A 70839-nucleotide genomic window follows, 5' to 3' on the forward strand; every position below is an offset into this window, starting at 1 on the left:
CCCTAGACGTGACCTTCGTTGAAGATAGATACCCAAGCCGAATGCAATAAAAGGTTCCAACAGAATTTTTTGAAATACACAATGTATCTCAGGAGAGTGGGAGTTCTGCTTCTCAAGATGGGGATGTTTCTATAATTCGTCAGGACAGTGGGAGGACATCTCAGCAGGCTCCTGAGTTACGTCGAAGCGAAAGAGGATTGATTCCCCGAAGATACTTCGATATTGAGGGGCAAACATTCTCTTGCGTTGCGGTTGATGATGATGAACCTGATTCGTATCAGGATGTATTATTATCTTCTAACTCGGCCGATTGGGTGAATGTTATGGACGAAGAGATCACTTCCATGGAGAAAAATAAAGTCTGGGAACTTATTGATCTGCCTTCCAATCTCAAAGCGATAGATAATAAATGGGTACTAAATATCAAAAGAAAGGCAGATGGTACAGTGGACAAGTATAAAGCACGATTAATTGCTAAAGGTTTTACACAACAAGAAAGCATTGATTACGAGGTGACCTTTTCACCTATTGCAAAGTTCTCCTCAATCCGCATGATCTTGTCCATTGTCGCAAGTTTAAACTTAAAGTTATATCAAATAGATGTAAAAGACCGCATTCTTAAATGGTGACTTGGATGAAGAAATATATATACAACAGCCCATGGGTTATGTGGACAAAAAACATCCAAAGAAAGTCTGCAAGTTGTTGAAATCTATCTATGGGCTAAAGTAAACTTCAAGACAGTGGTACATGAGGTTCCACTTGGCCATCACCACTTTTGGATTCATGATGATTGAAGAAAATCATTGTGTATACATGAAACGATCTGGAAGATCTTTTCTGATACTATCTCTATATGTAAACGATATCCTATTAGCTGGTAAAGTGGCTTTCTAAAAACTTTGACATGAAAGACCTCGGTGAAGCCAACTTTATTCTTGGGGTAAAATTTGAAAAGGTCAAGCTATATGTCCTAAAGGGGGTGAATAGAGAGCCAAATTAAAACTTATAACAGGAATAATAAAGAATATGATAGCCAAAGTAAATCACAATGCAGAAATTAAAATAACCTCAAAATTCAGATCTTGAGAGGTTGATACAAGCGTTGTTCTAAGGAACCTTACACCAAAAACAGAGTTTATGGTAGGACAACCTTATTCTAGAAAGATCTTTGTATCAAGTCTCAAATCAAGAGGAAAACAATAATAAAAATAAACGAATTGAAATAACTTGTAATTAAAATGTATTGTTCTAGGACAGCCATACACCATAAAAATGGCGGGGCAACCTTGTTGGAACAACTTTCAAATGAAATTGAAAATCAAGCGATAAAGGAATAACGAGAAAATAAATTCTAAGCTATTACAACATTCTCACAAAGCTTGAATTAAATAATTACAACATTCACCACCATACATACATCCCAAAAAAATTAATTAAAATTAGAAGAATAAATCAATCAAACACAAGGGTTTATAGTGGTTAGCCTGTGTGTTCACCAAACTGTTAAACAACAGCCACACAAAAAGCTACTCCACTCATAATATCCTCACACAGGGGATATTAGCGTTCACTAAAAATAGGTTTTCCCGGGTTCACCCAAAACCCTTACAATTGTGTCTTTGTATGTGGGCTTACACAATTAAAAATCCCCACTTTGAGTTTTCCTGGCTTTCCTCAGATAACCAATATAACAAGATTTTTTTGGCAAATCTTGAAAGAAACCAAAATAATAGAAAGGAATTTACAATATGTAAAATACGTGAATATCTCCTTCGTTGTAGCAGCCCGGTAGAACCAAATCAAAGAAGATGATTGAATGTCCAAGCTCAATCTCCACTACTCGACTACAATGGTTCTAATTCTCATCTATATTATATTAAACCACATAGCGCTTCCCTTAACTGATTTTGATTCCAAAGAAAGGGAATAACAATTCCTCTTATCAAAACGGATTGGAATAGCAGAAACAAAATCAATTAAATGAAGCTAAGGAAAGAGAATATTAAATAAGCACACTTAGCTTAGATGGAGCACGAAATTATCTCTCAGAAGTTCGACAAAGATTGGCTTGAATACTTTAATTAATTCGATGATTTCTTGAGATTCATGCACTATTTATAAGTGAGAAGATCGGGTCTTCGATTGCTAGAGTGCTCTTCCACTAGTCGAAGCACTACGAGATATTTGAAAAATCGCGGATATGCTCGACCGTTTCAGTGTCGAAGCTTTCCTACGGTCGTGTAGTCACCTACGACGTCGTAGGTCCTGAAAATCTTATTTGGACTTGAGTCGAAGATTATACGTGTCGAAGAGCGATCGACATCTTCTGTCGTCGAGCAGTTCTGGACTAGTCGAAGGCTAGATTTTATCGAAATTTGTAACAAACTCACGATTGATTACTAGTTGAAGCAAGTCTAGGACTAGTCGAAGAAGGCCTAGGACTAGTCGAAGAACAGACCAATCACATGTAAAATAAACATTCGGTTTATGTATCGAAATGACCTACTTCTAAGGTCAACCTATGGTCAATCAAACCTCAACCATGAAGTATGAACATTGAAACATTAGGAACAAGAGACCTTGAAGTATGAGCCTTGAAGTCTTGATGTAGATCAAACCTTGATGTAGCTCGATCTTGAAAGTGTACAAACTGCCTTGAACTCTTCTTGAAGTCTTGCAGCTTGTCTTGTCTTGTGAGCAGTTCTTTCATTCAAGATCTTGAGTCTTGTCTTGTGAGCAATTCTTTCATTCAAGATTGATCCTTGTACTTGTGAGCTTTGCTTGTTGTGAGCTTAGTTTGTTCATGAATGTTGATCCTTGAAAGAGCTTCACTTAAGCAAGTTATATATAACATAATAGTGATTTTGTCATCACAAATTTGACAACAAGTTATATATAACATAACGGTGATTTTGTCATCACAAATTTGACAGCAGGATATAAACTATAGTACATTTATATCACATGCATTTGTCAATTTATAGCACTATAGTACATTTATAGCACTATAGTACATTTATATCCCTGTTTGTTGTCAAATTTGTGATGACAAAATCACTGTTATGTTATATATAACTTGCTTAAGTGAAGCTCTCTCAAGGATCAACATTCATGAACAAGTTAAGCTCACAACAAGCAAAGCTCACAAGTACAAGGATCATTCTTGAATGAAAGAACTGCTCACAAGACAAGACGCAAGATCTTGAATGAAAGAACTGCTCACAAGACAAGACTCAAGCTGCAAGACTTCAAGAAGAGTTCAAGGCAGTTTGTACACTTTCAAGATTGAGCTACATCAAGGTTTGATCTACAACAAGACTTCAAGGCTCATACTTCAAGGTCTCTTGTTCCTAATGTTTCAATGTCCATACTTCATGATTGAGGTTTGATTGACCATAGGTTGACCTTAGAAGTAGGTCATTTCGGATACATAAACCGAATGTTTATTTTACATGTGATTGGTCTGTTCTTCGACTAGTCCTAGGCCTTCTTCGACTAGTCTTAGACTTGCTCAGTCTAAGAACTTCCTCGATCAGATGTGAGTTTGTTACAAATTTCGATAAACTGTTAGCCTTCGACTAGTCCAGAATCTGTTCGACCGAGTAGAACGATGTCGCGCTCTTCGACGAGTCAATCTTCGACTCGAAGTCCGAAGATTTTCAGGACCTACGACGATCGTAGGTGACTACGACGATCGTAGAAAGCTTCGACGATCGTAAACGGTCGAGCATATCCGGGATTTTTCAAATATCTGTAGTGCTTCGACTAGTGGAAGAGCACTCTAGAATCGAAGACCCGATCTTCTCACTTATAAATAGTGCCCGAATCTCCGAAGAAATCATCGAATTAATTAAAGTATTCAAGCCAATCTTCGTCGAACTTCTGAGAAATTCTTTGCTCCATCTAAGCTAAGTGTGCTTATTTAATATTCTCTTTCCTTAGCTTTATTTAATTGATTTTGTTTCTATTACTATCTGATTTGATAAGAGGTATTGTTATTCCCTTTCTTTGGAATCAAAATCAATTAAGGCAAGCCCTATTTGGTTTAATTTAAAATCTATTAGAATTAGAACCATTGTAATCGAGTCTGGACATTGAACTTGGACATTCAATCATCTACTTTTATTTGGTTCTACCGGGCTGCTACAACGAAGAAGATATTCACGTATTTTACATATTGTAAATTCCTTTCTATTATTTTGGTTTCTTTTAAGATTTGCCAGAAAAATCTTATTATATTGGTTATCTGAGGAAAGCCAGAAAACTCAGAAGTGGGGGTTTTTAATTGTGTAAGCCCACATACAAAGACACAATTGTAAGGGTTTTGGGTGAACTGGGAAAACCTATTCGTTAGTAAACGCTAATATCCCCTGTGTGAGGATATTAGGAGTGGAGTAGCTTTTTGTGTGGCTATTGAACACACAAGCGAACCACTATAAACCCTTGTGTTTGATTGATTTATTCTTCTAATTTTTAATTATTCTTTTGTGGGATGTATGTATGGTGGTGAATGTTGTAATTATTTAATTCAAGCTTTGTGAGAATGTTGTAATAGCTTAAAATTTATTTTCTGCTATTCCTTTATCGCTTGATTTTCAATTTCATTTGAAAGTTGGTCCAGCTAGGTTGACCTGCCATTTTTATGGTGTTTGGCTGTCACTAGAACAATACATTTTTAATTACAAGTTATTTCAATTCAGTTTATTTTTATTATTGTATTCCTCTTCGGTTTGAGACTTGATACAAAGACCTTTCTAGAAATAAGGTTGTCCTACCATAAACTCTGTTTTGGTGTAAGGTTGTCCTTAGAATAACGTTTGTATCAACCTCTCAATATCTGAATGTAGAGGTTATTTTAATTTCTGCATTGTGATTTACTTTGGCTATCATATTCTTTATTATTCATGTTATAAGTTTTAATTTGGCTCTTCTGCACCCCCCCTCTAGACATATAGCTTGGCCTTTTCAAGTGGTATCAAAGCCTAATAGCTCTTCTTTTATTCTTGGATTTAATTCTGAGCTAACGATTTAAGCTATTTAAGATGTCAAATTTTGATAGCCTTTCATCCACAAGGCCTCCACCCTTTGATGGCTCCAACTATGCCTATTGGAAAGTCGGAATGAGGATCTTCCTCAAATCAATGGATGAAAATGTGTGGCAAGCCACGGTGAATTGAATGGAATCCTCCTATCATGGAAGCTACTGGGGTTAATGGTTCAAAATCAATGAAACTAACACCATATTACCAATGGACCACTCTTCAAAAAAGTGAGAGTAGTGCAAATGCTAAAGCACTAAATGCAATTACTTGTGCACTATCACCGGATGAGTTCAAAAGAATCATTTCCTATGATACTGCAAAGAAAGCTTGGGATATATTAGAAATGACACATGAGGGTACTACAATTGTCAAAAAAATCTGAAGTCTAACTCCTCACAACCAAATTTAAAGAAATTCATATGGAGGAAAATAAAATGTTTATGGACTTTTACACTAGATTGAATGACATTGTAAACTCAATGTGGGGTCTTAGCGATAAAATTCCAGAAAGTAAAGTGTGTGCAAAAATATTACGCTCACTTCCTGAACGGTTCAATTCTAAAGTAACCGCAATCCACGAACTTCGTGATACGGATAATATGAGGGTAGAAGAACTAGTTGGTTCACTACAAACCTACAAGTTAAACTTTAAAGCTCCTAAAGGAAAATTTATCGCACTAAAATCTTCTAAATGTAATTCAGAAGAAAATTCTGATTCAGAAGATGATATGGCTCTTTTAGCTAAAAAATTTTACAAGATTTTCAAAAGCAAGAAAAGGGTTAATTTTCAAAAATCAAATGACAAAAAGAAGTTTAGACCCAAATCTCAAAAATCTTTGAAAGATAGTCAATGTTACAACTATCAAGAATATGGGCACTTAACAAATAGATGTCCTAAAAGGACAAACCCAAGAAGAAGGGTATGTTGGCTACATGGGATGAATCATCCGATTCTGAAGGTTCTTCTGAATAAGAATCTTAAACTGAGTCGGGCAATGAGGTTAAAGCTCTTATGACTCTAGCCAAATTCACATTTTCGGATAATGACTCTACAAGTGAAGAAAATCTGAATAGTGAATGTGAAAATGAAGATGATCTTCAAAATGCCCTATATAAGGAAAGTTGTAAAATTGTTGTCAAACTTAAAATTCAAAAAGAAAAGTTTTCTAAACTCAAAAATTGTTTTGAATCACTTGTCTTAGAAAAATCACAAATTTCAGATTGTTTTGAAAAATCAAAATGCGATTTGGAATTCCAAAACTCACTAATTGTTGATTTAAAATCTGAAATTGAGAATCTTAAAACTGAAGTATCTTCTCTTCTGAGTCTAAAGGACACATGGAAATATGCCCAAGGTGATCCAAAGTTAGAGAAACTTTTATCCGGATCAAGAAAATGTGGCGATCGATCCGGGTTGGGCTATGATAAAAATTTACCTCCTAAACAAAAGTATACTCCTCCTATGTTTGTTAAAGGAGAGTCCTCAAACCTAAAAGGGAAAAGTACTTATCAAGATTTTTCTAAAAATTCAAAAACTTTTCAAAAACCTAGAAGCAGCCATGTCAACTTTAATCAGAAACGAAATCCACTAGCTGAAAAGATAGTTGATTTACTCAAGGAGCTCTTAAAATCTAACTCTATAGGTCATTCCTACAAATGTACACAAAAGAAGACCAACTATGTTCCTAAACCCAAAACAGTTATGAAATGGGTTCCTAAAGTCACCTGCTTGGTTGCTCACATTGCTTTCAAAGCAACAAGTCATTCAAAGTGGTACCTAGACAGTGGATGCTCCAGGCATATGACAGGTGACAAAGCTTTATTCACGAATCTGAAAGATATGACTGATGATTCAGTCACATTTGGTGATGGTAGCAATTGCAAGATTATAGGCCAAGGTACGGTTCAACTTTTTAATCTTCTGTGTTTAAAAATGTTTTATACGTTGAAGGCCTAAAGCACAACTTGCTTAGTATATCACAAATATGTGATAATAACCATAATGTTCGGTTTTCTAATCAAAGTTGTGAAATACTAAACAATAAGGGTTCTGTAATATTAACTGGACATAGAACGTCTGAAAATTGCTATATTCTTAGTGAATCCAGCTCATCTAATCAAACATGTTACATGGTCCATACAGACGAGGCTGACTTATGGCACAAACGTCTTGGACATGTACATTATCGAAATTTATATTGATTGAGCAAACGAGAACTTGTAAGAGGTTTACCCAAACTTCAGAATTAGATAAAATATGTGGTGAGTGCCAAATAGGCAAACAAACAAAGAACTCACACAAAAAGGTGAATTCAAATACCACATCAAGACCACTCGAACTTCTCCACATGGATCCGATAGGACCTACCAGAACAGAAAGTCATGGTGGGAAAAAGTATATCCTAGTAATAGTTGATGACTTTACCAGATTCACTTGGGTAGTCTTCTTAAGGGATAAATCAAACCCTTGAAGAAGTAAGAAAAGTTCTCAAAAGGATTCAAACTGAAAAATCTTCTCAAATCGGTAAAATTCGTAGTGATCATGGATCCGAATTTGAGAATAGCAATTTTGAGAAGTTCTGCAGTCGACCAAGCAATATTACATGAATTCTCTGCTCCCAAAACTCTATAACAAAATGGAATTGTTGAAAGAAATAATATGGTGCTTCAAGAAATAGCTAATGTCATGTTGAATAGCATGAAGCTCTCTAAAATCTTTGGGCTGAAGCAGTCAACACAGCTTGCTATATTATTAACCGAGTATACACTAGCAAAGATAATAATAAAACGGCTTACGAATTGTGGTTCAATAAAAAGCCTATTGTTAAATACTTTTGAGTTTTTGGCAGCAAGTGCTATATTTTACGTGATCGTGAAAATTTGGAAAAATTCGATACGAAGAGTGATGAAGGTATTTTTCTAGGATATTCCTTAAACAGTCGAGCTTATAGGGTTCTGAACAAAAGGATTGGTGTGATTCAAGAATCCATTAATGTTGTCATTGATGATCACTTAAATACACCAATTTCTAATTCAGATAATGATGAAGTACTAATCATTGATAAACCTAATACTTCATCGAATCAGACTGATTCTGAGTTGAGGACTGTTAAAGATCATCCAACCACACAAATTCTTGGAAACCCTCTCACCGGTGTTCGCACCCGTAGACAACTTGAGGATATATGTAATTATGTATGTTTTACATCCCAAATAGAACCATCTAACGTAAAAGAAGCTCTTGCTGATGAGAACTGGAATGTTGCGATGCAAGAAGAACTCAACCAATTCGTAAGAAATGATGTTTGGTATCTCGTACCAAGACCTAAAGATAAACACACCATTGGACCAAAATGGATTTTCAAAAATAAGTCTGACGAGTGTGGAAATATAATTAGAAACAAGGCTAGACTAGTGGTACAAGGTTATACTCAAATTGAAGGGATTGATTTCGATGAAACCTTTGCACCGATAGCACGTCTTGAATCTATCGGACTATTTATATCCATTGCATGTTTTAGAAAGATAAAGATCTATCAAATGGATGTGAAAAGTGCTTTTCTAAATGGCGATTTACATGAAGAAGTCTATGTAGGGATCGCCCTAAGAAATTTTTAGGCTTGTCTCAAGCAACCTATGTACAAAAGATCTTAGAGCAGTTGAGGATGGAAAATTTAAAAGTTGTTGAAACTCCTATGGATAAATCTACCAAGCTAGATAGGAAATCGTGTCCCCAGACTGAAACCGAGAAATTGGCTGTCCTCAGTACCTTATGCAAGCGCAGTACGGAGCTTAATGTATATTATGCTTTGTACCAGATTGGATATTAGCTACGCAGTTGGCATAGTCAGCCGTTATCAGAGTAACCCAAGAAAGTTTCATTGGTAAGCCATCAAACGTATATGCCGCTATCTCAGAGGAACAAAAGACCCAATGTTGTGTTATGAAGGCACAAGCCTCGAGCTCAAAGGTTATTCTGATGCTGCTTGGGGTAATGACCCCGACGAGGGAAAGTCTACTTCAAGGTATGTATTCTTACTCGGAGGAGGAGCTATCTCATGGTCGAGTAAGAAACAGACATCCACAGCTTTTTCATCTATGGAGGCTGAGTACATTGCATGTTGTGCTGCAGTTCAAGAGTGTGTATGGGTTCGCAGATTTCTATTGAGTCTGGGTGTTGTACCGAGTGTCAGTCAGCCTATATCGCTGAAGATAGACAATACTTCTGCCATTGACTTGGCAAAGGATTCTAAACACTACCAGAAATCTAAGCACATTGAGATCAAGTATCATTATGTCCGTGATCAAGTGAGAGATAAGAAGGTCGCCCTCAGCTACATTCTTACTAAGGAGATGATGGCTGATCCCATGACGAAACTTATAACTAGAGATCTATTTCAGGTTCACGTCAGGCAGATGGGATTGAGGAAAGCTTGACTGATATACTTATTTTGTAGTACCTTTGATCTTTCATTAATGAATATTATATTCCTTTTTATTCAGTATTGAACACTAATATAACTAGGTAAGAAGATCATCAACATTTACCTTGAAATCATGTAGGATTTCTATTTTTGTCGGCAGGCCGGTCACCCACTCGCACGGGTTGACCAAGAGAGGTACATTTGAGGCCATATTTATACATTGAGGTATGAACTTCTCTTTATTTTGAATAATAAAGGATGATGATATGAGTTAGTCGTATCCGCCTACAATCTTATAAAGATTGATGATGAGACTGATAAAGTCCTATAGCATAATCGCACCATTTCGTTACATGCGATCAATGTTATGACCTGAATTTAGAGTCAGGTTCTGAGGTTATGAGATGAGTCGTACCTCATGTAGAATGACCTGCGTATTGTAGACCTGACATTCTCCTAGTAATGTCTACTTTACGACGTGGATTGTAGCCACATGCTGGGACCTTTTACCTAGATATTACTTTGATTCGATCCAATCATTGCAACATGCGAGTAGCCAGTCCTGTAGGTGACTCTGTGTCCTTAGGTACCCTTCTCTTGTGTATATGAAGATGAAATTGAGTGTCGCTACTTTAGTGTATTATGACGAAAGGTCCTTGATTGGCCAGACTCAGTTATGTTAGGAAAGCGGCTTGATTAATTCCAAATTACACATCTGCGTGGGGAAGATCCCGTGACAGCTACACCAAGTTTCTAGAACTATAAATACGCACTTGAAGACTTATCCACCGGCAGTATCGAGTTGTTTTTATTAGACTTTTACAAATAGTATTTTTCTTAAAAGCATATATATATATAGGTATTGCTTTGAATTGGTTTTATTCGAAGTTTGTGAAAAATCAAGTTTTCATAATAACTCGATAAGTTAGATAAGTGCGTATGTTGGCCGAGTACTCCAGGTCGGGAGTTAACTCCATCTTGTGTGGTCATGCGGACTAGGACAGGCATTGCAAAGCTTGGGTTATTGAGTACTAGTCAAGTGGTCACTTAGTACTTAAGCACCTATGAGAAGATTATGGTGATCCAGCTGATCCCACGCCTCTGATTCTTTTGATCGCAATGTTTGGTTTTTGATTGTTATTAGACAAGTTAGATGGACAAATCTTTTGTGCCTATCCCACAATGTGATTGAGTGAGAGATGTTGGACGTAGGCCAGTGGGGCCCACTGGTGAGCAATCACTAGTGGGTGGGTCCCACATGTTTAGGCTTTCTCCGGCCTTCTTTTCCATTCGGTTGAGATTTCAGATTCAACTTTGAATTTGAAATATGATAAGAGATAGGGATTTAACTGGATAATATGGTTTCATCCTATCTCATCCGATCTCTCCCTCCTTCCCTATAAAAAGGGATGCGCTCTCTCTCGCATTATAAAATATGATAAACTGAGAGTATACATAGAGATATTGTGTGCACTATAATCTGTCCATCTTAGCTTGTCCTTGTGACGATCTGATCCATAGATCGTAGTCCGGGGCCACTATATACCGTAGGATCAGATGTGTGAATAGTTCCATCTGCTCCAGTAGTAGATAGGCGGGCCGTTGAAGCACCATTCTTCTGCTTTGTGAGGGTTCCAAATTTCATGTAGACCGTTAGATCTTGAGATCCACATGTTATCCCGTTTATGTGACCTTATGAATACGTTGGATGGTAAATAAACATCACCATGGGCCTAGCTAGTTACTGTATGGTCCACTTAAGCTTTGGATCTGCCTAATTTTTTTGGTTTATACCTAAAATGATATGGCAAAATGGATGGACGGTGTAGATAAAACGCATTAGTCACGGTGGCCCCTCATAGCCCCTGCCTGTGCGGAGCTCGGACAGGGGTAGTATCCAATCCGCGTCCGTCCGAACGAGTCGATCAGTATATCACGGTGGGCCCATTTCATGAATGGGTTTGGATCTTACACACGTGCCGCACGTAGGAGACGTATGTCGCCTCTGATTGGCTTCCAAAGATGTCCGTCCATACATATAAATACGTCTCTCGACCGCGCTCCTGCATTCTTCTTCTCCCTTTTGGCCGTGGATTAAGCTCTGTTGCGCTCCCTTTCCCTCCTCTCTGTCTGAGAAAACCCTATTCCTAATTCCATTGATTTCGATAGGTTATTCCCTTGATTTTGATAGGTTTAGGGTTTCTTTTCCCCACCTGTAAAACCCTAATGCTCGGATTGCCATCTCCTCTCTCTCGATCTCCAGCACCGGACCCCTGCGTCGATTCCACCGCTCGCATTCGAATCGAGAATGGAATTGCTGCCGAAGAAGAATCCTACGAACGGATTCACAGAACCCAACATTGGGAGCTCCTTGGAGTCTTTCTTGCGCTTCTTGGAGTCGCAGCAGGAGCTCTTCCACAGCCAGATCGATCAGCTCCAGAAGATTGTCATCACCCAATGCAAGCTCACTGGAGCCAATCCCCTCTCTCAAGAAATGGTATGCTTCTCTTTCTCTCTCTATTTCTGGTGGCAATTGGTAACATGGAGATGATATTTCGACCCTCTATTTTGATATACACAAGCCTTTCTGAAACGCTAACATAGGAAGCCACAAAGGAGAAGGGGTCTATATACTGAAAGTAGATTTGGACATATTCTCTTGACCGTTCATTGGAAATTACATGAATTAGACAGTCATAGGGCACAATCCGATCAATCGATTGGTTAGCTATTTGGGTATGGTTCATCCATGGTGGTGGTGCAACCAAATGGCCACGCAAGGTGATTGATCAATATTTTTAGAATTCGGCTGTTCAAATTGTCTTGCTTGATGATCTGGATCAGATCTGTGGTCTGATGGGATCAACTGTTAGATTACATTGTGGGACTGAGAGGATCAATGGATGGTCATTATATTTCCAGGATTTATTTATCTTGGTTAGTTATTAGGTTTCGATTAAGTATTTAATAATCCCCCCCTTTATTTTGGTCACTTTTTTGGTGGGCCACTTTTGGGGTACCAAATGATGTTCGAATGATATGAAATTAGTTCTATGCTTTCAAACGAGCCCAAGATGATGCACTTCTGACTTCATTTGAGTGAATTATGGCTCATTTATATAAGGCCCATGTGGTAGTGACAGGATTAGGGGCATTTTGGTCATTTTCTTTTATTAGGGTTCTCTACGTGGTTTGTGTCTATATAAAGCTATGTTATGATCTCTAGCACTCGGCTAGAGCATAGTTAGGGTTCTTACCCACAATCTTGTTTATCTATCTTTGATCCTTGGGTTCTTCCCCACAATCTTGTTTATCTATCTTTGATCCTTGGGTTCTTCCCCACAATCTTGTTTATCTATCTTTGATCCTTTACAACCCTCTCTCTCTCTCTCTCTCTCTCTCTCTCTCTCTTTGGGTGCTTCCGGTTGAGTAACAAGCTGTTAGCAATGCTTGTTGCTTCTGGTTGAGGACCAAGGTATTACGATTCAGTTTTGTAATTTAGCAAAATGTAATATAATTTCTCTTTGTTATAAATTAGAGTACATTGGTGATGCTGGGGAGAATAGACAGCTTATTTTCTAGCTGTGCTGGGCTCACAACAATTGTTAGAGCACTCTTACCAGAGTAAGAAACAGCTTAAAAACTATGTGCGAAAAAAGATAATGAGAAGTGAAACGTCACATTTTGCAACGATTGTCATGGACTAGTCGTATTTAGCCAGAAGTGTGAAGCGAATGGGGAAGAGTAAACCATCCCCACTACCATCATCATACCCTTGTCTCAACTAAGCCCACTTGACATAAGTCCTCCTTCATCTGTGTTAGGGATTATCTAGTATGGTGTGCCATAATGGCCGTTACATAATGGTAACAGTGGCAACCGTTACGGGTTAGGGGGTCATAATGGCCATTATGGAAAATGATGACTTGTAACTACCATTAGGGCCCCTTTAATGGTCCATTATAATGTAGAAATATTTAATGGAGAGAAATTGAAGAAACAAAATATTTAATTCCCAATGGTCAGAAATATGACCATTGGGGGATTGTAAGTGACAAAGTAGTCTTGCTGTTATAATCCACTGAGATTCAACCCTGCGTTGCATGACCTTAAAAAAAAAGATTGTTAGGACATTATGCCTTCGCATATTGAGCATACGATGGCATAATTGCACAATAATGGCTTATGCGGCAGCATACTTCTCTGTATGGCCGCTTAAATCCAATGGTTTGCATATCTATGGCATATGCAATCAATCTTTTTAAAATGGCACATGTGATCGCATATGACAACACTAATATTATTGAAAAGACTGTAAATTGATTGATCCGTCTTGGACCATAGTTTAAATAAAAATCATAAATGAAAAAATTCCTGCTATGCAAAATGGTTCATAATGAACTCCCATGCCAATTGACCTGTGGTCCATCTTTTAATTTTATCTTCAGCCACAGTTTTATATTAATTCGTATCTGATGGATTTTAGCCAATCATAACGATAATCCATGTCAATTCCTTAGTGTTATATGAGTTACAAAATTCGGCATTGCCACACTGATGCCGAATCTTACTCGGAAAGATTTGTTCCTGCTTAATGTAGAATTGCAATGGAAAAATCAAAATGGAAATGCAAACGACTGCCTCAAGGTCTGTTTGATTTTCCAAATCCTCAGTAAATACGTTGTAAATGGGTAATCATTATTTCCTTCAGTAATTACCGCATCAATCCCGATGCTTGATTTGACGCCTACTTTTGAACGTTTAAACTAAGGATGATGCGAAATATATGTGGGGCCCACTGTGATGTATGTGGCTTATCCACACTGTCTATCTGTTATACCAGTTGAATTTAGGGCATGAGCAAAAAAATGAGGCAGATCCAAAGCTCAAGTGGACCACACCACAAGAAAAAAGGGAATTGAACACCTAACGTTTAAAAGTTCTTAGGGCCACTGTTTCCTTTGGTGTGGGCCAATTGAGTGTTGGATCCGCCTCTTTTTTTAGCTCATGCTTCAAAATGTTCTGCTAAAATGGATGGACGGAGCAGATATGTCATACATACATATATATATATATATATATATATATATATATATATATATATCATGGTGGGGCCCACAAATTTAAACCAGTCCTTTTGGACTGGTTTTAGAAGCAGAAATACAGATATATTTATACGAGACCTCTCCCCGTGGGCCCCACCCGCCCCAAGTGTGCCCCTGCATCCCATAGGCGACCCCACTCCAGCCCGGTGTGAAAATGCCCCTGCATTAATCATCCCCGGTGAGGAGTCTCGAATACGAGACCTCCCTCCCTGATACCAATTTGATGCAGGACAATTAACTAGTTGCTTTACAAACTCGAACTGTTAGAGCATGGCCAATTAATCTCTTTATCTCATAGCCCAGGCCTCACACTCATGGGTTAGGTCCTTGGTCGAACCCCCTTCGTGGGCTCCAAATCACATGGGTATCGCCTCACACGGGCCGCTCACCCCAAGTGTGTCCTCGCATCCCACAGGCTACCGCACTCGAGCCTAGTATGAAATGCGCATTAATCACCCTCCGGTGAGGAGTCTCGAACACGAGACCTCCCCCGTGGGCCCCGAGTGTGCCCTTGCATCTTACAGGCAACCCCACTCGAGCCCGGTGTGAAAATGCCCTTGCATTATCAATGCATGCGTTTCTCCTATGATTTAGATTTTAGAAAACCAATAACCATCAATTTGTTTTGTACACTCTTTCCTACCTGGTGTGCCAACTAGTTTTTTTTGTCTTCTTTTTCTGGGGGTAAACCTGTCCATTAAGGAAAAAAAGGGCCAATACAAGGCCTTTACGGTCATTATGGCTCATTTTGAAACTTTTATTTTCAAAGTTTCTTATGTTTTTCCATTTCTTCATTTCGACCATGAAGGAAGCTTAGAAACACAGTTTAGACTAGATCTAGGCCTATTTTGAGGATCAAAACACAAGATTTGAGTGGGATTTGATGAATGAAGCAAAATGTACTATTTTGGGAAATATTGGAAGTAGAGGCAAACCATCACTTTTCCCCATCTTCTTTTTGTTGTATTCATATGTAGTGGACCCTAATCCACTAACTCATGCTTGATCATGTGTTCAATTAGGACTTGGTTGAATTTCAGTAGGCTAAGTTAATAGGCAACATGCTTATCGAAGAATGGTCTGATACACCTAGGGTACATGTTAAACACAGAAAACACACATGCAAAGGAGATGTTTTGAAGGTGTTTTCCTATTTTCCCAATATTTTGCAAGATTTTCTTGTGCCAAAAATTTTCAGCCAATACGGTCTGACGCACACTGCATCGTTCGTTTTTTTTTGGCCCGGTGGATATGCCGGCCTATTCTGTTATTCTAAACCTTGGATCTTGTACACATCTTGCTTATAGGTGCATCTGCTGGCATGTAGATGAGCACAATCACGCATGCATGTGGGCTGTTGTAAGGGTTGGTTGTCATACACATCTCACAGTGGGCCCCAAATTGAAATTGGAATTTTCGAGTCGTTGTTGATTCTTATCTATGGCGTAGTCCTCATGATGATTGGGTCAGCCTGATTTTTGGTGCATCCCTACCCAATGATTGGATCAACGTTTTGGATGGTTGTATTGCATACTTACAGTACATGTGCCCACAACTGCCCTGTTGCATGTTAAGATTCAACTCCATGTGACATTCTGCTTGATGAATTGTAGTTCTTTCTTTCTTTGTTAAGTGTTTTAATTGATGTGCTTCCCCTGTTTTGCGAAAATATAGGTAAATGTCAAGCGAATCCATGCTCATGAACTATCCATCCTTTCTTGTAAATGTTATGCCTAAATATTTAGAAATTATATCTTTGCAGCTCTTGTTGCATTATAGTGGTTGGACTTCATATCACATATGCAAATTGTCTTTCGTTAAAAGCATTTATTTACATTTATATGTTACCATTTCATTTTCCAATGTTGGAAAGACATTGATTTTGTTTTTTTTATTTTTTCATACACAGGCTGCTGGTGCTCTGTCAATAAAAATTGGTGAGTTTCGAAGGCATACTTGGATGGTATTGACTTTTATATGTATATTCTGTCCAATTCATTGGTCATGATTTTATTAATCTGTCACCTCCCTAGGCGCATGTGGAAGGCTTTTAACGTCTACCTGGGTTGTTCTGCAGTTCCACTACTTATATTTCCTTTTGCAGGTAAAAGGCCAAGGGATTTGCTAAACCCTAAGGCTATAAAATATATGCAGTCAGTCTTCTCTATCAAAGATACAATTAGCAAGAAGGAAACTCGTGAGATCAGCGCTCTTTGTGGTGTGACAGTCACACAGGTTGTTGCTTTTCCCACAAGTGGTCTTGTTTATTGCTTGGTTTGTGTTCTGTTTTCTCATGATACATAGTTTGATCTCTGACACTAGTAAATCTTAGCTGACCTGCTCAGTTATGCAGTAGAAACTTAAAGTGACCAATGACTTTGTTTTTTCCTAGTTTTTCACAATAGTTACTAAGTGTCTTCTGATAACGATAGCCATCCAAGCCATACAATCATGGTTCAAAAATCAAGCAGGTTCTGCCCTGCCAGCTGGAGAGAAAAGCAGCCTTTGGAAATAATATAACGGGTGGCAGAATTGTGTTTTTTAATGAATGACTGGATAATTATGTACGTGAGAGAAAGAGCCTCTTGGTTGAGTCCCTTGGAACATGTGGCATAAATTCATGGTCAATATATGCTGTTTGTTTTGCACAGCCGATTTCTGTGAAAATGTTGAAAACTCAACGTTCAACTGTCAAAGGCTTCTCTCAGTATTATGGAAATGCCCGTGGTTTAGTTTTTTGGGAGGAAATCAATTCACTCATTTTTGGAGGAAATAATTTCCACAACTACCTTTTCGACTCAAAGTCTGGTGTAAACACGATTAATCACCCTCAAAAAGACAAAAAAGAAAAGGAAAGTAAATGTTCAACACCATTAATCTATCTCTAAAGTGCCATCTGTATTAAAGAGTTCTAACATCCATAAACTTGCCAAAACCATGTGTAACCTGGATTTCAACAGCGGTTTCAAAGTAGGATAGAAAAAGGGGGCGTGTGTACAGCTGCATACACATTTGCAAATAGGTTACTATACACTAACTGCTATGCATACAGATGCTATATTTTAGCATGCGAACCTTTTTTCTCTGACTGGATTGGGCACTATCAGGGCCCAACATATATATATTTTTTTGAAAGGTGATATTTTATTAACTAGAAAAGGAACCAAACAAAAGCAAAACAGGCCAAGCAAGGCAAAACAGAAAAGGAAAAAGACTGGTTTCGATTTTCTGGGCCCAACATATGAGCTAGGGTTTTGGCTAAATCAATAAAATTGAGATTACTTTCTCATTAGTAGTTTCTAACCATGTTACTCGAGTATGGTGCAGCTGTGGCACTTATCAAGTAGGGTAATGATCGGGCACAACGAGTCCTCGAGCCCTAAATTGTCAAAACCTATGTGTGGCGTGGATTTGTTAAAATTCATAAATATAACTGTTGAAATATTTCCCCATCAATATTCACAAATTGCCTTCTAGCCCCATTGGTGCATCATATTTACCTAAATTGTAAATAATTAGTATGTCTACGGTACAAACTGTAGGCAGATCAGTCTCAGGGAAAAGGATCCTATATCCGAGAGTATTTTGAAGGATCCGAGTATCAGAGGTTTCTAATTATGTTGGTTTCCTAGTTAGGTTATGTTTGTGGTTTCTAAGTTGTTGCTTGAGTTAATGCATCGTGCTTTATAGTTTCTCATATGTTTGAATTCCTTTGCACTTGGCATGTTGGTTCGATAGAGAATTGAAGAGGATGTTGTTATAGATCTGAGTATCAGAGGTTTCTGATTATGTTGGTTTCCTAGTTAGGTAATGTTTGTGGTTTCTAAATATTTCTGTTGAGTTAATGCCTTGTGCTTAACAGTTTCTTATATGTTTGGATACCTTTGTGCTTGGCATGTTGGTTCTGTAGAGAATTGGAGGGGATGAAGTTTTTACAGATTAGGGTGATAAGGTGCTGCGTCTTGCACAGTGCGCAATGGATATCAATATGTTGTTACTAAACAATTTAAATGGGAATTAAATTCACCAAGTAGGACGCCAGAAAGCATCAATAAGTGATTGCTGTACCTTTACATAACAGTGAACCTAGGGAAAATGCAACAGTGCCCTCGGTGATGCAGCAGCTGATGGTTTCACTACAAGAAATTGTTTCGTAAAACTTGCCAAACTTAGCAGTTCTCAGGACTCTCCAAATGTTGATCCTCTTGATCTAGTTCTTAGCACATTATAGACCCTTCTCTGTAATGGTTGCCAATGAGTGAAAACATTTAGCATTATCTAACGGTTTCTTGTAGAGTGGTTTCATCTTAGGTTGGTCTTGATTTGGTAGTTTTCAGGACTTGCCAACATGTATCCGAATAAAATATCATTCGAAACTCAAACCTCGATAGAGTGGAATGGCGGAAAAGGATTCATGTAGCTGATCCCAATTGGTTGGGGTAAGGCTTAGATGATGATGATGATGAGGGAGGGAGGGTAGTGGAGCTGATAGAAATGAACTGCTCCAGAGAGATGCCACCATACTTTTCGCCAATCATGCTCAAACCATACTTTTCACCAATTATGGTTAATATTGGGTAAAGGGAGCTTTTTGGATTAAAACTGTGACCTCTCTCCCAGAATGTCTTCTTTTAGCGTTGCACTATTGCCTTTTGAAATTATTGTTGTGATGATGGAATGAAACAGCCATCGTGATTGCTGAGTAATACATCCTCTTTGTCTAGTTCTTAGCACATTATAGACCCTTTTTTTTTTCTTCTGGAATGTGGGTTGCCAACGAGTGAAAACATTTGCAACAAGCTAGATGACTTTTTTTTTTTTTTTTTTTTCCTGGTGGTCCAAATTTATGTTATATATTGGAGAGCTCATCTGTTACTTGTTTTTGTCTTATTCACCTTGTTAGATATGCCAAGAGTTCTGATTTGCAGGTTAGACACTTACAGCTACATATGTTTTTACAGGTTAGAGATTTTTTTGCTGGTCAGCGTTCAAGAGTAAGACGGCTTGTTCGACTGTCACGGGAGAAGACAATTAGATTTAGTGCATGCGAGGCATCTCCTGAAGGAAGCAAGGCATCTCCCAATGGAATCATCAGTAATTCTGATAATGTCATGCCTGTTAGCAATCCGGTTCCTGTGAATTCGGTGGATCCTAAGACTGCTGAAGAAGGCCCCTCAAGCTCATCACAGGAAGAAAATATTCCTGGGATTGAGGACTCTGATAAAACTTTTCTGGAAAACATTTTCAATTTAATGAGGAAAGAAGAGACATTCTCTGGGCAGGTGAAGTTGATGGAATGGGTTCTGCAAATACATAATTCTGCCGTGTTACACTGGTACTTACACCCTTGTTTCTGAGCTTTAGTTGTTGATGTTAGAAAGTTGGTTCCCTATCTGAATGCAGTCATTCTACAATTTATTTTTCAGGTTTTTGACCAAAGGTGGTATGATGATTTTAGCGACATGGTTGAGCCAAGCAGCTCTTGAAGAACAAACTACTGTTATTCTTATCATTTTTAAGGTGCTTATTTTATTGCATGATTAGATTTATAATTTGCTTTGTCTGATATAAAAAGGCTCACCCTAGATTGGAACATATACACAGGTTCTTTGTCACCTTCCATTACATAAGGCTTTGCCAGTACATATGTCAGCCATATTACAAACTGTTAACAGGTTGCGATTTTACCGGACATCAGGTGGGGCTTGTTGTGGGCTGTCTTATTTATTTCTTTATTTTTGCATTGTTTTTTTAGATCACTGCTTTCTTATTGCATTTTCTTGCTTTTCTTCCCCTTTTCATGCTGCTGTTATTTTTTTTATTGGTTGGTTTGCTAGGTAGATCAGTTAGGACATTTGTTTTATTTATGGTACTATTGATACGGTCTATGATAGAGTGGAATGACAAAACAGGATTCAAGCAGCTGACCCCAATGGTTGGTACGAGGCTTAGATGATGATGAGACTTACATAAAACGACGAGCAAAACAATGTTAACAACTTGGAAAGTCGTATTACTGTCTCATTAAATAGAGAAATCTTGAGAAAATTTTGTATTTGTACTATAACACTGTTAGAGTTATGTAAAACTATGGTGAAGACAATATTAAAAACTTTTAAAGTCATATTGCACTGTCACGTTAAACTTGACATTCCCTTAAAGTCATGTTGTACTGTTACATTAAACTTAACATTCCCGTAAAAGTCATGTTGTACTGTCACGTTAAACTTAAAAGCCCTCCCTCCCTCTCTCCCTCTCAAATGAAAAGTGCAGTCCTTGGGTCCTTGCTCTTACTCCGGTGGTAGACTCGTAGGAGTTTCAACACCTTGTCAAGGGTTCGAGTACCCATAGGTGGTGAAATCCCACTACGGTGTGAGTGTGTGGTGGTTTGTGTGCGTGTGTAAAATAAAATTAAAAAAGAAAAAGAAAAAGTGCAGTCCTATAATGCAGGCAATGTTAGTTCCAACTCTGCACCAGTCTCATAAACATCTTGCTGCCATCTGATAATCTGGATGACAGCTAGCAGTTGTGATGGCAAAATGATTGGCCACCTGCCTGATATCAACCCTCCTATATCTGGGCTTGGAACTGTCTGGCAAGTTCTTCATCATCATCATCATCATCGTCGTCGCCTTATCCTAACTATCTATGCCTTGTCCTATCTAAATGGGTTCGGCTACACGAATCCCATTCAGCATATTGCTAAATTTCAAAACTTGTTAATAAGGTCTGTAGTTTGGTTTGATGTCCATCAATCAAATCATCTAGCTTCTAATGGCGAGATGCCAAACTGAATCCAATGCTCTGAGGACCCAAAATAAGATTGACATCTTGCAGGTTTTCGTCTTCTTCTTCCATGAGTTCAGTGAAAGCTTGACGTCACATGGCTAAGTTGATTCGACTTGATCTGATTTCATCAAGACAAAAAAAAAAAAGAAAAAGAAGTACAAAAAAACAAAAAATCTTTGGTCAAAGTCTCAATGAATTGCCTGACTCAATGGACCTTGGAAAACTTGACACCAAAAAGGAAAAAAAACAAAGGCCAAATCCCCACTTCACCGGCCAAGGTCTTCTATTTATGTTTTGTAAGTATTGAATGTTATGGAGCTCTAATAATCGAGACTCAAGAAACTTGAAAGAGCTACCGGGCAGACTTTTAAATTGAGTCGAGTTCTTGGGTTTCAAAACTGGGAGAGCCTGATGTGAAGTCCGGGCTTATGCATTTAACAGCAGTACTGTTGGGAAAATACTTCAACATGGATATCCATAGAAGTAAAAATAAAAGAAGAAGAATAAGAAGAAGGAAAAAAAAAAGTACTTACAACATGGTTTTCCATAAAAGTAAAAATAAAAGAAGAAGAATAAGAAGAAGGAAAAAAAAAAAAGTACTTCAACATGGTTATACTTTTTACCAAAATGATCATCTCCCTACTATGCCCTCTATTTTCTGACTTTGTACCTTTCAATCCATTTGAGAACTTTACAGTTGGACATATACTAAAGATACCTTATATTTGCAAGCACAGGTTATCTGTGTTGTAGTTGTATTTTTTTTTTTTTTTAAGTTCTTATCCTGTCCTTTTGAAACTCATTTATCTGATTTGAAGATCAGACATATCAAACAGGGCAAGGGTTCTGTTAACAAGATGGAGCAAACTGTTTGTAAGAAGCCAGGCGCTGAAGAAACCATCTTCTGTAAACTCCCCAAGCGACGCTGAGAAAGAGAGGATCCGGAAGCAGAGGCATGCCACCGACTCTTCATGACCTCTCAACTTCCATTTCTTTAACAACTACTCACAGCCAATTTTTCTTGCTCTACAGGATCAGTGAAATTCTCAGCGATGAGTCATGGCAGTCGAAAATAGACGTTCCTGTAAGCTTTTTATTTTTATTTTTAAATAAATTGAATTAATTAATTGGTTCCATCGCTCTTCATGGTTCCTTAACCTCTTTCTTGCTTCACAGGAGGAGATCCTTGCCTTAACTAACGAAAATTCAGAAAATTCCAGGTAGTTTTGAGTTGCCCCTAGTTGACCAGAGTTAATGCTCTAATTGATTAAGGTCTTAAACTGGATTTTTTTCCCTCTCATTCTGATGGAAAAAAATAACCTGGTTTTCTTTCAGGAAAGAGCCTAGACGAGCATTGAAGATGCTTCTGGCATCCGGTGAGGATTCAAATAAAAAGCACATACGAAGTGGTGCTTCTCCCCGTATCCTTCTGCTGCAAAATTAAGTTTCAGCCATTATGGGCCATTTGGATGACCCAAAAAATGATTGCAATGCATGTTTTTCAACTAGCCTACAGGTCGTGGCCTGACCTGCATTTGATATAGGTTCAGACCAAGCAAAATGGCTATCTAGTCTTGCGGGCTAGAAATGTGGTCCATTTAAATAAATGGCTCTGAGCTTGGGTTGAACCCTAACCCACCCCTCCCACCCATACAGGTTATCAATGTGCTAGGCTAGAGGACCCAACCTGACCCAATGAAAGACGTATATGTGCCTCCACATGATGTATGAATGTACGGTAGGTAGTTAGGTACCACTGATAGGGCCAGGCTGGGTGTACCTTTAGTCCCATAATATTCCATTGGTCATGCTGGGTCAGGTTGGTCTGCTGAGCCCGGCCCGATTACATTTATATAGTTGGGGTCAGGTTGTGAATTTTAAGCATGTGGCTAGGTTATGGAGTAACTAATCACAGATTGGATTTGGGCCAAAATTCTCGTCCCATTAACAACTGATCCAAACCCCGACCCAATGCCACCCCTACCTTTGGGTGACACCCGGCCAAAATCATTTTTAGTCATTTTCTGTCCAAAATAAGTTTTAAAATAAAACACCAATAACATCTCTCTCTCTCTCTCTCTCTCTCTCTCTCTCTCTCTCTAACACCAAAGTTGGCCCCACCTAATGGACAGCCTATATAAATGACCATACTTTGTAAGCAGTATGAAGTGTTGATTTCCAGGCGAACAAGATATGGTTGGGATCGTCCCATCGAAGCGATTCGTGAATATGAACTTGCCCCTTTTAGCCATTGATCTGATGTATACAATCATTATATTGAAGTGACTCTTGGATAGATGGGATCAAAGTTAGGTCCGACTTTGATGAATTGTCAAGTTCATCCCATAAAAGTGGTTCTTGAGTTGAGAGGGATGGGATCAAAGGCAGGCGGCGTGATTGATGACCTGTATCAAGCGACACGTTTTCTAGTATAATCCACATGAGTTGGCCATTTATCAGTAAAAATTGACCGTCCATTTCTCGACTTGCTGATCGTGGGGATCATCCAATCCTATTGATTTGAGAGGTCTGGGCAATCAAAGCTGGGTCTCACATGATGGATAGAAATCAATAACTGGTCCTTTTCTAGTATAATCAATATGCTCTAAATTTTCCTAGCCATTGATCGAATGGTTTGGATCATGTAATCAATGTGATTTTTGAGAGGGGCAATCATAGGCAGCCCTACATGATGGACGATCCAACTCAATGGTAAAACCTTGTTTGCATAATCAATTTGAATACTCTTTCCAAGCGATCTATAAATGGATGGATCATCCAATCAAAGTAGTTTTTGAGAGGATGGACAATCAAAGGTGGGCTCTAGATGGTGGATGCTCCATGTTGGTGATTGAATGCTTTATAGTATAATCAATACGGACCTTCCATTTTAAACAAATTTTGAGCCACTGTGCAATCACCAAGTGGACGGTCCATAACAATGATCCCTTTTTTCTGGCAAAATCAATATCCAGTTTCCTAACCGTTGATTCTACGATTAGGATCGCCCGGTCAACTGGCCTTTAGAGGGATTCTTGTTCAAAGGTTGATCAAACGTGATGGATGGTCCATATCTACAAGTGCAGCCTATGGTTTAACAACCGAGACCATTGATTGTTGGACCCCACTTTAGATGTGGCTTGCTCCAAAATGTCAAGTTTGGAAAATCCAAGGCCAACACTGTTCTCTCTCTCTCTCTCTCTCTCTCTCTCTCTCTCTCCTTTTTTTGAGAATTAACTAGCTTATTGATTAAAAAATAACAGTACAGCGTGAGAAGCAAATGCCAACTCATGTGACCCTCTCGTCACAGACGGATATCCGAACTGGTAAGAATATCCTCCATAATTCAGGCACCCCAGAACAACAAACTAATGTTGCCCCTGTTGCGGCATGTCTTTCGTTGAACCTTGAATGACAGTTGTATTTGTGTTCGTAACTGTCTTTTTGGCATGTCTCACTAATCGATCTGGGCTTGTATGTACCCAATTTGGATTCGAAACTGCCCAAAGAGATGCAGTGGAGTTAAGGAGCCACAGTGCATTGATTGGCGCTTGAATTCCATGAACTTTTTTGTTTTGTTTTTGGTTTGTTCTTTCGAAGACATTTTCATCTAAACAGCATTGCTAAAAAACAAAGAAAAAGAAAAAAACGTATACACTTACAAAGAACAGCATGTTTGGATAAAAAAGCATCTTCAAAAACTGTATTCTACAGAATTTTGTTCCAGAAAATGAATTCTGGGTTGTCATCCAAATGGGGTCGTTACGCTTATGGTCGTTTTGGGCTGGAAGTGATTTTTTTGTTTGCATGGGTCCTTCCTGAGCTAAGTTACAGAAACCAGAGAACGCAGGAAAGTTTTGCTGGTGGAACAGCCTGGCCGCAATACTGCGGGCAGAAGCATGCAGGTTGTGAGGGCGGCATCAGCAAACCAAGGCCGTCCCATGTCTGCAGATGATATCCAGAAAGCAAAGATGCGTGCAAGCTTCATGCAGATCAAGTATGGGAAGATTGGGACGTCTTCCAACGAAAATTGCCAAGAGAATACCGAAAACCAAAAAACATCTTCTAATCCTCAGACTGGCAATGTGCCACTGCAAGTGTCTAAAACATTTCAACTGAAAAAAGTGGAAGATAAAAAAGCTATTGTGCTCCCGTCGGAAACTTCTCATGCTCCGCCGGGAACTTCAATGGATTCAAAGCCAAGCATGGTCCCTCAGGAACCCTTCTGGGAGAAGTTGAAGAGGGATCAAATTCCATGGCAGACTCCACCAGGTACACCCTTTGTTTTTCTTTCTTGTACCATTTTGGATTTCTCGTCAAAAATGTTTACTGTGGTAAGAGTGGAAGTTTAAGAAAAATAATAAAATTTGATTTGTTTTACCAACTTGTGCTCCTGCGGAAAACATCACTAACAGATTTGCACAACAAGAACTGGCCGCCACAGCATATCATTAGGGTCTGTACATAGAAGACTACTGCAATAATTGATATTAAATTTCTCTGGAAAAATGAATTTTGTAATGGGGTCTTTAATCCGCTAAATACTGCTTGTCAGTTTAAGCAGACTGTACATTGTGATCCCATGTATACTTGGAAGATGGGCTAATTCAAACTTAGGGCATGTTTGTGTGTTCCACCAAATTATGGTTCGTAGGGCTTCCAAACTGTTACTCGACGTGTTTGGTGTTTGGGATGCAAGGAAAATGGAATCTACAGTGATTTCTGTTTTCCTGCTTTTTCTGTCCACAAAGATGATTAAGGTAAGAGAGGGAAGGACCAGTCTCATCTTCACCACAATTTGGTGGGAGCACATCCAAGCCAGATTTGAGCACTCATGATTTTCTGCCAGCGTAGCTTCTTTGTATGATTGTATCCCTTTCTCACAAGTTGGGAGTGAGAAATGTGGTGATGGATTGTGGTTCGGCACACTACATGCTGTTCAACTTTGTGTTGGGTATCTACACTGCATTTCAATCTGTTAGCATTGCAAAGTGAAGTACTATATCCATTAAAAAAAAAAAAAACAAAGATGTGTTCTGTGGGGCATCCTTCTTTTTGTGGGTGCATTCTCCTTGTTGGACTTCAGCCAGCTGTGTCCCATTAATGTCACTGTGCCTGTTAACAGAAAATGAAAGTTAATGAAAGAACGTTTGAGTGCATTTGGATGTGCTATCCAATCGAATTGCAATTATCTTTCCATTAAAGCAGAAATGACACCGATTTTTTATTTTTATTTTTTTGCTAGGTGAAAACGACCAATTTGTAATGTTAAAAAAAGACTGGTTTGTAATATCATCCCAATCATCAATTGTGGGATTGCACTCAGGATTGCAATTGCATTAGTTTTAAGTTGGTCAACCCCTCTTATTTAAAGTATTTCTTCGAATGTCAGTTTGCAAAGTGCGTACAAACGCAGCCTTTGGGACAAGAACAGCTGCAAGATGATTGCATCTTTTTATTATAAAATTCCTATACATTAAGAAAAGATGATTGCATCTTTTTGAATCATTTTTGTGAAGCAGATCTGTTTAATGTAAATTACAATAACAGGATGGAGCCGTGTGGCTGCTTATAAAAATGTGAAGGGGTATTTTTGAAATTGACGTTAAAGACTGGAAACTGTTGAATGTGACTGTACTCCTCTCGTGCATCTCTCTGGTTTGAGATCTCCTTCCCATCAAATAAAAACGTGGAGCACCACATAAAAACCCCTTTATCTTTGGTGAAATAACGATCTTGCCATTATTCAATTGGACAAGAAAAAAAAAAAAAGAAAACTTAAATAGCCTTCTCCCTTTGTATTCTTTGTTCAATTACAAAAAAGAAAAAAATACAGTTAAAAGAAAAAGTCAAATATGTGTGGCATAAGAGAATTTTCAAAATTTCCATGTCTCCCCAATTTTTTATGTGCAGAGATGAGGATCAACAACCTGTGGAGTGTGGGTGCTGGGGAGAAGAGCAAGGAAGTTGAAGTACAGATTGTGAGAATCCAAAGAGAGAAGGAAACTGTCTATCGCAGTGTTCGTGACATCCCACCTGATCCAAAGGAACCATGGGATGTTGAGATGGACTTTGATGACACCTTGACCCCAGAAATCCCAACCGAACAGCCGCCCGACATTGACGGAGCTGAAGCTTCTCCTCGTATTAGCAATAATGCATCAGATGCGCCTACGGTCATGCCAGCTCCAATCACCACCGGAAATCCCGAACCGGATTTTGAATTGCTTGCTGTGCTTCTCAAGAATCCGGATCTGGTTTTTGCCCTGACGTCTGGCCAGGGCAATAGCTTCACCAGTGCGGAGACAGTGGCGCTGCTCGATATGCTCAAGGGCAGTGATATAAGCCTGCCGGGAATTTTGAGTGGTTTGGAGAGAAATGCGGCTGAGAAGCCAGAACTGACATCGCTTCCATCCCCAACTCCTCCTGCTGAAAGAGCTATGGTTGGTCTTTTTTGGAGGATTTTGCATATGGGTGCGTTTGGTTGCGCCAAATATCATGATATTGCACGATCAATCAGTCTAAATTGGTGCAAATTTTCAAGAAATTTGGTGCAACCAAACACACCCTGCATTCTTTTCTTTCTTTTTTTCTTTTCTTTTTTCTATACTTTCTGCTAGTGTTTGTTGTAATGGAAGGAGCTTAATTTGCAGAGATGGAGGTCCGAATCCGCACCTATTCCCAAGAAGCTGGCATTTTCTCAGCCTGTCTTGCCAGGTAACAGGTTTCCGGCAGCAGCTCCCACCCCGACGGGTAGTTCAGTGCTACACCACATTCCAACTACTAACCCATCGATGCCACAATTACCTGGACCAGAAAATCATCTACATGTTGGTCCCACAACGCCACAGATCACAGGCACCACACCGTTGCAAAAACAGTCCCCCGGCACAGTTCCAGCAGCCCACCAACTTCTGCCTGCGGCATCATTACAACAGATTCCACAGAGTTCTGTCCAAGAAGCTATCCTCCCCATAAATCATTTCCCATTAACTAGTATGGGCCAGCAAAATCTTCTGGCCACCGGACCATCTGCACAGCAGATTCCAACGATGCAGGTGGAAATTTCGAACTTTCGACAGATACACAACCAGAAGCTACCCCCCCCACCACCAGCGGCGATGCTCTTGAATTCCTCGAATGACAGACCCTCATCAGTGCAGCCTCTGTTGCCAACCACATCAAGGCCATCGCCGTCACCATTGGCATTTCAACCCATGTATTCCCCTTGGCCAAGCAATGCCACTGGTGTTGGGGAACAGGCACCCGCACCGGACTCTAGTATCAGTAGTAGGCCAAGGGGCTTTCCGGACGGCCGCTCTTCCATAGAGCGTTTCCCACCCAATCGAAGTAACTATAATGCATTTCCAGTTGACCACATGCGGGCCCCATTGCGGCCAGGCCCAGCTATGGATAGAAATGAGTTCATGGGCGAGCCGGAGTTTGAAATGTGGAGCCCAGAGGGGAGTCCTGTGAGGTCCCCTGAGTTCCGATATGAACAGAACTTTAACGGACCCAGAAGAGACTTTGGCCGGAATTATAGACAGGAGTGGCCAAAGCACCGAAATTCCGGTCGCCGCGATCATCGGTCAGGGAACAAAAGGTGGCGGGACCGAAGGCATTAAGGATGTGTCTATTACGGTGGGGTTGAAACCTCACCGGAGATTTGTTGCCCGAGTGGGCCATGAGCATCGTTAGAAGTCTGGAAGGATAGGACTAGCGCTGTGAATAGTCAGTTTGGGTTAGATCTCGCGTAGAGTATGCAATTCAATCAAAGGGCGTGGAGAGGAAAGAAAGATGAAGTGCTTCGTCCTTCAGATTAGAAGTACAGGGCTAGAGCGCATGAAACATCTCTCTCTAAAACCCCAGTTGAGAACAGTTACGGCAGGCGAGATCTGGGCCACGCGTGTTGATGGCTGGAATTAGGCCGGTCTGGTTGTTGGGTGGTCCACCTGTATGAAAAAATGGACGGCTAAAAAGAATTCGATAGAGATTGATAATCCATACGTTTATTATCTGACTGATACACGCCGCAGGAGTCGACTGATGAATAGGTGAGATTTTGGATAGGAGATTCTGCTCATTAAGTGGCCATAGCACGGCCCACCTAAGATGGATTAATTCACGGAATTTATACGGACGAATACCTTTTTATTAATGAAGACGCGCTTTATTTCTATTTATCTTGTTAATGGAGAAACGACTCTGTACCGTTTTATTTTTATTTTTTAAAAAGAAAAAGATCTGAACCAAGATATGTCACTTGGAACACCTAAGAGGCTGAAACGGTTCCAATACCCATCAGTATCTGATCTAGAACGGACGGTGGAGAACATTTGAATGTGTGAATTGCGACGGACCATTCAGAACAAAAAGAAAAAGAAAAAAAATAGAGAGTTAAAGAGGAGAAAATGTGTTGGGCGGCCCAGATGGGTCGTTGAGTTCCCTTGAGTAAGAACGGGTCCGGATGGTCAGTTGGACCCGTTGGGATGGGTGGCTGTTTCAAATGCCACTCAAACTAATGGGTCATGTCTGGTATTTCCCGCAGTTGACCTGGACTCCACTTTTAAATGGATTGGATTTGAACCACTCAAAAGCAGACTCAGCCCAACTTATCTCCAACCGACGGTTAAAATTCCTTCAGCTAAGTAATGAAGGTGATTCACTAAAATGGAGAAACCTATCTAAATTAAAAATGTGCTTGGGTGCACCTCAGAAACCTCATTTGAATATGAAATAATAGCTCCGAGCCTAGGGCTTTCGTTTTAATTGGTCCGGGTCTGGGTCCGGTCTTCAGGAATGAGAACTGGACTTCTTAAGACCGAAACCTGGTTAGAGCGGTTACAGGTACAATCTGACCCGAACCTGATCCGTTGATGGTCCAACCTGAGCTGAACATATGATCCTTGACCCAAAGACGTTGATGTTTTTGTTCCTAAACGTGGGCCTATGGTTTTGTGGTCCATTCCTTATCATTGGCTCAGATCATGCCTTAAAATATCCCGAAGATTAGCAGTTGGTAGCAACCGATCTTGGGTCTGTTTCAATTGCAAAATCAGAAATTTAGAATCGTCCATGCAGGATAGTTTTTGGACCATGGTGGGGCCCAGCAGAACAACAGTCTGGATCTCCAACCGTTTGTGCAAACCGAAAAGCTTATTGACATCCTCAGATTGAGGATTATATAAAATTTTGATAAGCAGACGCATCTATACATAGGCATCACCAAATTATCTGCCAGGCCATGGTAGTGGACCATTGTCTTAAAAAAAAACCCAAAACCGCACTTTTCTTTTTTGTACGTGTGGTCCATCTAATGAGCTGAACAGCCCAATTTTTGGACCGATCATCATCTAGATGGACGTCCCACATGTTGCAAGTCTTGGATAACTATGTAAAGGTGCATTTGTCCTTAGCGTCGTCGGATACAAACTCCCTCTCTATCAAGGACCAATCCTTTCCATTTCTCATTATAAGGGCGCATTGTTCGCATCAAAACTTTAAAAATCAACACGAAAGACTTTGTTGAGCCTGCACTTGCAAACCGGGCTATGAATCGCATGCTGGCCCGCTTGTGATGTGGTTGAAGAATCAGGTGGGCCATACGTGTACATTGAACATGGACCATTAATAAATTTCCTTTCATTGCTTATGAATACATGGGCGCACTCGATTAGTTGACCAACTTCATTCTTGGCCCAGATCATTAGAAGGTGCGGCCCATCTGATCCCAGTGTGTATTTAGCATAGTGAGAGCTGTTTATTTATGCATAGGAAGCTCTTCTTTGAAATAGAAAATCCATCTCAGCCAAAAGAAAAACTCCTCTTAAAGGGTTTTTTTTTATATCCCCTTAACCTGACCTTAATTCCAAAGATCAAACGAGTCTCAGTAACTAAAAGCCCAGATGTAGGGTGAGTATAGAGCTGTCAATGGGCCGGTCTTGGTCCCAGATGTGGGGTGAGTACAGGCCGCTCCTCTAAACTTCCATTTGGCATGTCCTGGAAAAATAGCGTGCTTTGAAATCATTGCCCTTAAGATCAATGCTTGATCAAGATGCTAAGATCTTGATGTGATTCCGATGCCTGACATTTCTCAGTGCCTTGCATTTTGCGAGGAAGCTCATTTTCGTTGAGGATTGAGAACTTTTACTGCACAATTAGACCATCATGAACAAAGCATCCTTTATAAGCAACGACCTTAACAGTCTCAAATGCACTGCTTAACAGAGAGGAAGTGCATGTAGGCATTTTTTAAAGAAAGAAAATCTTATTAACACAGCAACAAAGATGCGTGTATGCATCTTTTCATAACCCTTTCTCTTTTAAGCTTAAACTACAAACGTTTGTAATGGATCTGGGCTCATGAGAAGAGGAACAAAAAACGTACATGAAGTTAACATGCAACACAATATGTTAACAGTTGTTACATAACCAAAGAAAAAGGGAAAAAAACAAGAAAAGGAGAAGCGGATAATTCCATAATACTTGTACATAGATTGCTCCCAGACATGACCATGGTCTAACACAATTACCATGAAAGTCCCCAATTGCAATGTCCACATCAGTAACAATTACAAGCTAGACAAGTGGTTTTCAGCCATCCAATTTTATCGAGATATGCAAATTGCCAGTGGACATGAGCTGATGACAGCCCCGTTGATGTAAGACGAATGGGCCCCACATCAGCGAAGGGTCTTGTTTCTTCCTTCCCTATAGATCCCAGCCCCAAGAAACATGTCTCTCATCACATGCATTTTATTGACTACATCTTTCATCAGCATCCATTCTCTTGGGGATTCAACAGAACATGCAACTCCAATACCAAACAAAGAAACCAAGCACCCAAAGACACTACCTCTTTTGACTTCCGGACTTCTGATATGATTGGATGCTATTTCTTCCTCTATTTCTTGATCTTTCTCTTGTTCTTCTTTTTGTTCCTCTAAGAGTCGCGGGTCTGCTATCTCCAGCACTTGATCTGGCAAAGCCATCTTGACAAATTCATGAAGGTTTAAACCGTCCTTAAACATGTCTTACGTGGGCCTTTTTCCCGTGAACATCTCCAATAAAAGAATTCCATAGCTGTACACGTCACCCGCCGTAGAAACATTGCCACCCATACCATACTCTACAATTCAAATATTTTATTTTTGTAAATATAAAAGGTGGCATTTTATAAAGATCAGGCAATTTTTTGATATTTTGCAGCTAATCTATCTATTTTGATGCGATTTGCACATGCAGCTAGTTGGACGAATCTCTCTCAAATAAATCATACCATTCCACAACTAGGAGCATTTTAAACATTCTCTTAAATAAATCAACCATCAAACAAAAGAAAAAAAAAAGTTTCATGGAAAATTTGGTTAGTCATTGTAAATTGATGAAGGGAATTATAATAATATTGTGTTACCAAAAATGTAGTATAAGAAGTATTTATCATCAATGGGGTTGTGTGCACATCCTAACCCTCATTTGGTAATTTTTCTATTTTATTTCTTTTTTCACTTTCAAGTTCTTTCTATTGTTAGATCGTTTTTCTTTCTATTGAAAATTATCTAGAATTTTCGAAACAATACAACAAGAAGGAAAAGAGAGAGAGAGAGAGAGAGAGAGAGAGAGAGAGAGAGAGAGAGAGAGAGAGAGAGAGAGAGAGAGAGAGAGAAGAATGGAATGGAAAAAAGGATGGAGTTTTTACCTGGAGCAACATACCCAATGGATCCCTTCACCGCAATGGAGTTGGTTTTGTTTGTGGAGTTACAAAGGAACCTTGCAATGCCAAAATCACTCACATGGGCCACCATGTCATTGTCTAGAAGAACATTACTTGGCTTGAGATCACAGTGAGAAATGGGCGTTTGGCAATGGTGATGAAGATAATCCAGAGCATAAGCCACATCAATGGCTATGTTTAACCTCTGAATAAGGTTCAAAGTTCTTGGTTGATGTTCCTCGTCGACTTTTGGATGCAACCATTCCTCTAGACTTCCATTTGGCATGTACTCGAAAACTAGCGCTTTGAAATCATTGCCCTTAAAATCGATGCTTGAGCAGGATGCTAAGATCTTGACGAGATTCCGATGCCGGACATTTCTCAATGCCTCGCATTCTGCAAGGAAGCTCCTAGAAGCTCCTTGTTGTTGAAGATTGAGTACTTTCACTGCAACAATTTGGCCATCTGAAACAAAGTATCCTTTATAAACAAAGCCATAACTTCCTATGCCAATCACATTGTGTGAACAGAACCCATCAGTTGCTTTGAGAAGCTCCGCATAAGAGACGTTCTTGTACTGGTCTTCTGAGGAAGTTTGCAAATGCTTCTGTCTTGATTTTCTTCTCCAAAGAAGAGGAGCGAAGCACAACAATAATGAAATCAAACACATAGCAACAATGATGACTGGTATGATTACTTTCAGGCTTAAAAACCTTCGCAATTTGGATCTCAGAACAAGGCATTTGGGTAGGCCTACTTTTGGGATACCTCCACAGAGTTTACTGTTCCCTATGATAGAAATCCCACTTGCATTTTCAAACACCCCTTGGACTGGCAGTTGGCCCTCAAAATCATTGAAAGAAAGATTTAGTTTACGTAAAGAAGTAAAATTCTCTAGATATTTTGGAATTAGCCCACTCAAGTTATTTCATGAGAAATCGAACTCTTCAATACCTGTCAAGGTCTTCCAAGACTTGGGAATGGTCCCTTGAAAGGCATTACCTTCCATGTACATCCGTTCCAAGCTCTGGAACCGCTTAGCGTTTCAGGAATTTCCCCCGACAATTTGTTCTCGGAAACATCTAGTTCTTCAAGATTTTTCAAGCTACCCACTTCCACGGGTAAGGACCCAATCAAAGAGTTTCTAGCTAAGTTGAGAGATATTGACAGAGAAGTGAGGCTAACGAGCTGTTTGGGTATTGTACCATTGAGGTTATTTTGGGAAAGGTTCAAAACTGTCAGTTTTTGGCAATTTCCGAGACTAGGAGGTATGTTTCCCAATAGGCTGTTTTCTTGCAGGTAAAACTCATTCAGTTCAGTGAGGTTGCCGAAGGAAGACGGAATTCGCCCAGAAAATCTATTCACTGACAAGCCTAAAAATTGCAGCTTTTGAAGCTTCCCTATACTGATAGGAATGGTACCTGTGAAATTGTTATGATCCAGATTCAATTGGTTCAACCTGACAAGATTCCCAATCCCCGGAGGAATGCTTCCATACAAATGGTTGAATCCAATCGCCAGCCAATTGAGTCGGGTCGACAGATTGGCTACGGAACTGGGCAGCAAGCTTTGGAAACTGTTGTTATGAAATACAAATTTTTTCTAAGTAGCTACAGTTGGGAAGCGAATCGATGAATTTCAACTCATCTTCTTCCCCTGTTCCAAGTCGGTTACCGCCAATAGTGAAAATACGAAGATATCGAAGAGTCCCGACATTCATAGGAACTCCGCCAGTAAAATCGTTGTTGGTGAGATAGATCTCTTGAAAGAAAGAAGCATTTGCTAGCGAAACCGGAATGGGTCCGGTAAACCAGTTTATCGACACATACAAGTACTGGAGATTAGGAAGAAGGAGGCCTAAGTCCGGCGGAAGGGTTCCGTGAAGTTGATTTGCTGAGACTGACAACATAAATAGTTCAGAGAGATTGTAAATAGCTGAAGGGATTGTGCCGGACAGATTGTTTTCAGCTATCTGGAGGAATCCTAAATTTGGAATGCGGCCTAAATCAGCAGGGATGGTTCCCTGTAAATTAATTCTTCTTATAGAAAGACGAGTGAGAGATGAAAGGTTTCCTAGCCAAGGTGGGATTCTTCCGAAGAGATGGTTGACAGAAAGAGGTAACTGACGGAGCTTCGATAAAGAGCTAAGCTGGACAGGAATCTCACCTACGAGCTCATTGACATTTAAATCGATGACTTGGAGGTCCGAACAGTAGGTGAGATTGGATGGGATTTCTCCTCCAAATGAATTGGACCTGAGATCGAGAAGCCGGAGACGGAAAAGGCGTCCTATTTCTTGTGGAATTTCTCCGCGGAAGCTGTTGTCTCCGAGGGTAATCACCGTGAGGAAGGTGAGATTGCCTACATGGGGAGGAATAGAACCTTCCAATTCAAGGGACGTTAGGTTGAGGACGGTGACCCTCTCATGCCTGAGATGCACGTGATTCCTCGCCACTCGCAGAAATGAAGAGAATGGTTCCACGAGCTCATGACGTTGAGAGGATCTTTGGTTATTCGGTCCTCGAAGGCCAGCAGAGCCAGTCGATCGGTTTCGTCGGCTGGGACGGTGGCAAATCTAGACGGTTGGGACAGGCACAAAAAGAGCGTCGCATGGAGAAGAAATGACCAAAATAACCTTGAACTCCATTCTGAAGGAGGAAATTGGGCTATGCAATCCAAGCCATTGCCCAGCCGCATATTTGTAGTTATGTCAGGCCCACGAGCAGTCCACTTCGATCTTGTACGTAGGCCAGATGAATAGACCAGACCCTTGTCCTCATATTTTAGACTTAAACCTGAGTTGGTTTGTATCAGTTTGGTTTGGGTCCCGACCCAGTTGCAACTAAATGGGGGTGGTTGATCCGTTGGAAGTTGTTGGAATGCAGGAATACATGTCCATCAATTTAGACCGTCCAATTGGCGGCCCTGTTTTGGATATGCATCGCCCAAAATTCACGCTGATGGGACGATCTTAACCTCGGTTATTAGCTGCTGAATTTCTAACATAGGGAGTGCTCTGGACCTGATAGAAGTAAGGTGATGTGATGTATTTAGGACATCCAACCCGCCAATCAGGTGAGTGACATCAAGTTGTTCTCGGTATCCAAAACGCAGCCGTGTGCACGAACTCAGGTGTGTGGGGGTGTCAATGGGCTCGGCTCGGCCCTGCCAAAATCATAATTTTGAAAGAGTCCGATCTGAAAAAGTTGAAAATTCGGGCAGCCCCAAGCCTAGCCTGTTGATAGCCCTAGCATGTCACACCACAGGGAACAAGTTGGGAGAGGATGCTTGCTGTCGATTTGAATGGGGGCTATTATGTAGTGTATATGTAATCCACACCGCAAAAATCAGGTTGTTTTATGATTCAAGTGTGAACACCTGACGTGAGTGCACGTAGGTGGAATATGCGACGTGATGGAAGATTGCATTTCACTAGATGATGTTTTCATTATGATGTGCAGTTGATCTTTTTGAGGTTAAGAAGACTCTTATGTATATGATTTCTTTATCTCAACTTGACTTCCTTGACTGTATAATACCTTTTCAAGGTGGTCACAATAATACATTTGAAATGGTTGGAATCTCGGCCAACCGATTTGGTGAGGTAACGATTCACGGTCAGATAGAGCAGTAAATTTACCTGATAAGGCCAAAGAATTGAGAAAATCCTTTGATCCGAATGACTCTTATGATTAACTTGCGAACCTTGAGATCTGTATAAGGGTGTCGGTTATGAAAGAAGAATGGGTTAGGCACCTTCTCTCACTCGCACTTGTGTGTGGTCTCTACTTTAAGAGACATGTAGTTTTCATGAAAAACATATATTTACAAGAAATGTTAGTCATATGACCATGCTACACATAACCCTATACGAGAAGGTCAGACAGGCAACCAAAATAAGAAATAAACAAGTAGGAAGATAAAAGATCCTAGCCTTGCTTCACATAGCCAAAGCCCTAGGCAGAAGAACAGAATAAAACAAAGAAAATAGAAATTAATGCAGTAAAGAAAAGTGAATAGGAAGTAGGGTTAGCTTGTAATGGAATATGCAAAATAGACAACATCATGAGCTTGATTAAGATATGAGAAAGAGAAAAACAGAAATTAGATATCATTTTCTTGAATTAAAAAAGGGATAATCGGATGTCCCTAATCATGACTGTACACTTGACGTAACAAGATTGCCTTTGCTGAGTTAAATTGTTGTTGATGGCCGAAGCAAATCCTAGACATAGGTATAGTTGATGTAGGGAAACCTATGTAGCATAATCTCCTTGTTGTTGGGGAGGGAAGAGAAAAAAGAAAATTTTTAAACTTTTTAGAGTATTTGTTCAGCCGTTTTCGCCTCTCAATGTCTAGGGGGGGTGAATGTCACTTATATAGGCTTGGAAATCGTCGACTCATGGGTGGCTGACAGACACTTGGCGGGATTGTTTCATACATGACACTTGTCAAAACCTTGTCATGCATAGTGCCATGTGACTGTCAATTATTCACTGTCAGCTAATGAACAGTCGACTGTATGCCCTTTTGGTCGTATTTCACAAGTGGGTATCTAAAGCAAGTGGACGCCCCACCTCTTAGGATGGTGTGATTGAGCTTAGCTGGTCATAGTACTTTATTTGAAATTACTATTTGTTCGAAGACTAACTCGAATATCTCCTGAGGGATGAGGAAGACGTTATGATTTGTCCCTATGCTTTCTATGGCTTTACAGGCTATCAAATTGCAACCCCTTCAAGTCATGACTGATACATATGCATCAAAGGTGCTGGTGGTTTTTTATTTGAAATGTTTAGAGCCCAGTTGACGAGGATAACCATTTGAATTGAAGTAGATGGTCAAGATGCTTGCATAGTCCCTTGAGATCGCCTGGAGGCAGGTATGGGTAATGGAAAGTTGCTTGCGCATTTTGTGGCTTTACAGATCTCCCGCGTTACCACATGCCGGTCTTGGCAAGTGTCCCTGATTGAAGCCTTTCTAAATTATTTTTCTGCTACACGAGGCTTCGAGCTTGATACTTTGACTGAGCTAAGGCTCTTTCGTCGTTGAAGTGTAGCTATGACATCTCATTCATTACTCAGTACATGATCCGGGACATCAGGGTTAACACTGAAGGCTTAGGTCGGCCGTCCCATCTTTCTCATATGATTTTAAGGAAAATAAAAAATTTCAAAAACTCCTCGAATCAATTATTATTTGTGTGCAGGTACTCACTAAGGAGTATGAGGAACTACCCAATCATGGGGTGTCATACATGTTTTTTGGTTTTTCAATTGTAGCTTAAGATTGTACGTACCTTTCTCCATTAGGGATGCTCCTATTTATAGGTGGGAGAGGGCGATGGAGTAGGAGGTGTCTCTCTGCTTGGTAAGTGCGTATTGTAATGAGATTTAGATCCCGAGTGTATCAGGAGGATCTTTCGAGATCTTCGACTAAGATCTCAGGTAGATCCATGTTGCGGCCACCTTCCTAGATCATCGGTTGGAATCTCGGGTATGCATTGTTAGGACCAGGTCAGTACTGGTTGAAGAGGAGTCATGCCAACCTAACTTCTTCGGTGAGCAGTAGTCGAGTTCCTTTCGCCATCGAGCAGATCAATGGATTTTCTGACCTGCTGTCGAGGACTAATGAAAGGTTGAGACTGATCTCGTTTTCTGCTCGGTTCGGAGCCAGAAGTTGAGCTTTTAGTCGTATCAGTTGTTGACCGACCTAGAGAAGTACACGATGTTTTGACCTGACTTTATCTTATCGGTTGATCTATTTTTCCCGTAACAATATGTTTTTATCAATTTAGGTTATGAGCCTATAGATGAGGCCGATCAGACCCTCAAGCAAGCTACACCAAAGGAAATAGTGAGAATTGAGTGCCTACCATTGAAAACTTTCATAAGCCCATTGTAATGTTTGTTGCCATCAAACTTATCCATGGGTCCTACTGTGGACCCCACCATGGTGCATGTGTTTGTTTAATCCATCCCAAGTAGGTTTCACCTTGATGTATCTATTATATCCTCAATCATCCATTTTACTAAATCATGTAATATGCAAAGGCCTAAGTGTGTGGCCGATTCTAGTCTCAAGAGGGCCACACCATGTAGACCCTTGTGTTGCAAAGGGACCCACTAATCAAGTCTCACTCGCTATATTTTAGGTCATTCAAGGCCGAATATCACATGATATGTTTGATAATATGCTAGGGTACTTAGCCAGATAGGTCGACACCGATAATATGCTTAGTGTTAGATACCATGCCCATTCATATACCCATATGCATCATCTATATGCCTATTATGAATGATGATTGATAATAACATACACCTTTTCGGCTTGAGTTACTTAGGGGATCCATATATAAGAGATAGGGTCGCCCTACATTATCGCGTGGTACGTGCAGGATTGATGCATGACTTTGATAGTGTGATTCATGCATTATGCATTATGTGTGACACATCGCATCGACTCCCTAATGACATCATAGAGGTATTCCCACAGTCTTGTTGTGGCTGACGGATGAATTTATGGACACTAGAATGATTTAGGTTATAGGGTGTCACAGGCATCTCTAGGTGAAAGTTCATAGACCTTGTGGTACCAGTACGATGCTCCAACGTCTAGACCATGTGGATTCATGACCGCACAATGGCTGGATACCAGTAGGTTGCGTCTCTCACTATGTCGAGGTTGGTTGGAAGGGGATTTGGCCCTTACCCGCTCAGGTGTAGATGGTTATATGCTAAGTTGTGTTTGACCATATCATGAAATGGATTTGCTATCGACAAACCGGGTGGTTAATTTCCATGTACCATTGATGAGGCAGATAGTGAGGTCTTTTACACTCGTTTGGTCTTACACATGATGTGCAGTAATAAGTGTCGGAAGTGTATTGGACCTCGATGATAATCCAATTGAGAATTATTCTAATATGTGGACTAATGGAGGATTGACATGCTACATTACATCCTTAGCATATGACATTTAGCCCTGTAAGCCCTTGTATCACATAGCTTGGGTATGACTGATAGTATTTTTGGGCTTGCCAGTTTATCACTTAATCATTCTGCTTACTTTGACATTTGTATGCTTAACACATGTATTGCACACACACGCATGCACTATCTAAATTTCATAGTAAGCCATACATTGTTTACGTGTAGGTAGTGCAAGACCGCAACAACATTGAGGCAGTAGCATGTGCCTAATCTTCTAGACTTTTGTTATATTATGTATTTCACTTAGCACTGTACTCAAACTAATATTATAGTGGAAATGTGATGATATTTTTAGTTTTGGTATACTTGTGGTTATACTCATGTATAAAAAATAAATAAATAAAAATTCACCCAAAAAAATCCTTCTTGTATGATCATAGCATCGAAACCTAGCATATGGAAAGTAAGAACGGAGAATGAAGTACCCCAGAGGCTGTCACCATCGGATTTGGACTCGGGAATTCTGTGACTCGTTTATGGAGTTTGCGGTGTGATATATCTGATAATTGCATAGAATGATTTTTGGGGTAAGACATGGTCTCAGTGATTGACCAGATGAATGGTCCAGATCTCACACGTGTACTTACCTCAATACGCACATTTGCCGCAAATTGACACTAGTATCTCTCACTGCTTGCCCGAGTACATCTCTTCACCAACGAATGAGACATGTAGTGGCATACAAATACCTTGTCATACACCCGTTGCCAACCTGATGAGTGGGAGTGGCCCACATGATTTCGTGCTAATAAACAGTTAACATTGGTGCCACTTGAGGTTTAAAACGGCCTGTTTTGATTGTCTGGACAATTTAGTTTTTGGTCTATGGCCTATTAAATATTCCACCTATAGAATTAGCCGTTCTGATCTTAACCACCTATACAGCAATGACACGGAGGAAGATGGAATTCTGAATTGGCCTAACTAGATCCAAATGCTAGGAAGATCTTCGACACTTCAACATCATGTGACGCATAAAATATCTAATTCACCAAAAATACAATAAAATACATTTTGTATCTAGGCTAGGCAATGGACAGTCGGGGCCTGGATTTTGAGCTAGTCAAGCTGGACTTTAAGCTCAGATCTTTTCAAATTTTTGATTTAAGTAAGCCCAGGCCTGGCCCATTGCCTGCCTTCATTATATCCAACCATATCCAATCAAGAGGAAATATGTACTCACACTATATCATGCAAGTAGGTATAGCAGATGCAAAACATGAATAGAGGAAGTGAATCGCCAGAAGGTGAAAATGAAATGATCACGACTATCGAATGGATGGTAGTTGTGGTAGGTGTGTGGTTTCATTGTGATGTGTAAGTCCCATCCGATCTATTAGATGTGGAACACCAAAGAGAACAGTGGAGGAAATGGGGAAGGTGACACCTACAATGGAAACTTTCAAATGGAATGTGGGGCCCACCGTGTTAACGTTCATATATATGCCATCCAACCCATTTATCACCACTAGGATGGAGGGACAAACAAAAACTCAGGCCATTGAAAAACACAAGCAGTCTAAATCATGTGAATGTATTAGTTCAAGACATGATCATACATTGCTCCCTATGGTGTATCTCATGAAAATTTTGGATCATGATTATGATTTGGGTCCATAGTGAAAATGAGAGGGTATAACCAACTCTCTCTCTCTTTTTTTCTTTTTTTCTTTTTTTTTTTTTTTAAAGAGAAAAAATATATATAACCACTAAGCAATCTGAACAATCAGAATCTATGAAGCATATGTTGGATGGGGTGATGGACAGCAGTGAGGCGGTCAGCTACCACATTTCCTTCCCAGGAGTGGTATACGCTCCAATTGTCAAAACCTTTCCCTAATTATCAAAACCTGCTAGAAGCTTGCTGCAGCTTTCAACTAGAATGCTGGCCTCCCAGCTTAGTTATCACTTGTCATTGATTGTGTGTTGACGACTGCCAGGGAATCACCTTCAATCTCTATCAATTTCTTTCTGCCATGTAATTGGAGCACCATTTGTAAGAATGACAAAAGGCAACTATATAGATTTTCCATAATCTTCCCTAATTATTGCACCTAATCATTCAACTTGATCCAGCCCAGCTTGGCAGGGGACCCATTTCACCAGATTTACCATGGGTTCATTAATAATTACACCAATTTGGTTCCTGTCCTTAGTTTTTGACAGTTGATCATTAGTTTGGACAGCCGGGCACAGCCCATTCATATAATGGATTCCTGATGTTCTCAGCCTACACTACTAAAACGTACAGTAATTACCATACTCTACTAGTGTATCAATATATTTTGTAGAGATTTTACATATATATCATATATATAGCAGAGATGTACGTAAGAAAACACACAACAATAAGCCTTGTCCCATGTGACTACTTCTTGTGTCCCCAGAAAAAAAAAAAAGCCTTAGTCCCACAAATAAAATACTAGGGAAATGGCATGAGAGATTGAAGAGGTGATCTGCAGCACACTTGAAAAGATCCCGTTCGCTCATCAGGTACGTGGGATACAGTGAAAATTCCCTCTCTTGGAAGCTTGTAAGTCCGGAAAAAAGAAAAAAAGAAAAAAGGCTCAGATTAAAGGTATAGAGGAAAGAAAAGGACAGTGAGGTTGCCGTCCTGCTTAAAAAGAATCTCCTGTGTTCACACTCGTGTACTTGCCACTTATACTCTTTTAGAAAAGACTACCTATCATACATTTTCTATTTTCAATAGAGAAGCTGTTAATATTTTAACAAGTATAGAATCTTTGATACTGCCCATTATCTTTTTTCTCTGACCATCCGTTGATGAGCCAGGAGAGCCACATGACAAATGGCTCAGATCTCTTACATTTGTGCCATATATATGGGCATGTGCGGACCACTTCGCTTTCTCCTTTGCGAATCGAACGTCGGCAATTCTCAGTTTAAGCTCAAAGAGAGCACAAGGAGATGCAGGGATCATTGACTTTGTAGAATTGCTCCCCAAAGAAAACCCCAGACCTTGTGTTGAAACTACTGGGAATCTACCACCGCGGCAAGGACCAAGAGAAAAGAACTGCACCAGCTGGGGAATCGAACTGGAGTTTGTACTGTGGCAGTGTACTATGCTACCACTAGACCACTAACCCGTCCCAAGTTTATTGCATTGGGTTAGGTTAGGTCAAGGACAGGGGAACTCGGGGTGGGTGGGCTTGGGTTGAACTTCAGCCCGGCCGACCCAACCGGTGTGAGTTGCGCCCCTAGTCCATACCAAATAATGACATGAACAGGCTAGCTTTTCACCTGCCAAACCAAAGAAAGGCTAGTTAACATTCATTTTGAAAATGGTTGTGACTCGTTCTCCTCAAGTGTGACACTCATCCACAACCACGCAAATTGATGACTATCAAATGGATTGTTGAAATTAAAATAATGACTTGAAAGGGAAAAATCAGATGGTAACTGTTATAGGAAAACTTGAGCTGGACTCAATAGAGGCCGATGAGCTGAACAAGGCCTTGGACTAATAATAGTTCGTCCGCACTGACCTATTCGTAACAATCTAGGTTGAATTCCCAAGTTCTTTTGTAAATCCTTGACACCGACCTAGAATCCGGAAGAAGCCATTATACATCTCGTTCGATCACTATAGCTAAACCCTTAGCAGTAGGCGACTAAAGCCGACCCGATTGTGGGCTCGGACTGTAAGGGCCGGCTCGGACAAAGGAGCGCCTAATAATTACGCTCAGGAACTCCAGTAACATGTTTAGAGTAACATCCGGCGCACAATCTACGGGTAACGGCCAACATCAGCGCACGCACCATTCTCGTTCAATGACAATGATCGTGTCGAGAATGATGGGCACGTTCATATCAGAAAAAAGTATAAATAGGGGACTCATTTGCATAAACAGGGACAAAAGATCTCATACCCTAAGCCCTAGCTATACTACTTGGACCCAGATTCCAAGCCTGACATTGGCATCGGAGGGTCCCCTACTCTAGCCAGGGTCTCCTTTGTCCTTCTCCTGTGCAGGCTCACAGGGCTCGGCGCGAGCACTCGGAGCTTGGCAAGAGTGAAGCAGATTTTTGTATCAACATTTTGGCCCCGTCTGTGGGAATTCTAACAAAAAAGTCTTAGTAACTCTACCGAAAATAGTTAGGGGAAAGAAAAAAGCAGTTTCAGCCACAGTTGCGGAGCTCAAACCTACGGGTCAATGACACTCATCTTCAACACTCCATGCTGAATCAATCCTAACTGGGCCGTCCCAACGGATACGAACCCGAGGAGGGAAATACCGTGCATTGCAGAACCAAGTGCAGGCGTTGGTCAACGAAATAAACCAAATGAAGCAGCAGCAAAGGACAGGACAACAACCACCCCCTGATCAGGGAGAGGTCGCCCCAGTGGCAGCAGAGCAACCCGTTCTTGTAAGTTCGTGTGCAGGAGCGTCCCGAAGCATGTCAGCTTGGGCTCTTAATCTCACACGAAATGTAACAACTCGAGCACCGACCTACGTATCTGAGAACTCAGCGTTAGCCCAGACTGACCTCTGTCATGAGCTGGAAAGGAGAAGAAAGGGCAAGACGCTCGAGGTCGAAGTTCCTCAAGAAACCGTTGCTGAGAACAGAGATCCATGGGAAGCCTGGCTTGATGAACTCCGAAGTCAGATCAAAAGTTTGCAACGGGATCAGCAGACGCAGACTCCAACCGCAGTACAGGCAATGATGGAATAGACCGAGCCTCCGTTCACCAGTGACATCATTGGCGCGGCAATGCCTCTGAGGTTCAGAATGCCCCCCATCATTCAATACTCAGGTTTTGGGGATTTGACAGAGCACACGGAATCCTATCACTATTGGATGCAAATCCAGTCGACATCAGAGATATTGATGTGTAGAGCATTCTCCATAACCCTTACAGGGGCAACAAGAAGTAGTACCGACAACTGAAGCTGAGGTCAATCAGCACATTCACCGAGCTTAGCAGGGCATTCCTGACATAGTTCATCGTCGAGAAAAAGAGCCGTAAGCCATCAACTCACCTGCTTACCCTCAAGCAAAAGAGCGGAGAGTCGCTGGAAGACTATATCTCTCATTTCAACGAAGAGGCTCTACAGGTCGACGACTACTCTGACAAAATGGCCCTAACCGCGATGATCAACGGGCTCAAGGATGCTAGATTCCTTTTTTCAATAGGGAAGAACCTGCAAACTACTCTCAGAGAGCTCATAAGTCGGGTGCAGAAGTACACAAATGCCGAAGAATTCTTCAGCTCACGAAAGAATAACCAAAGCTCGGAACATTCGTCCAAGGAAAAGAAGCGGAAAGATGAAGCACCGCCTCAGGCAAATAAAAGGAGGTCGGATGAGAGTATTTCCCATGATCGAAGGCTGAGCAGAAGACCTGAAAGTAAGTTCAACTCACATACGACCCTCAACATGTCTTCGGAACAAATCTTGCTAAATATCAGGGACAAGAGGCTACTGCATTGGCCGAGCTATATGAAGACAGAAGCAGGTTAGTGGGACAAGCATAAATATTGCCACTTTCATCGTGACCATGGACACAACGCCAGCGATTGTGTGGACCTGAAAGAAGAAATCGAGACCCTCATCTGCAAAGGGCATCTGCAACAATATATGAGGGAAGAGAAACAACCTCGGAAGGAGGAACCATCAAGTCGAGAGCGGATAATACCATTGAGATATGGACGATATATAGGGGACCATCAGGAGGCGGGGATTTGAATCAGGCTCGGAAAGCCCACGCTTGTAGTACTGACCCCAAGCATTACGTCTACCTTACCGGAAGGCCGAGCAAGGAGCCTCGGATGAGCCCATGCAGTCTGACATTCACGGAAGACGACACACATGGAATTCAACATCCTCATGACGATGCGCTTGTGGTCGCAATGACCATAGCCAATCGTAAAGTATATTGAATCTTGGTCGACGCCGGAAGCTCAGCTGACATCTTGTACTCTTAAGCATTCGGCAAGATGGGGATCGATAGATGTAACACCCCGAATTTTCATTATTTTGGATTTGCCAAAAATCATATATATATATATATATGTATATATATAACTAGCCACGTCGTCATGTACTGACCATTGATGCTCGAGGTGAGCTTATATGTAACTGGTACCGATAAAGAACCGCACAAATAAGATTGATTAACCATAGAAAACCAATGAATTTAACCGATCACTTAAATATCGAGTTTAGCTCCATAATGTATTCACATAGGGCCCAAATCTAACCGATCTGCCTCCGACTAATCAAAAAACCGTAACTAAATTAGAGATCTACCCAAACCCGAGCTATCTATGGGTCGGACGTTAATTAATAAACCAAATCAACCCGGTTACTCTTTTAGCCTAAATCGATGGTTTAGAGTGATTATGACTGAATCACCATTTTTGCTAATTTCGAATAGGCCATACTGTGAACTTAGTTAATCCATACCTCAACAACTGCCTCCAAGAAATCTCCTTACCCAATTTACTCTAGAAATGCCCTGATTATCCGAACAAGCTGTAGACCACTCGTTAGTGGGCCACTAGTTCCTAAATTATAAAGTAATATCCATCTCACTGGGCTTGTGGTCCATTGTAAGCAATGGACTCAAACAATGCCTAGAAACAGACAATCTGTGCTATCCAGCTAGCGCTTGTAAAAAGCAACTCTCCCAAGTAATAACCTGAAATCTGAATTTTTAAAAACAATTAGCCCTGCCACTTAGAACAATAAATTATGACATTCCAACCGTTAGATTTCACCTAAACTTGCACCGTAGGTCAAAGATATTTCCCTGCACTTGTCTGCCAAATCTGACCCTTGATCGAGGAATGGTGACTGTTGATCGTAAATCGGACCCCTGCGATCAATTTTCGCATCCATTTGTTACCAAAATTTGGACAGCCCCTTATCAGATCATGGGACACTTATTCCATAGCACAGATGGGCCATGGGGCACTGGGACAGCCCCAAACACCATAAATCAGCCCACTGGGGGTATATTTATTAGAGTGAGAGTTCTTAGGGCCATTTAGTTAAATTTTCAGGTTCTAAAGGACCCAAAATCTCTCCCTCAACACATTTCCAGCAAAGGAGAGAGAAAGAGAGGAGAGAGGAGAGAGAGAGAGAGTGAGAGAGGAAGAGGAGTTGTGAGAGGAAGGGAGTTGGGAATTGAGTAGTCCCCCTCTCCTATCACCACCATTTGTCGGAGACCACGGCCCTACCACTATAGAGGCGAAGCATGGCTGATAAAAGGTAACAAATTCGAGCTCTCCTCCATTTTTCTTATCTAGGGCCGCATGCATGTATCCTGACATGCGATTCCTTTGGCACAGGGCCCCGACACATCAAATTTGCGAACCCGGCGCCGCTAGAGCGACTACAAGAACTTCCGATCGACGATAGGTGAGGACCATTACCTCTAGGTGGCCTGTTATCATGCCTGGAGCGAACCCTAGTGATTTTGTGTGAAGATTTTGCTTGCATGTTGATGTTTAGTATGAAATTGTTGATTTTGAACTTGTGCCTGAAATTTTCCTAAATTGGGAAGGGGTGATGCGTTAGAACTCGAGAGTTGGACTTTTACTCGACCCCCAATTTTCAGGGCATTACAAGTTGGTATCAAAGTATGATTTGGATTAAACCGGATCTGAGTTATGGTCGCACGACGTACGCTGACGCATTTAGACCTAGATGGGTGTGAGAAAAATGTAGAGACAAGCTTAGGACTTCCAGTTTCGCAGATTGGCGAAAGTGACCGAAAACGATCGTTGAGATCCGGTCCGTACACATCCGTGATCGCTTGAGGCAACCCCGAACATCCTTAGACCGTCAATCGACGAGTTTAGACCATAATTTACCCAATCACAGCCGTCAACATTCGAGGAAATACGCGATTACATCAGAAATTACTCGAAATGACCCGAAACGACTCAAAGCGGAGTCGGGGGCCAAATGAAACACTTCCAGGGGAACCCAGGGTGGGCCCCACATATTTTTACAGTCCAGGGGGCAGGAAGACCTCGCCCAAAGGGCGAGCCCTCGCCGGACTGTCTAGAGACTGGCAAGGACCTCGTCGGTTCCACGAGGCCTCGCCGGCTGGCGGGCCTGGCCGGGCAAGCCGGCTCAGGCCGACGCCCTTAGGGCGCTGTGTGGCCCACTGATGCATGTTGGGTCAATTTAAAACCCTCCAAACATGCCTCCCCTTCATAATCTACCCCTCCAAGCTTCCCTTTTTCTTCAAAACTCTTTGGTTCTCTCTCAAATCTCTCCTCCATTCACCCATTCCATCATTTTTCTTTAACACCTACACCCTCCCTGGCCTTACCATCTCTCGAACAACGGCCTCATTGATGGTGGTGGTGGTGCCTTCCCTTAAGCTGCTTCCTCATGTCATAAGCATCCTCACTATCGGCATAGTAGTTGGCCTCGACATCATGGATCTTGTAGCTGAGGGTCTTGGTGTAGAGATTATAGGTAGCGCAGTTGCTGCGGCAGACGTGGAGAGAGACGTAGTCAATGCCAAAGACTTGCTCCATGGCATTCTGGGTGGCAGTCATGAGTTTGGTGGCGAGGCCGAGCTTGCGGTGGGTGCGGAGTACGGCAAGAGAGGTTATGTCGTCATGGTACTTGGAAGACTCCTCCTCCATCTTGGCAAGGACATAGTCTATGATGCAGCCACTATCGTCCTCGGCCACATAGAGGAGCTAAGGCCAGGAAAGGATGTGGTAGACGTAATACTTCATCTGGTAGTTCTCTGGGAGGTAAAGCAAGTTGCAGGCCTGCATCACTAGCAGGTCGTCGATTGTAGCTTGCCTTATGCAAACCATCTTCTCCTCCCCTTTCTTTTGCTCTTTTGATTCTTCTTCAGCTGGCACTACCCCAAATTTGTCGTAAAACCCAATAAACAACGGATTTCGTCTATGGTTGTTTACTGGGTCGTAATTTTTGTTCAACGAATAATATCTGTCCAAAAATAAAAAATCCGTTGCAAAAATTTGAAAAAACCCACCTAAATTATTCGTCATTAAAAATATTGGCGACGGATAAGGTCCGTCGCTAATATTAGGAGTGAATGGACCTCAAATAGAAACCCTTGTTCAGAAATTAGCGACGGATTTAGTCCGTCGCTAAAATATCTGCGAATTTTCTTAAAAATATGTTAGATTTGTTTGTATTTTTTTAAAAATCTTACACCTGATAGCCATTCAATAAATAATTCACACGATTTTTTAATAAGAATCCCATTCAAAAAATTTAAAATAATTCACCAAATTCACAACAGATGTTTTGTCACTTGTACACAGCCAAAATATCATATGTAAAGGGTGTGAATGGATGGATGGCATGGATAAACACATGCCACTACACCAAAATCCCTCTTTAGGAACGGTTTTCAACCATGGATTGAACATATGCACCATTTTGCACAGCACGTGAGGCAGCAACAACAATGCTTGATTATTTTGCACAGCACGTGAGGCAGCAACAACAATGCTTGATTCAGAATTAACAGTTGTGGACCCCACCCTAGACTGCCGTCCTTGCACATTACTAGACTTCTTAGAGTTTAAAAGAAAAAAACACAACAACAACACTCAAATGAATAACAAATAAAGCAAGCTGTAGTACCCATCTACAAGAAAAAACTGAAGCAGCTTGTTCTAGCTTTTATACTTTGCTGCTAATTGGAGATAATGACTAGAGTATAATCAAAACCTGCCACAACCTACAGAACTTCAAAGCCAGTCAAAGATATCTTTGTGTGAATCATTTCATCATCCTTGAATTAATTAAATCAATAACTAAGTGGAAATAGATGCTCAACTGTTTAGAAGGGAAATCAACTACCTTAGAAGAGAATAGTTTTTCCTTTTGATGTATGCTTTCATATAGACCAGCAATAGGCTATAGTTTAAATTCTTGATTCCAAGCTTCCAGTAGCCTGCAATCAATTAAAGATTGACCTCCAGGTAAATCTATGCCGAAAAAAAATAAATGTAAAGCACATAAAGAAAATAGTTCCAAATTTACATGCCAACAAATAGTAGGGTCATTCAAAACATGCATCAGTATGTCATAAAAGAATGTCAATACTAAAACAAATGTGGAACAAAAAGTGTAGTACCTGCAGCAGTTCCTTTTCACGAGAAGCCTTTCACTACTGAAATTGCTCTACCTCTTGCTTTATCTTGTGTTGCAATTGGACCTGACATTTCAGAAACTATTTAGCCCTAACATACCCTGAAATCACATGACAAACTATAACATACTAGATCAAAATGAGAAAATTTTACGAAAACCAATAGTTAGAAATTACCTTTTGTGCCTTGATAGACTGTATTTCATCTTGTAGACGTTTTTCCTATCATGGTGGGCCGCTCACGACCCTCAGCTAAAAACAGGCTGTGAGCGGCCCACCATGATTTATGGGTTTATCAACACCGTACATCAATTTTGTCATGTCATTTTAGGATGTAAACCCACAAATAAAATAGATCTAAGGCTCAAGTGGGACACACTAGGATAGATATCCATCATTAAAAATTTCTTGGGAGCTATAGAAGTTTTGAATAAAGCTGGTATTTGTGTTTTGCCTTCATCCAAGCCTTTGTGACCTTATGAATAGCTTGGATGGCAGTAAAATGTCATGGTGGGTCCTAGGAAGGTTTCAACCACAAGCATCATTATCACCAATACTTCCTATTTAAATAAGGGATTTAACAAAAGCTAATGAGAAAAGATCAAATACAACTCCCACAATCTGCAAAGTATAATAGTTTCTTGAAATCTCAAAACAAAGTGAAAGCATCACTAAGCTGTACCACTACAGGGATCCAGTGTGCATTTCATTGAGAATGAAAGGAATAAACAGCTCTACATATTTATCCTATACTCTAACACAATACTAGCTCAATCAAACTAATCAATAACAAAGACTAGACTAGCAATCCTGTTGCCCAACTATGATTACTAATCAAGAGTGTGGCTCATATGTAGTAATTTCAGAAGAAAAGATAATAGATATGATTAGAAGCCTAGTAAAGTTTTTTTTTTTTTTTGGGTGTGTGTGTGTGTGTGTGTGAAAGAAGCCTGCTAAAGTTTTAGTAGCAAGCTAACAGCTATATAAAAACACAACAGAACTATAGAGTATTGTAAAAAGAATTTCATAATGCTTAGACATGAACAACCCTGCTGTGGAAATGTTAGATTATCTATTGATCGTAATTGAAACAAAGTTGAATGTATCGCCCGAAACCAGTACATATTGCCCGATACTGTATCTCTATTGTCCATAAACAATACTGATGTACTGGCCCATATTGGCCAGATACAGGGGCAACACATCCCTGTATCGGTGGTGAACAATTTGTTACGCAATCTTTTAAATTACTTTTGATGCATTTCCATCACAAGAAATTAATAATGCACTCTATGGGAGTGCTACATTTAGAGTTCACTTGAAATTGTTGTTTTAGGCCGCCTCCCAAATTTATCATCTATGTTATGTGAAACTAGTCCATTTGTTCTCTATTTTTCCAAAGCTGTATGTGGCAAATCAATTTCTTATTCACTTGGAGCTTGCGCCCCTAAAACTTCATCTATTACACATTAGAGGTTCCAGTTTCTGATTTTCATCTAAATCAAATTTGTTGTAAATGCATGCTTCCGCTGCATGCATTTACAATAAATTCAATTCATATGAAAATTTTCAGAAAACCCATCTCAAATCCAATCTTTTTTTTTCCCTTCCATGCAACAAACCAATCCATCCCTAACCGACATAAAAAATCTAACGAACAAATAGAATATAGAATCGCATTAACAAATCGAATTAGCATAGTGGTGCTAAATGCTAATGGGTATAGCAAGTGGAACAAAAAAGAAAATAAGAAACTATTGTAACCATAGTAGGTGCTTCTATACAAACAAATAATTGCATGCACTTAATAAATGTTTATACCAGTAACAGTGACTTATATGACCGAAGACAATGTACCTTCTCTAAAGCAATGTGTTGTTGTTCCAAATTCGTGGATGCTTTTACTGAATTCATAGGCAAATCTAGCAATGGAAATAGATGGATTTTTGGAGTTACTTTCCCATACAATTTCTTTTATGTTTGCAATAGAATGTAGTCCTCAATTTTGGAGTTACTTTCCCATATGTACTGCAGCTACAGCTGAGAGGCCGATCAGGGCAAATGGAACTAGTCCACCATACTTAGTGTGTATTTATTGTATTGTGAGTACCAGAGTTTCACTCACAAAAAACAAAGGACAGAGTTATGTTCACTTGGAATTAGTAGCTTGTTTAAACTATAATATAGAAGAACATGTATCAGTCCATTAATAACAAACAATCACAAAAGTAAGATTCAGTTAACATAACAAGCAAGCTACACATACATTATGAAATAAGATTCTTTGTAAAATTAGAGTGAAATGCTAAAGCAATTCGCACAAGAAGAGAATCATTGACAGGCCCACTTGGAACCACTCATCACAGCGTGCCATGCCAACAAGGCTATGTTGCTTACAAACCATTGATCATCTTCTTTTTCACTTTTATAATTCAAGTGCCTCCCACCAAATGACTGGAGTGTCAACCTGACTGGTATTTGGCCCAGGACATGTTAACCATCGGACCCAACTGATGAGTGACTGGTATTTGGCCCAGCAAAAAATTATTTCTTGTAACAAAAAAAAAGAAAAGACCAGTGGACGTTTGATGAATCTTGACACATAAAATGAATAAGGTACAACTATGAACCAGTCCAACACTACAAGAAAATGGGGCTTTAGTCTCGGTTCAAAACTGTGGCTAAAAATGTTAAAAATTGAGGCTAAAGCCTTTAGCCTCAGTTTTGCCTTAGTTATCCAAACCGAGGTTGAAACCCCCGTGGCTAAAGACTTTAGCCTCAGTTTTAGCAACCGAGGCTAAAATAACTTTTATAGCCTCGGTTCTTCAAGTGAGGCTAAAAGAACCTTTTTAGCTTCAGTTTTCTCAAAATGAGGCTAAATCAAAATTTTAGCCTCCATTGTTTCCAACTGAGACTAAATCCAAATTTTAACCTCAATTGCCTCCAACCGAAGCTAAATCTATTTTTAACCTCGGTTCTCAACAACCGAGGCTAAAGCCTTTAGCCACGGGAGTTATAGTCTCAGTTTAGGAAACTACGGCAAAACTGAGACTACAGATAGATTTAGCCTTTGTTGGTATCAACGGAGGCTAAATTCAATTTTTAACATCATTTATCAATAATCGAGGCTGAATCATTTATTTTAACCCATTCATAAACCTGTGCATAGAGTACTACAAGGAAACACACTTAAGAAACCTCTATGTTGAAATAGCTTCATACAACCCGCTGTACAGATGAAATGACACACCACAAGTACTGTCGAGCCATGGTCACAACGCTGTCCCAGAGGTGCATTTTATAAGGGAACTGGAAGGCGATTGTCAGCACAGAGCGCAGGCTAGAAGTGTTTGTAGAAGCATCTCCAAATGTGCGGTTCACGGCAGAGCCTGCTTCAAGACTAGATGCCAAATCCAAGGTCCTATGTGTGCTTGAGCCATCCTGCGCTTCGCCCTATACAAATAGCAATTAGAGTAGAAAAACAATAAAGAAAATAGATGGAGAAAAATAATATCATCCAGTTTAATAAGAGATTCAGGAAATAGCCATTTAGTAGATTTAGACTCAACTGTTTTTTAATCCAGTGGAATGACCCAGAAACCAGACGGTAGCAGCGGAGCATCATCAGGGAATAATTCATCAATTGGAGCAAAAACAAGCTCGGAGAAAGCTCCACTGCAAAGCTGCAAAACAGAATTGCCCAAAATCATTACAACAACAACATCAGCGAGTGTTTGCAAAACCACAAAGTGGGACAAAGTAAAGAGTGACTATCAGTTGGTTCCAAGATTCAGCATAGAAGTGACAGAACTACTAATGGTTTTAAGACTTCATCCCAGCTATTTGGAGTCGGCATTCTCATAATTGCCTAGTAAAGGTTTTAAGACCAGCTGCCCACTTGCCATTAGTCCTCCATTACCTGGGCTTAGGACTGGTTGGCGTATCACTTCCTAGCATAAAAAAAGGAAAAAGAAAAACCAGCAAAAACCATAGTTCAATTCAGTGCAAAAAGAAGCAGCAAATTCCTGCAGGAGATGGATATCTCTCGACAGAACAGCTTCTTCTTGGGTGATGGCATGTCCTTCGAGTCGAACTACTTCAAGAAACTAGATGTATTTTCCATCAACAAAGAAAACGAATCAATGCAAAAATGCAACATAGGCAGCGAAAGCACTGCTGGCGAACGTTCCCGCGATCAAGATCTCAGTCTTGGGCTTGAGATCAGACATGGGAGCTGAGCACTGGCGCCGGAGAATGCCGATCTAGTGTCGGAAAAAGCGATCGGCTGCCGAGAAATGCAATGGAAGTGAAGACAAGAGAGTTAGGGTTTTTCCCTCAAAGACGGAAAGAGGACGTTGAGGAAAACGGTTTCGGGAAGAGATTGCTATTCATAGAACCCGGCAAATGGAGGTCTGTCTCTGTCTCCACTCTCGCCACCTGCGTATTCTTCATCTGCGCATCGTATTCGAATGCGAATTTCCGATAACAGTCGTTGGAGGGAGCCCGTGCAAGCTCCTGTGGGCCCACCATCATTCGTGTGACACACACCGTCCATCTTTCTTAAGATCAGTAGCTGAGAGGAAACTCGAATGGGCCACTTACTTGGGATTGGGATTGAAGCTCACCTGATTGAACGTTCACCGTTAAAAATTTCCCAAGGTCCACCGTGAGTATATCCATAATTTTTTTTCCAAAATAGTAAACTTTAAGCCTGGTTCCACTGAAAAGTAGACTTTTGGCCTCAGTTCTCATGCAGCTGAGGTTACAAAGTAGACCTTTGGCCTCTGTTCTAATGCAACAGATGCTAAAAAGTAAACTTTTTGCCTCGGTTCTATGCAACAGTAGCTAAAATGTAGACTTTTTGCCTTAGTTCCTATGCAACAGAGGATAAAAAGTAGACTTTTCGCCTCCGTTCCTATGCAATAGAGGTGAAAAAGTATACTTTTCGCCTCGGTTCCTATACAACTGAGGCTAAAAAAGTATACTATTCACCTCAGTTCCTATGCAACTGAGGCTAAAAAGTAAACTTTTGGCTTCGGTTCCTATGCAATTGAGGCTAAAAATTAGACTTTTGGCCTCGATTCCTATGCAACCGAGGCTAAAAAGTAGACCTTTGGCCTCGGTTCCTATGCAATTTAGGCTAAAAATTAAACTTTTGGCCTCAGTTCATATGCAACTGAGGCTAAAAAGTAGACCTTTTGCCTCAGTTCCTATGCAACTGAGGCTAAAATGTAGACTTTTTGCCTCGGTTCTTATACAACTTAAGGCTAAAAAGTAGATTTTTCGCTTCGGTTCCTATATAACTGAGGCTAAAATGTAGACTTTTCACCTCGGTTCTTATACAACTGAAGCTAAAAAGTAGACCTTTCACCTCGGTTCCTATGTAACTGAGGCTAACATGTAGACTTTTGGCCTCGGTTCCTATGCAATTGAGGCTAAAAGTAGACCTTTCGCCTCGGTTCCTATGTAATTGAGGCTAAAAGTCTTCCCTAGCAACTGAGGCGAAAAATAAACTTTTAGCCTCAATTCCTTAGCAACCGAGGTTAAAAAATACATTTAGCCTCCATTTTTTCAACCGAGGCTGAAAAATTGAGGTTAAAGGCCTACTTTCTTGTAGTGCAATCTCGATTCTACAACTATGAAACACCCCAATAAGATACAACTAAAAATACAATCTCAATAGCATTATTCCAAAATGAATGCACTTACCAAGTCCACACCGATGAGGTTTAAGTATATTCTTGCACCAAAAATGAGAGAAATGGCATGGATAAGGCTAAGCATTCCACCAATAACCAATGTTGTTGCATACCCAAATGTGGTCTGATTTTTTCCAAGGAAGGAATGAGTTGGCCTCAACCTTGTCAGAATCTGCTGCTACAATGACCAAAGAAAGATGTCAATATAACATGTATTCATGGCATATCCGTGTTGCAACTAGGGCTGTTAATGGGGCCAGATTAAGCAGGGTTTTATGCTGCCCAAGCCCATCTCAAAAGCTTTTAGGCTTTCAGCGTATATGATTTCAATGGAAATGTGGAATCACCAATGGTCAAAAAGAGTGAGTTATCTCCAACATGATGGAAATCAAAGGAAATGGACCTTTTTTAGTAAATCTGAGGAAAAGGAAATCAATTTCCTCAGTCCTCGTCTTTCGCACATAAGGGAAACCATCACATCTGAGGAATTTGATTTCCTTTTCTCAGTTATTTATTTCCACCAATCCAAACAGCCCCTAATGGAATTGATGTGATAGAAAGTTCAATCGGAATATGTACCTGGAACTCAATGTGCCTGGGATTTTTTATGTACTTCTCCAAATAAACTCCATCATTACCAAAAAGAAAGAAAAAAGAACACAACACAGTGTGAATTTTAAAGACAAACATAAACGGAATGAAATATAAGTCAGAGGTGATCTTTTGAATGTACAGCATTTGACACATACCATAGAAATTAAGTTTAGTTGGTCGCATACCTGTAACAACTTCACAAACTCATCAGGTTTGTTAGCTAGATCATGTCAATGCATCTTACATTTGTATGGCGGATCATGTCAATGCATCTTACATTTGTATCAAGCCGAAAGATGAGCAGCCAAGGCAGCCAACAATACAGACCTGAAAACATATAATGCTCTTCATCCAACGCAAGAATTCCCCTCCAAACTTATAGACCTGCAACCAACAATTCCTCCAAATAAGCACTCTTCATCCATTCTGCAACCATCCCAACACAGAATGCAAGTCATCCAAACAGACTACAAAACTCTTCCAATCTATACCCATCACATCACAGTATCCAATTAGTCTACACATGCAGACCTGCAACCAACAAGTAATCCAAACAGGTACATCATAGAATCCTCTATTCACCAACAATCACAGCACAATGACACTTGTGCTGCCCACCAATTAGCTGACATGGCCCTCAAGACCAAAGGTAAGCAATCAAAGCAGGTAGCCAATCAAATAGTCCAAATTCTAAGGTCGCATTTTAGATGCACCGTGAACCAAAAACTATACTTATTTAATCAGTTTATTTTGAGTTAATGCATGCCTTGTGTACAAGCTTTGAATGCATACATATCAAGCATCATACTCTGGAATTGATTGCAAGCTCAAATCTGATTTTTTTTATGCCAAAAGATCACTTGATGCCAAGCTAAGATCTCACATCCCAATACATGTGCCCAAGTGGGTGTGCATTCATGTGGAATTAGCAAACCACTAAAATTAAGAAATACTACTAAACATTCTTTAAGGATTTTAATCAAACATATGATGTGCAAGTGTAAGATGTTCTAAAGAGTTATGGGAGAGAATTGGGTGCGGCCCGGACCCACCGTAAGACAGTGCAGCCCTTACTATGGGCCCACCTTGATGCATATATTCGGAAGCGGATTGGCTAGTGTACCTCACACCAGCTATATAGCAGCTGCATTGACGTCAGCAAGTTCTGTGGGTCTGATCATGAGGTATGTGTTATATCCAAACCATCCATCCATTTTGCGAGCTCGTATTAAGGCTTGAGATGAAAAATACGACAGATCTAACTATCAAGTGGACTACACTGCAAAAAGCAGCGGGGGATTGAACGTCTACCATTGAAACTCTTTTTGGGGTCAGAAGTTTTGGATCAATATGAAATTTGTTTTTCCTTTTAATTCAGGTCTTTGTGACCTTATGAACAGATCGAATGGAAAATAAACGTTATGGTGGGCCCTACGAATTGTTTAACGGTGCAAATCATTATCTCCACTGCTATTTGTCGTGTGGTCCAAATGATTTTTGGATATGAATGATTTTTTTGATAATACTCTAAAATGATCTCTAAAAATAGATTAACGGTGTAGATATAATAAATAGATCAATGTGGGGCCCATGTAACTTTGATCTCCTTTGAATCATTCGCACAACTCGAAGCTCGAGGAGCGTAAGTGCTTGTCTTCGCACGACACGTACCACACGCCAGCCAATTCACTTCCCATATATTCTATATCTATGCCACCCATTCGTTCTGCCGGATTATTTTAATGCGTGGGCCCAAAAATGAAGCAGATCCTATTATCGAGTGGACCATCCCATATGAAACAGGGGTGATTGAACGCCCTACCATTAAAAACTTTATAGGCCGGTAGTAATATTTAGTCAGTGTTTATTTGCCATCAACGTCTTCATAAAAATTGGATAAAGGGAAAAACAAATATCAGTTTGATTCAAAACAAATATCGAATAAAGTTGATAATTTTGAAAAAAAGAATTTGATTCTGAGAAAAAATGTCATGCCCCAAACCTGTAAATCGGATTCACAGGAATCCCAATCGTCGAATCTAGTACCGACAGCCTCCGTAGTACCCCATTCTCGGCTCCAGCGTCTATACGCCAGATTCCGATCCTGGGATCTTATAAGGAGGATTTTTTTTTCGTTTAACTCGCAATAAGCATAACCACAAGATTACCCAATTCACAAAGGCAACACCATCATCACATATCCACTAATATAATCATTTAAGTACAATGCTGGGAGGAAATTCATAAATAAAAACCAAGCTCCAGAAGACCGCCGTATGCTCTAAGCTCAACACTGCTGCAACCTAACATCACCTGCACTCATCTATCGTGCATAAGCTTATAGAAAGCTTAGAGGGTGGTTTAAGTGTGTGTACAAGGTAAGTGTCAAGTATTCAACATAATGACGTCATCATATAAGACCAGAAATACCAGTAATCCATAAATCATACAATATCGGAATAAGCAGAAATATTGATAAGATCATGATTATCAAAGTATGCAGGAATATTGACAAGATCATAGATGACAGAGTAAGCGAAAATACGGACAAGTCCATGGGTCAATCAATGTCAGAATACGCAATATAGAACAACTATGCAAATGAGGAATCATAGATAACTAAATATCAGATGCAGAGGATGCAATACAATATACATTCCTGATGAGCAACACAAATAGCGTCAGCCGTACTTAGACCATATAAATGCAGAGACACAATAGCCCAAAATGCCGTATGCCGCGAATATTATGCAATATGCGATGCGAATGGAATGACCATACTGGAGTGTGAATTCGGGATGATAGTACATAGTATCGCAAGCTATGGGGTCCATCACAAGGGACTTCTATCCAAACCAGTCTCATACCTAAATTTGGATAGTCAGACTCAATGTGGTAAACTCCTGATCCCAGGTTAGTCGCGCGCCCCAACCGAAATCCTGGCCATTGCGAAGGCACAAGTAACAAATAGTTGCGCGCCACCAACCCGAGTGGATAGTGAATGAATGAATGCATGAATGAGTATGCAACTCTTGCTCACTAAATCCACATATCAGTACAGTTCATCTCTGGGATCATCACCGGGGTCTATTACACTCTACGCCAGCTTGCCGCCCCTATCCGAGCGCATAACTGGGTAAGTGGAAAAGACCTCACTATCCGCCTGCCAATCGGGCCTGGCTCGTCAATAGTGGACCCATTCCTCAAGCTGGTCAAACTCAACCTAGACATTGCTCCCTCACTCAGGCGGGTAAGGTCACACCCCTTCCCAACCGACCACGACACAATGGGAGACGCGGCCTCCTGGTATTCGACACTCGAGCACTCATGTATCCACTCGGTCTCGATGTTGGGGTGTCTCCTGGCAACGGAGATTTAGGGATTTTCACCCAGGGACATCTATGGCACCCGTATGATAGAACCAAACATTTTCGGTGTCCCATTTGGTCATCCACAATATGCCTGTGGAGGCTACGGCCCTGATGTCGCTAAGGTGTACAGTAATCATAATGTGAGATGCATGAGTTATACAATCCAGTCATGCATCAATCCTGCGCATACCGCGTGCTCAAGTGAGATAACCTCCGCTTATCAGGGAGTCTCATAACAACATGCTCAATGACATATGCAATGATCAATCACATCTTATAACCAACATGCAGATGATGCGTATGGGCATGTATCATGATGTTATGCTGTCACTTACTCATAATCGGTATCAATAACCGGCATCGACCATCAATCACAACAATGTGGACATTTAACCAACATTATCCCCTAAGGAATGGTCCTCCTAGAGCCAAACATATAATGGACCCACGGCCTCACACAAAGGCCTGATATACAACACAGTGCGCCTTACTTAAGGGACACATATACACAACAGGCAGGCCCTGCTCATGGGCCTCAAATACATGACATGTGGGCCCTACACATGGATCTCGAATACATTGAATGGGCCATGAATACATCACAATGGGCCTTTCTCATGGGCCTAACATACATCATAATGGGCTCCATAGCTTGGTCCTCAAATGCATCCCAATGGGCCTTATCGCATGGGTCTGATAGATATATCATATTAGGCCTTAAACATGGCCTGAATGCACATCACAACGGTCCTCAAATATGGGCCGCATATACATCGCATTGGGCCTCAACAATCGGCCTTGATATTCGGCCTCAATACTTGGAATCGACACTCGGGATTGGCCTCGATAATCGGTACCGATAATCAACACGTATAAACAAGGCGGCCATAGATGGACAACTAATCAACAATAATGTAAAGATCGGCTCTCGGCCGTGGTTATATCAATCCGATAGCACGGAGCCATCTATCTATGGCAAATGGGGCCCACTTATTTGGGTTAACCGATGAAGAGAATGGGTCTAACAAGGCCTAAGGGAAGGTTACAATGAGGACATCTAACCGTCATTGCCCATCAATTTGGATATTCAACCAACATTGCTCCCAAGTAGTGGCCCATGTAGAGTCAAACATAAGGTGGGCCCAAATATCCAACAGGTGGCCTCAAATAGTCATCACAGGTGGGCCTTACACATGCAGCAGATGGGCCTACATATCACGGTGGGTCGATACGTTGGGCCACACCATTAGCCTAATATGCACCTCACGGTGGGTCGCATCATTGGGCCGCATCAATGAGCGTCAATCCAACAAGTGGGCCACATTAATGGGCCGCACTAATGGGCCTTATACACATCAAGTCGAGCCTCGATAACTGGCTGAAAACATGTCATAATGGGACACGACATACGGGCCGAAAATACATCTCTATGGGCCTTACCAAATGGGTCATAAACATATCCTAATGGGCCTCAACCATGAGCCTCTAACATATCATAACGGGCCTTGCATCAATGAGTCGGACCAATGGAGCTCATGCAATCAAGTGGGTTACATCAATGGGCCGCACAAATGTACAATAGGTAGGCCCTGCACATGCAGCAGATGGGCCCCACCAGATGGTTAGTGTAGATATAGAATGCATACATCTAGTGGGTCACACATCCCATGGATAGTGTGAGTAAAACATACATCGAGGCTGGCCCTATATGACCTAGACAGTTAGGGTGGAACATGTGAGGTGGGCTCTGCTCACGGGTTCCAAATACATTACAATGGGCCTTACCAAATGGGCTTTGAATACATCTCAATGGGCCTCAACCCATGGGCCCTGATATATATCATAATGGGATACCTACCCTAGATGGCGTGGATAAAAATACATCATGGTGCATCCCATCCAAATAGTTGGATAGTATGGATATAAAAACATATATATCATGTGGGATCCATGTGTACAACGGATGCATCAAGGTGGGCCTCACATAGATGGACTGCATGGAACGAAATACATATGTCACACGGGTTCCACATCCCACGGCCAGAGATTGGGTGGTGAGGATAAATAAATACTTCATGCTGGCCCACACTGCATATGGACGGTATGCTTATTCAACATATATAATATCATATAGTAAGGAGGCCCCACCGTCCAGTAGCTGCTGGACGATGTGAATAAGGAGTGCATGCATTAAGATGGGCACCTCGAATGGACCACAAAATACATCAAAGTAGGCCCGACAAATGGGCCACAAAATACATCAAAGTGGGCCCCACTGGACGGGCCACAATACATCAAGATGGGCCTCCTCACATGGTCATACGTACATCAAATGGGCCACAGCAATGGGCCCCATGTATATCAAACGGGCCACACCCAAATAAAAGTGGTGATAATGATTTCCACCATTTAAGTTCCTAATGTCAACCATAACATATGTTTCCCATCCAACATGTTCATAAATTAACGTAATGATAGATGAAGTGGAACAAATATCGGCTTATTAGGAAACTCCCATGGCCCTTAGAAATTTTAAACGATGGACGTCATTGTCCACTACCCTGAATGGTGGGGTCTACTTGAACTTTAGATCTGACTTATTTTTAGTCTCAAGCCTGATAAGACAAGCTTGCCAAATGGTTGGACGGTTTGGATGCAACACATGCATCAAGGGTGGGGTCCACATGAGCTATGGATCTGACTCATTCTTTAGCTCACGCCGTGAAATGAGCTTTCAAAATGGATGGACAACTTGGATGCAACACATGCATTATGGTGGGTCCCATGAAGGCCCACAATCATATCCATATAATATAATATAATATAAAATCTATATATAATATATATAATATATACAATATAATACACACACACACGAACGCACACACATCAGCCCCACACATGAGGTGGTCCCACCGTCCAGGTGTGGACGGTGTAAGTAAAACACATACATCATTGGTGGGTTCCACGTGGGGCCCACCATAATGTTTGAATGTTGTCCAACCTGTTGGTAAGGTCACGCTGACCTTGGCTGGAAGGAAAAATAAAATTTCCTATTGACCCAAAAAGTCTGTGGTGACCCAAAAAGGGGTTCCAATGGCAGCCTTTAGACCCCACTGTTTCCTGTGATGTGGGCCACCCGAGTCCTAGATCAGACTGATTTTTGGAGTGGGTCCACTTGGGGAAGTGGCCCACCCGATGAACGGTGTGGATATCGAATGTACATCATGGTGGGGCCCACAACAGGGGCCGTGGGTCCCTGCCTTCCGCCCGCCCGTATTGACGCTGCAGCGTCCTACTGCAGTAGCAGCAGGCGCTGCCTAATGTTTGTATTTTTTTTTTTTTGAAAAAAAAAAGAATTTTTTGGGGTTTTTTGTACATGGGGCCCACATCAGGTGAATCTAACTCATTCATTGCATTTCATATCTCAAGACAGACTAAAAAAGCCTAATTTTCAATATGTTTTGGAGGTGTATAAAGATCAAAGTGCATTTTAACGGTGAAAACTACTGTTTTCTAAGCTATGGCCTGCCAGATAGTCGGATTGACTTCATTTTTTGGCTCAACGCCTAAAATGACATGGGGAATATAATGGATGGCGTGGATTGGATTCATACATCAATTTAGGGCCTGTAGGATTGGTCCATCCAAAGTTGAAAAAAAAAAATCAAACTGACACTTTGTTTACTTGTCAGTACCGAACACTGTTAGTTCACTCTTCACCTTGTGGCATCGTCCAGCATCCGGTTGGATCACACATATATTTAAGGTGGGCCCCACCTCAGATATGCTATCAGGGTGGGCCACCATTGGTTGGATGGTGTGGATAATACACACATGACTAGTGGGTCCCACGTTCCAACACCAAAAGAGAAGGAGAGGGAGAAATAGAGAAAAGAATGAAAGATTGGTGGAAATAGGAGGGACCCCACTACTATGGGCCCCTCTATACAACACATATATCAAGATGGGCCCCACATATGTGGCTCTCAAATCACAAATCAAGTAATAAAATCACCCACCTCGAGATCTCTCCTTCCTTCTACCACCAATGCATGATAGAGTCCCAAATGGACAATTTCAATGGTTGAGATGGGCTTAGGATGGTGGGATCAGGTGGTAGAAAGGTGGGCCACACTACTCTCTCCCATGAAAGCCATGGACGTGAGTTGCTCCCATGGAGCTTGGGAGAAATGAGAGAGAGAGAAAGAGAGAGAGAGATGATGGGAGAGAAGTGATGGTGAGTGATGTAAGTAAGTACTTTCTTGTAAGAAAATATTGACTTTTGGAGAGGGTGGTTGTGCTTGGGGATGGGTGTAAGTGATGGTGAGTAATGGGAGTGTACTTGACAGTTGATGTGATGGATTCTCTTAGGATTTGCAACGCATGGCGTTTTCTTCGAACTGAACGCGGGTCTACATCCCCCTGCCAGGGTACCGGATCGGTATACAAGACGCGGCGTTAGAACCGCGGCGACGGTGTGGTCATAATGGTACAAGTTTCGGTTCGAACCGACTCCAATATGCGGGACCTGGTTTAGGATCACGCGCAAACGTCGGATATGGGTCGAGGGTTGCCGAAATTCGACTGAAAGGACCGCGGAAGCAATGAAACGATATGGACTAGGACACGGGTCTTACAAAAAAAATAATATCTTGAAATAGAAAATTAAAAAGATTTAAAATTTTTGAAAATTTTGACAACTTTGAAAAATGAAAATATTTTGAAAAAGAAAATGAGAGTTTGTATATTGAAAAATAAAACAAAACTGAGAAGTTTGATAAAAATTGACATGTTTGAAAAAAATGGTTTTTTTTTTTTTAAATGGAGAAGTTCGAAACAATTGAAAATTTTAAGATAAAACAATATAAAAAATTCGATACTTCAACAAAAAACATACATTTTGGAAAGGAAAACAAAGAAGTTGAAAAATTTTGTGATATTAAAAAATAATTGAAAATGTTCGAAATTTGAAATTAAAAGAAAAAGTTATTTTAAAAAACACAGATTTTGAAAAAAAAAATATCATTTTTAAAAAGAAAATTGAAATTTTGAAAACAAATGGTGCTTTTGAAGAAAAAAAATCAGCATTTTGAAATTTTTGAGAAAAAATAAAATAAAATTTGAGGAATTTTTTGAGATTTTGAAAATAAAAATTCAGAATTTGTATTTTAATTTTTATTTGAAATATTTGATAATAAAAATGATACCTTGTTAAAAGTTTTCAAAGAAAAATTAAGAGTAAAAAAATATACATTTAAAAAAAATGTGATTTTTAAATGGAAATTGAGATTTATCTGTGAAAAAAAAAACATTTTTTCCTAAATTATTAGGCACATCCACTAATTGAACCTTTAATCATTTTTGAACAATCTAATCAATTCAGATTGAAGAGTAAATAACTTCAGATGTTTAAATCAAATTTCACTCAAATTGTTAATCAATATTGTATATCCAATATCTTTCTCATATGTAGCCTAATCGGGGTGAGTAACCAGTCAAATTGAGGGTATTGATCAGTAAAATAGAGTGAATGGACCAGACATGTAAAATGAGCCAAATATTCTGGTCAAAATTGTGACCCAACTTACTGACATCGGGAGAACCTAAGAATTGATGTTAGTAAGTTTTGTGGGCCCCATCATGATGTGTGTCAAACATCAACACCGTGCATTTGATTTGTCCCCTTTAGTTTGTGAGATATCTCAAAAATCATCCGTATACAAAACTCAGGTGGGCCATGCCATCTAAAACTATGTGAAGACATCCTAAAACATATAAAAACACTTGGTGCGGCCCACATGAGTTTTGGATGTGGCTGAAACTTGGTCTGACCTCTCATCCAAGTGGGGCACACATAATGAATGGGATGGATCTCTTAATAACTTTTAGGTGGGCCCAATATATAATTATGAATGTTTTAATGGGAGGGTAACCCTTCTCAAGTATAGTATGTGGTGTGGCCCCCCCAAGTCATGGATTGACTTTATATTTTAATCCCGTGGCCCACCATGGAATTTTGCACATGATTGATGGGGCAGATCTAAGGTTCAAGTAAACCCCACCATGGAAAAGAGTGGGACAGTGACACCAACTAATGAAACCTTCTTAGGGTCCACCAGATGTCTATTTGAGATCCAACCTGTTGTAAGTTAATATAGACATGGAATAACTGAAAATGATTTTAGAGATCATTTTAGAATATGAGCCCAAAAGTGATTCATATCCTAAGCTCAATTGGACCACAAAAACAATAGCAATGGGACAATGATTCTCACCATTAAAACATTTGTAGGGCCCACCATAATGTTTACTTTCCATCTAATCCGTTAATAATATCACACATACATGGGTGAAGAGGAAAAACAAAAATTATATTGATCCAAAACTTTTATGACCCTCAAAAGGGTTTCAATGGTAGAAATTCATTCTCCCACTGCCTTTTGTAGTGTGGTCCACTTGATCTTTGGATCTGTCTTATTTTTTGACCCAAGACTTATGACGAGCTCTCCAAATGGACAAATGGTTTGGATATAACACATACCTTATATGGGACCCATAGAACACACCAGCAACGTCAGTGGTGTGTGGTACACTAGCCAATCGGACATGGTTTGGCTAGTGACACTACGAGTAGACAGGTGTCTAGTGGTTGGTGCTCTGTGGACCCCACCAAGATCTATGTGTTTTATCTGTACCGTCCATCAATTTTTGCACATCATTTTAATGTACCATTTAACATAAATGAGGTAGATCAAAATCTCAGGTGGACCACAACATGGGAAAACAATACTAATTGAATGTCTACGGTGCTCACTGAATTCCTATTGTTTCCTCTAGTGTGGTCTAGTTGAGTGTTGGATACACCTAATTTTTTATTGACATCCTAAAATGATCTCATAAAACGGATGGACAGGGTGGATTTCTCACAAACATCTTGGTTAGCCCCACCCAGCATCCTTGCGCAGGAACTTCCTGTTAAAGGCTTTTGCAGTAAATCCCTTCTCCTAGGAAAAAATTAGCATCGTAGACGAGTCCGTACAACGCCCTTTTTTCGTCGTATGAAAAAAGTATTTTCATCTTTCTAGGTTCGTCCGTACGAACAGTGGTCTATTTTGGTGCTTAAGGTTTTTTTTAGTCCCATGAAAAAAGGTGGGTAGTACCTTGGGTCTATACGATGCAAAATCCCTTTTCCTGGACGCAAATTAGGTTGAGTAGCAAGACGCACTACTGAAGTAACGTCACTAATTTCTGTGGGCCCCATGATGATTTATGCTTTGTATCCACTCCGTCCATCCATTTGTAGAGATCATTTTAGGGCGTGTTTGGATTTCGAGCCCACGTGGTACTGTAATGTAAACTGGGGTAAATAGTACATTTTCGGTGTTTAATTTCGAATTAAAAACGGGGCGTCCATGACCAACTCGAGTACGACGCTGAACCAACTCTCCACTTTCACGCATTACTGTTGTGAGTGTACAATGCATCAGTAAGAGCGATGGAGTCATTACACTGCACCGCCAAATCAAAGAAAATTTTTTCTTTCTACGTTCTTATTCCTGCGGACCATCATTCTCAAGTGATTTCTCCCTCACCCTATCTCTCCATCCTCAGAGTCCTTGCTTGAGAAGTTCGTGTGGAGACCTAAAGATCGGCATTGACATTTCCTGTAATCATTCTCAGGTGATCTCTCCCTCACCCTATTTCATCGTCGACTCGCCATTGACATTTCCTGTAATCCACCTCCGTTCCACGTATTACGGCAACATCGTAAGTTCAGGTTCTCACCAGGTCCAGGTATAGTGGATGGAGACATTCTCAGGATGGGTTTGGATCATACACTGCCTTTGCCTTTTGGGGGAAGAGAGGTTCCATACCAAAAAAATGGGGGATCTTATCCCTTGCATCTTCCTCCGTGAAATCTCTATATATTGCACGAATCACCCTTTTTTTTGTTCTTTGTTGCATGCACATCTGATAGGGCAGTAGATGGTATATTTCCTCTCCCTACTACGATGCCCAGAACCCACGCAAGTGTTTATAAATTATTTATCCCTGCTGCTGTACCTAAGCCTCATTACTATGTATCTACAAAAAATCTAGCAGATGGATTCACCTCCATTAACCTGTGACATGACTTGTGCATGTCAAAGGGACTGGGAGTTATGATCTGCTTCTGTAGTTGGAACCTAATGAAGAATGGATATATAAGAAAAACTTCAATGACAGTGATTCACTATTAGCCCATTCCTACTTAAATATTGTTAGGTGTCTTGTGAGTCCCAGCTAGTGAAGTACAGTGCAGGTAATATTCAAATCTCAAATTTACAGCAATCTGGTATGGATCATCTTGTTCTGAAGAAAAAAAGCTTTATATGTGGCACGTATAAAGGCATTGTTGGCACATATGAAGTCATTGTTTCAGATAAACGTGTATTAATGTTAAGAAGAAATCTGTGTTATTATAAAGTTTGTAATTTAATCTTCTATTTTTAGTGAAATACCCCATCTTCCTACCACATTCTACAGGATCATGTTCGTTCTTCCTTACTGAACTATCATTTTTTCATTAAACAAGGTCTCAATGTAGCCCTTTCCTGCATTTCAGACTCACAGGTGTGCTGATCATCAAAGTTACTTGTACTTTTCAATTTAAAATCTGTTAACAGGTGTGTATGAAACTGGTCATTGTGGTATCTTCTACTAATCTACTTTTCGTTTGTATTTGAAAATACTTGTGTAACTTGACCGATTACTGTCTCGTATTATGTATGTGGTACCATCGACTCTATGATGTGTTACGCCTGTGTAAGAATGGTTACACTATGATTGAATGATTATATGTATCTTAAATAGCTCAAATACCCTGTACGGTTTCTGTAATGTGATATCTGCTTTGACGTTATTTACTCCTATAATGATTGTTTCGATGTTATTAAAGGAAATATATTTCTTAACATATCTGTATTAATGTGCTACTAGGAAATATATGAATGTTAGTGTATCTCTGTACCATCCCTTTTTTTGTTCTTATTACACCTCTATAAGCAAAGGTAACATGAAATAGAAATAGGTCACTATATCATTTTCAACGATGGGGTCTCACAATGGTGACTCTAGCTGGGAGGGGTCTTCCAATAGTGATTGAAATGAAACTGAAATGGCAGCTGCATTAACTGCAGTTGCAGCATCTGCCTGTGTTATGGGAGCTGCTAAATATTATATTCGTTACTGTATGAAATCGTTACCTCGAGAGTGTGAAATATTTAGAACTAGATTTATTAACGGAATCATAAAGAAGAGCGACGTAGACTGTCTTGCACAGCTACAAATGGGTCGTGATAAGTTCTTCAAGTTATGTTCTTTGTTAAGAGATAGGAATCTGCCGTCTGATACAAGAAGATGCAGTTTAGAGGAACAAGTCGTCATGTTCTTGCATACTATTAGCCACAACGTGCGAAACCGTGTTATTGGTAATCGGTTTTCATGATCTGGAGATACCGTGAGTCGACACTTCAATAGAGTTCTTGATGCAGTAATTGGACTCTATCCGGAATATGTTAAGTTCCTCGGGTTACATACCCCAAAAGAGATATCGGATAATCCAATGTGGAGCCTATATTTTCAGGTAATATAATATGAAATTTTACAATTACTATACAATTATATTGTTGCATCATTAATATCAACCTAAAAGTCAAAAACTATGTTCCTTATAGGACTGCATTGGGGCACTCGATGGCACCCACATACTGGCCTATTTGTCCAAAGAAGCAAGTTTAACTTTTCGAAATCGAAAAGGTTTCCTATCCCAGAATGTAATGGCTGCTTGTACATTCGATATGAAATTCAAATATATGCTAGCGGGATGGGATGCTTCTGCCTCTGACGCTCGTGTGTTGCAAAATGCATTAACTCGGCAACCTGATTGTTTTCTTGTGCCTCACGGTAATGAATGATTGTTGCCAATTTAATATAGCTATGTAGGATGCGATTTGGCTGTTGCTTAATATTTACATATTACTTTATGTAGGAAAATATTATATTGTTGATGCGGGATATGCCCATTCTCCAGGATTTATGGCACCTTATCGAGGTGTTCGTTATCATTTGAATGAATTTCGTACAAGAAGGAAGTCTGGTAATAAGAAAGAACTCTTTAACTATCGGCATACCCAACTACGAAATATAATTGAACGGTGTTTTGGTCTTTTAAATGGCCGATTTCCTATATTCCGTATAGCACCACAGTTCAAATTCAAAATACAAGTGAAAATTGTTATAGCTTGCTATATTCTACATAACTCTATCTGTGTTAATGGTGAAGATGGATTTATTGAAACAGTTGAGGATATTGCCGATAGTACTGAGGAAATTTCGCCATCACCTATAAATGTCACTAATGCCGAAGAAGAGCACGCAGGGTCTACTATGATAGATCGTGCGAGAGAGGAATGGCAAAAAAGAGAGACGACATTGCGGACAAAATGTGGAATGACAGCTTTCCTCGAACCCGGTAGCGACGTTGATTTTGTTTTAAATTCAGTGACTGTTTTGTGTTGTTCATGTAACAGCATTATTGTAATCTTGGATATTGTTTCTTTTGGATTGTTGGTCTGTTTGGATTGTTTGTTATGAATATTTGAATACTTTTCATGGATTTCATTATATGTCAGCACTTATCATGTTTTATATTTTAGGTCTCACTGATTTAATCCCCATGTTTCTGTTGGGACCTTTAATTTATGACTTTAGTTGGATCATGATATTATCGACCCATTGACTGTTTTGAGCATGCATTGGTAACATGAATTTCCTACAGAGCTCAAACAAGATGGGGAAAGATAAGAAACAGGTTGCCACCCCCTCAAAATGTACATCCTCCCAGGAACAGTATGGCATCACCAAGTAGTATTTTTGGTACCCCGGCCAAAAAAAGCTTGTCAACAATACAAACAGCTCCATCCCCAGTCAGAGTGAATACC

At 40.4% G+C, this 70839-nt stretch overlaps 3 protein-coding genes, 1 long non-coding RNA gene and 1 pseudogene across 9 annotated transcripts; 1 reads left to right on the top strand and 4 right to left on the bottom strand.

Moving 5' to 3' along the window:
- Positions 1-11526: 11526 nt before the first annotated feature.
- On the top strand, positions 11527-29540 carry LOC131231907 (homeobox protein LUMINIDEPENDENS-like). The gene is made up of 13 exons (XM_058228270.1): positions 11527-11966; positions 16484-16511; positions 16679-16809; positions 19536-19909; positions 20001-20094; positions 20179-20272; positions 22187-22316; positions 22396-22447; positions 22540-22583; positions 22699-22784; positions 25198-25635; positions 27277-27806; positions 28017-29540. The coding sequence occupies exons 1-13, from the start codon at positions 11778-11780 to the stop codon at positions 28986-28988; spliced, it is 3162 nt and encodes a 1053-aa protein (XP_058084253.1). The 5' UTR covers positions 11527-11777; the 3' UTR covers positions 28989-29540.
- Positions 29541-31837: 2297 nt separating this feature from the next.
- LOC131230423 (probable LRR receptor-like serine/threonine-protein kinase At3g47570) lies at positions 31838-35773 on the bottom strand. Its single transcript, XM_058226350.1, has 5 exons — positions 35506-35773; positions 34691-35437; positions 34079-34497; positions 33062-33920; positions 31838-32491 (listed from the first exon to the last, which is right to left on the bottom strand). The coding sequence occupies exons 1-5, from the start codon at positions 35771-35773 to the stop codon at positions 32397-32399; spliced, it is 2388 nt and encodes a 795-aa protein (XP_058082333.1). The 3' UTR covers positions 31838-32396.
- A 12621-nt stretch (positions 35774-48394) lies between these two features.
- On the bottom strand, positions 48395-48877 carry LOC131230424 (N-terminal acetyltransferase A complex catalytic subunit NAA10-like; annotated as a pseudogene).
- Positions 48878-49642: 765 nt separating this feature from the next.
- On the bottom strand, positions 49643-52671 carry LOC131231212 (uncharacterized). 3 transcript variants are annotated; one of them, XR_009164246.1, is made up of 4 exons: positions 52048-52671; positions 50176-50256; positions 49899-49992; positions 49643-49784 (listed from the first exon to the last, which is right to left on the bottom strand). It is a non-coding gene; the product is annotated as an uncharacterized LOC131231212 (long non-coding RNA). The 3 variants fall into 3 exon arrangements; XR_009164245.1 differs by lacking the exon at positions 52048-52671 and having other exon boundaries at positions 50176-51110; XR_009164247.1 differs by lacking the exon at positions 52048-52671 and having other exon boundaries at positions 49672-49776; positions 50176-51110.
- A 655-nt stretch (positions 52672-53326) lies between these two features.
- LOC131230856 (homeobox-leucine zipper protein HOX9-like) lies at positions 53327-54336 on the bottom strand. 4 transcript variants are annotated; one of them, XR_009164113.1, is made up of 3 exons: positions 54020-54336; positions 53760-53873; positions 53327-53643 (listed from the first exon to the last, which is right to left on the bottom strand). XR_009164113.1 is itself a non-coding variant. In XM_058226879.1 (3 exons), the coding sequence occupies exons 1-3, from the start codon at positions 54050-54052 to the stop codon at positions 53407-53409; spliced, it is 348 nt and encodes a 115-aa protein (XP_058082862.1). In that variant the 5' UTR covers positions 54053-54327; the 3' UTR covers positions 53327-53406. The 4 variants fall into 4 exon arrangements, 2 of the variants coding, with proteins under 2 accessions (XP_058082862.1, XP_058082861.1); XM_058226879.1 differs by having other exon boundaries at positions 53327-53631; positions 53784-53873; positions 54020-54327; XM_058226878.1 differs by having other exon boundaries at positions 53784-53873; positions 54020-54325.
- Between the last annotated feature and the right edge of the window lie 16503 nt (positions 54337-70839).

This window comes from Magnolia sinica, chromosome 17 (assembly GCF_029962835.1).
Source record: "Magnolia sinica isolate HGM2019 chromosome 17, MsV1, whole genome shotgun sequence".
NCBI classification, from domain to species: Eukaryota; Viridiplantae; Streptophyta; class Magnoliopsida; order Magnoliales; family Magnoliaceae; genus Magnolia; species Magnolia sinica.

Bases quoted from the DNA above. Each gene is read 5' to 3' on its own strand.
- LOC131231907 (XM_058228270.1), top strand. From the start codon at position 11,778: ATGGAATTGCTGCCGAAGAAGAATCCTACGAACGGATTCACAGAACCC. The intron at 16,810-19,535 runs GTTGTTGCTTTT...ATGTTTTTACAG, and splicing joins GTGGTGTGACAGTCACACAG to GTTAGAGATTTTTTTGCTGG. The intron at 27,807-28,016 runs GTTGGTCTTTTT...CTTAATTTGCAG, and splicing joins CTCCTGCTGAAAGAGCTATG to AGATGGAGGTCCGAATCCGC.
- LOC131230423 (XM_058226350.1), bottom strand. From the start codon at position 35,773: ATGCGGCTGGGCAATGGCTTGGATTGCATAGCCCAATTTCCTCCTTCA. The intron at 35,438-35,505 runs GCATGAGAGGGT...CTCCCCATGTAG, and splicing joins AGGAATCACGTGCATCTCAG to GCAATCTCACCTTCCTCACG. The intron at 33,921-34,078 runs GTAATGCCTTTC...AATGATTTTGAG, and splicing joins GGAACGGATGTACATGGAAG to GGCCAACTGCCAGTCCAAGG.
- LOC131230856 (XM_058226878.1), bottom strand. From the start codon at position 54,052: ATGAGAATGCCGACTCCAAATAGCTGGGATGAA. The intron at 53,874-54,019 runs GTCTTAAAACCA...TCTGTTTTGCAG, and splicing joins CTCCAAATAGCTGGGATGAA to CTTTGCAGTGGAGCTTTCTC. The intron at 53,644-53,783 runs GTCATTCCACTG...CTATTTGTATAG, and splicing joins TGCTACCGTCTGGTTTCTGG to GGCGAAGCGCAGGATGGCTC.